Genomic DNA, 72,089 nt, shown 5'->3' on the forward strand with positions numbered 1-72,089 from the left:
ATTATTTATAGTTCACCTTTCTCACTGAGATGAAGCTGGTTTTGTCTCTCACTTGCATAAAGGCTCTCTATAGATTTCAGTTTTTTTAACCACAGAGAATCTCTGTTTACTGGAACCTGGTAATTCTCTGTGCCTCTGTTAAAATTCATTAAGGTAAATTGCTAAATTTCTCACTCTTCAGGGTTCAGTTTCCTCACTTGAGCCTCTAGGAGTTAAATCTTGTGGAATAAAGGAGAAATGAGACGGGCATGCTGTGGAGAAATTGATCTTATTGTCCCTCTCTCAAAAACACTGCAACTTGGGGACACTCTTTGAAGTTGAGGTGGTATAGTTTAAGGGCAAGAAAAAGGAAGTAATTTTTCATGTCATATAATTAAACTGTGGGTCTCAAGGTCACAACACACAATGCATAGCCTGCCATTTCACTTCCTGCAGATGTCGAGGCATATTCTGGACTGTTGGACAGTTGTCCAGGGTTGTCAACTGGACAGTATTCTATTGGTCTAATGTTAATTAATTTGGTTTCTGTTAGATAATCACTACTAAGATCTAATCTACCCAGATTCTGCCCTTACTCTATCTCTGCCCACTTGTCCCTCACACTTGGCTCTACCTCCAAACTCAACTTAGGGGGAGAACCGTCTTTTGAAATTCAGTATTGTTGACTTTATTTATGCATGTCAAGTGATATTTACAAAACTGAACATGGCAAAGCTGCCAGAGAAGAAGAGTTGGTTGTTAGTGTTTGTCAACTATCAATGTGTTTTATTTGGGGCAACTCTCAGCCTCTGTTCCCAGTTACAAAATATGTTTTAAACCACGTAGATAGATCCAAGTGTGCAGCTACGTTGGTCTGAAGCAGTAGAACAAAGTAGAAGTCAAGGTGCACCTTTAAGACCAACAAAGTTTTATTCAGAATGTAAGCTTTTGTATGCATGCATACTTCTTCAGACGAGGGGATGGGGTACACAGCTGAAATACATGTAGCTGGTGGGTTAAGAGTGTAAACTGATACAAAGTTAGGATCAAATGGCAAAACAGTGTAATAAATTGAAAGACCATTTGCTCTGGATAGCAATAAAAGGTAATAAAAGTTGCCTGTTAATTGCTTTTGCTACAACCCCCCCCCCCCCCCTAAAGGTAGTCCCCTGTGCAAGCACCAGTCATTTTGGACTCTTGGGTGATGTTGCTTTCACAATGTTTTCATGGCAGACTTTTTACAGGGTGGTTTGCCATTGCCTTCCCCAGTCATCTACTTGTAGCTTTTGTTGTAGCTTTTGCTACAAGTCTAGGTAAAAGAAAAGGACATGTATTTCCTAGTGATGTTCTTGTCCACCTAATTTACTTTTTAACATCATTCTATACATTCTATATTTATTTAGTAATTGCACTGGTCCTAAAGCTAGCTAACAAATCAAAATGATTATACAAGGTAATATCAAATCAATAAAATAGACTATATATTCATTAAAAATATTAGCAATAAAGAATCCAACACTGAACTTTGTTTAATCAAGTGCTGGAAAAGTCTAGAATTTGCTCTGGAAGTAGAGTTGCTAGCTGAAGTACAAGGGGCAGGAATAAGAGGGGACTATCAGAAAGGCATGACATCATTTCTGGGGGAAGCTAGAAGTGGCGTCATTCCTCTCTGTGAATCACTAGATTACAGCAATTCCTAGAGTGAACTGCTTCTAGGTTTTCTTACCATTTCCTCCCATTTTTTCTCCCATTAGCTATAAGAGCAGCAGATGGGAAAAGAGCCAAAAGCAGGAGATCCCTCATCCCCAATGGGAGAATGGCAGTCCTATTTGGAAAATCTGTAGGGATGGTGCCAACCTCACCATATTTGGAGAGCAGCAGCCTAAAAAGCTGTCCTATCTTGGTAAGTTGCAACTACTGTTAGCGTCCTTTCAGTTTTCGTTTCACTTTCCCATTGGTCTTCAGGTGGAGGCTTGGGTTCCAGAACTGCTTTTCTAACTTGTTTGTACCAGTAGCTGCACAATTTTTGTTGTTGTTGTTTAGGGTTTTTTTTAAAGGAGAAATACACAAGGAGAAAAGATGAAAAAGGAGGCAGAAGGGACAAAAGATGAATTACAAATACAGAGAAATGGAACACAGTGGGGCACAGAATAGATATAGAATCCGACTGAAGATGTCCAGCAAGGAACTGTCCACTTCCCTACATAGCTGGTTCCATTGTTGAACTGCTCTCCTAATTATGAAGTTTCTGCTAGTGTTCATCTGAAATCTACAACCTTGTAACTTAAGCCTATTTGATTTTGCCTTGTCCAATGGACCAGGAGACAATAAATCTGCTCTTATCTATATGACAGCCCTTCAGCTTCCTATGAAACACATCACAAGAACAACAAAATGAAAACATAGATACCGTGAAGTTGCCTGTACTGAAGGTGGTTCCTGAATTAAAAATTCTGTTGGTTTATACTGTGGATGACCTGCAATATGGATGCATTCTCTGGGCATCTGGTTTTGCTGCCATCAGTATAGCATAGTTTCATTCCATCTACACTATGAAGGAGACTTCAGTGTGTGTATTTATTTATCTAGACATTGTGAGCATTGTTATGGTTACTTGTCTGATATCCTGGGTGTGCACGTATTAGATGCTATGCAGGTAGTCCAACCTCTCTGACTTGAATACCTCATAGTAGAAACTACCACCGCCTAGAGATTGTAAGTGCGTTTATAGACTGTTCTGGGCCATTTGATAATTCTCTTCCTGAACTTAGTCTGTGTGTGCCTTTGTGAGACAGAGGGGAAAGGATCCCATCTCCCTGACCAATTACCCACTTGTCTTGTTCCAGTCTCATTGCCCCTTTTCCGATGGCACTTCTGCTGGATTTTGCGGAAGCTGCCCTGGGGTGATGAATTGCTTCTTCTCTCTTCAAGTTCCCTCTGCAGCAGGCAGGATCCTCTAAAAACTGATTTCTGCCTGCTGCAGAGGGAACTTGAAAAGAGGCGTGGCAACTCACTACTCAGGGGCAGCTTGTGCAAAATCCAGCAGAAGCGCCACAGGAAAAGGAGCAATGAGATCAGAACAAGGCGAGTGGGGGAATTGGTCTCTACTTTCTCCCTTTGTTGCCAGTGCCTTAAGGAGAAATTAGATTAATGAAAGGCCTTCTGGAATAGTCATGTTTTCAAAATAGATTAGAAGGTCTGCAAGGAACTGACACCCCCCTGTGAAAGACAACACAACAACTAAAGGGCAGTTGGCTGAAAATAACCTCTCTCATCTGCTGTATCTCAGATAAGCACTGTGGTGAAGCAGTTAGAGTATAAGTCTAGGATCAGAGAGACATGGGTTCAATCTGGAGGAGGAGGTTAGATTTATACCCTGCTCAGAGCAGCTTACAGTCTCCATGGTTTCATATCAGGATTGCTAGAGCATCTCAGCAATGCCATGCTGTCACTCCTGGTGATGCAAATGGGAATGGCATGGCATCACCTAATACTGTGAGACACTGGCCCCACTCCCCAAAGTTCCCTTTTATCAGCAGACTAGCAGTGCAGGCCTAAACAATTCACTTTGAGTCTCAGTGAGAAAGGTTCACTATAAATAATGTAAAGGAAATTAAAATAAGATAAGCAGAGCGATGCCCTTCTAAATTTGTTGGGCTCATGAGAGTGTCACTCTGCTTTGGATTGTATTGCAAAGTAGCTGTTAAAATGGCTTCCATTTCTGAAGCAATAGGAAAGACAGCTCCTAAATTTATTCAGGCAAATTTCTGATTCCTTTGTAGCTTCAGTCGCGCCAATTCACAATGCAGTGTGTGTGCAGGTCTGTGGGTGCATGTTTTAGAAAAAAGGATTACGAAGTTAATCTGCCTAAGAGCTACTTTTACAGTCACAGAATGTACCAATTACTGCTGGCAAAGTCTCTGAAAATTATATCCTTTTCGTCTTTTAGCTACCTGGTATCTTGAGAGTCCTCTCCATCTGATCAAAAACAGCATTCTTTAAGGATTGCTTACTCCTCTTGGCATTAATCTTGGGCTCAATTGTGCACCTTTTTTTCCTTTTGCTAGATTTTGATGTATGTGTGTTTAGCTATAGCATGCCCAAAACAACAGTTCTCATACAAAAAGTGACATTTATTTTTAAAATCTCAGTTTTTATCAACTTAAGGCAAAAAGATGTCCTTTAGATATTCTTTCCTCTTTTCTTTTCCTCCTTCACTCTAAGCACACGTAAGCTTGCATGCACCATAGAAGTGGAGAATTGTCTGCAAAACTGTCACCCTTTCAGGGATGAATAAAAATGATTGAAGCCTTGGACTTAGAGACTGAAATACCAGCAGCGAATTTTTCAGCCACCACTGTTCAGAAAAAGAGCTGAAACTGTATTCACAGTGGAGCTTCTTATGCACCAAATTTAACTGATATGAGCAATTCAGGTTTGGATGCTGAGCCCTTCCTAATCTTTCTTTCAAATACATTTTATTGTAAAGTTTGATTGTAATACAAGATTGAAAACGTCATATGCATAGCACACGTTTACAGCAAATTATACACCAGAAAATGGAACAGAAGAGTCAGCTAAATCAAACAACAACACCTAAACTGGAACAGAAGATGAAGCTAGCTGAAGTGTTATATTTCCCTTAAATAGCTTTAACATTAAGAAATTTGACTAGAAAACTAAATCATTTACAATGGCAGCTATTACTCCTTGTGAAGTAAGGTATATTAAAACAGGAGACCAGACAGCATAGAAATTAGAAGAAGAGAGAGGACATTCAAGTTGAGCAATGCTGACAATTATTTTGGCCATGAGTACATGGACCAAAGCTTTGTGTGCCAGAGGGCAAGGTCTGGAGGATTGTTTGATTTCTATCTTGTGGCCACTGCTGTCCTAGCTGCTGAAAGAAGGAAGGAGACAGCTTCTTTTACCTAAACTTGCAGTCTTAACAGCAGAGTTGGCTTCTGAGGGTATCTCCCAAGGTAGACCTGAAGTTTACTTGACTTCCTCCCAGTGAGTTGCATGGATGAACCTGTTGACTCCTATATTAATTGCCAATGCCTGGGATCTGGGAATGCGAGTAGGCAACAAGGGAGAGCATGTTGAATCTTGTTTCCTCCATTCCTTTTCCATTTATTTTTCCTTTGGCCAAGGCAAGACTCCTTTGGACTTGAGAAACAAATAAAATATGCAGATTCTGTAATAACAGCTTATAGGACAGTTCACATGTGAAAATCTCCACACTGATGGGCAGCCAAAAAGAAGAGGAAAGTATGTCCTGACTAGTACCCACCACTGGAATAGGTCAGTAGTCAAGGAAGGAGACAGCTTATTTTACATGGTACAAGTGTATTGTCTGTCCCAGGAACTGCTAGACAGTCAGCTGGCCTGTGTTTTTAGGACTGATCAAAAGTCACACTATGAGTCAAATACGTGTGAATTCCCTGACCCTGCTTGCAGTCACACTTGACATGGGAACGAACGTTCCCAAACAATTTGCTGCCAGATTCAGCTCAGGAAAATGGCATTGGAAGGAGGGACTTCAACCTTCCTTCTCAATCCATTTTCCTAGCCTAAATGATCATTGGGGTGGGGTCTGTTTGTTTTGCTTTGGGGCACCATATGCTACAGTCAGTACACATGAAGCCCCACAGTGGAGCAAACAGGGTCCACACAGCTGTTTCACCCCTGGGAAATGGTGCAAGAGAGAAGGTTGAAGCCCATTCTCCCCATGCATCACACAGCTGAGCTAAGTTGGAACTCAGAATACTTGGCAATGCTAGTGCCTCAATGCTACTGATGACTGTTATATATATCACCAATTTGTCCCTGTGTGGGAGGCTGGAATTCTATGCCTGAATGTGTTATTTGACAGTTACAAGTTTCCCAATATAAAAAAAATCAGTCCCCAAGCCTATTTTAAACTCAAGTAGAGTCAAGAAAGAGATATCCATAGTTTCCCTGGCTTTTTATTTTCCTTACCATGGTTTAAAGTTGATTGGAAGGGCATTTTCACTGGGGTAAATGTCATGGGGGAAGAATTAAAAATTGTTTTTTCCTAATGCCATAGTCCTAATCCAGTTTGGTGTAGTGGTTAAGTGCATGGACTCTTATCCGGGAGAATCGGGTTTGATTCTCCACTCCTCCACATGCACCTGCTGATGTGATCTTGGCCACAAGTTCTCTCAAAGCTGTTGCACTCAAGAGCAGTTCTGGAAGAGCTTTCTCAATCCCACCTACCTCACAGGGTGTATGTTGTGGGGAGAGGAAGGGAAAGTAGATTGTAAGCCACTCTGAGACTGCTTTGAGTAATGAAGGGCGGGGTATAAATCCAATTCTTCTCATCTTCTCTTTTTCTTCTTCTTAATCCATATTACTCCATTCCCTCCTGTTGCTTGTTAGGGGCAAACACATATCTGGAGTTCTATATGGAATTTCAGTGTTGCCTGTAGCCTTGACTCTGTCTTGAATTCACATCTTAACCTGGTGAGGGTGGTTGTGTGTGTCAGTGAAGTTAAGAACATTACCATAAGGGGTCTAAACTCTGTCAAGAGTCTAATATCCTAGCAGAGTCACTCTAGGTGGAATGATCTCAGCTGAGACACTAGACATGCATCCACCCCCTTCAGGAATCAACAGCCACATCAGCAGAAGAGAACAGACAGTTCCTATAACGATAGTGGTGGTAGAATCCTAAAGGGCAGCTACTGGGCAGCAGCAATAGTAGAAGGTGACATTGGCAGAGAATCTTTTGTAGCCAATGGCAATGCCACTTCAGCTAACCATGGTTAGTACTGTGCAGAAGAAGGCAATGATAAACCACTTCTGACCAACTCTTACTTCAAAAGCAATCCAAAAAGAAAGTATGTTTTGAAGGACATTCATCCATAGGGTTGCCATGAGTTGAAAGCAACTTGATGGCACTTAACACAGAGACACACCTGCAACTTCGGACAGAGCGACTACCAGTCTCACCCACTGCCTGCTGATGGTTGCTATGAAGGCAGAGGCTTTCTTGTAGTGGAGAACTAGGAGTCAAATGAATTGTTGGCCTTGCTCAATATGATCAAAGGCACTCTGGAGACTCTCAGGCAGAGTTGATTCAAGTACCTTTAATGTTCTCATCCTCAGTTATATTTTCTTTCTGTTTTCCTATTTCTGTCTAAAGAGTCAGAGGCATGGCATTTTGTTTTGTTTTATAACAGCAAGATAGAATGAAATTTGTCAACAATGGAGGCTGCCAAAAAATGACACCTCCATGTTGTGTCTCTCCCATGACACCTCCATATACATGACTAATAACAACATAGGTTCCAATTCTTTGGAACCAGTAATCATCCTAGATTTGTGGATCCACACTTGAATGTTAAATATACAGGAATATTTGGTTACTGACTGCTTTATACCCTCTGCTTTCTCCCTTCTCTATCATTGTTTCCTGCCCGCACACATTTGTCATAACTGTCCTGTCCTTATGATAAATCTCCATATTAGTTTTGAGGGTGTTCCCTCAATCTTCCTGACTATTTTAATTTTGGTCTGCAAATGTGAGCAATCCCCTATGTTCGTCGATTCCCAGGTGCTAGTTGTGGTTGTCCCCTTTGGCCAGATTTTGTTATATATGTGGGGGCAACTCTTCATAATCACATATAGTGATACATATCAACGATATACATTGTGTGCATATAAAGCTGGTGCAGCAGGCATATTCAGTACTAAGACACTTAAAAAAATCAACAGTGAAATCAGAGTACCAAAAGCACTGATGAAAACATAATAAGATATGAAACAGGGAATTATGGTGCATCCCTGTTTCTTCATCAGTGTTGTACAGATATTTCCAGCATGCTCATGAGGATCTCCTAAAATGTGTACCAGGGCTTGTAGAAATAGAGTGTTTAATTCACATACATGGGATATTTGTCAACAGAATTAAGGAAATAGTCATGTTCTCAATTCACTGGGGTCTGTTAAATTAAAGGAAGCCTTAGACTAGCTGCTTAGTCACTCTTTAGATCATTGATTTTCAAACTGTGTCCTCAGCATCCCTTGAGTTCCTCAGAAGATTATCAGAAGTTCTTCAATGGGAAGATCAGTAGCTAAGCTTCCCCGAAAGGCAGGTTTTCTGAGAGAACATTTAATTTCAGAAACAGTAGTCATGAATGCACAGTATGGGACCAAAAGGGTTTGAAAGAGATTAAGCATTGCTACCCATATAAGACATTAATTACTAAAATGGCTGCACATCTGTTCATGGACTCTCTCCCGTCCCTCAGGTTAATACCTGGTGGGTAACTCATAACTGGTAATTATATTACCAGCTGGCAACTTTTAAAATTCCTCTAGTTACCCTAGAGGGTTAAAAAGGTATGATGACAATGAACAATGTACTTTTTTTCATTTATGTAACAGAAATTCCAGAGCTGGAAGAGTCACCTGTTATTAAATTTGAGTAATAAATATCAACAGGTAGTTCAGATTTATTTGGGAAATATTTAGAACCAGCCTTTGAAGGGAACACTGAGCAACTGAGCCATAACTCCTATCCCAAAATAGCCTTGTCCACCTACAAACCTGTTTCATTAGTTGAAACACTTTAATTCAACATAATTGTTTGTCATAATATGCACACACACAACACAAACATTCCTTGAATAATTTCCAAATATATATATTTTACATCAAGTTTACAGTTTATATAGAGACTAAGAGAAAGGCCCATTGTGGGGGAAAATACAACGGACTCTAGATGGAGGCTCTGGGCAAGTGCCTGTCACCCTTGCTGTCTTCCCACCCGCCCAAGTGAAGGCATTAAAATCCCCCCACTTTAAGCGGAGCTATCTCTGCTATCTAGAGAGCAGTTGTAAATTGGAGTGATCTCCAGTGGTTCCCTAGGAGGAAATGGCATTGTACCTGTCTGAGGTTTCACCCCTCCTCAAACCCCACCCCTTAAATATCCAGGAATTCCCTAAGTATGTTGGCAACCTATCTCCTTCCCTTTATCTGCCCCTCTGACTTCAGCTTTCTATTTCCTTCCCCCTCCCTGCAGCTTCTACATAGGCTTTCTTCACAGTGGAGGGTGGGAAACCAAAGCAGCTTACATAATTCTCTTCTGCCCCCTTTGATCTGAACAACAACCCTGTGAGGCAGGTTAGGCTGGAAGTCTGTGACTGGTCTGAAATCAGTCAGTCAGCTTCCACAGCAAGGACCTGGGTCCACCAGTCCCCACTCTGAAGCCCTAACTCCTATGCCCTCAAAGTCCACCACAGAATCTCCAGGAATTTCCCATCAACATGGAAAGGTACCACTCAAGGCCTCTGGGTAAGTGTCTGCCACCCTTGCTGTCTTCCCACCCACCCAAGTGAAGGCATTCACTCCACTGCACCTCAAGGTGAGCTGATCTCTGACATCTGAAGAGCAGTTGTAATTCTGAGTGATCTCCAGCCCTCACCTGGCGATTGGCAACAGTTTCCAGGATAAAATTGTTGGTTTGGAGTCTATGGCATTGTACCTATCTGAGGTCCCACCCCTTCTCAAACCCTGCCCTCTCCAGGCCCAGCCCCTTAAATCTCCAGGAATTTCCTAAGCTGGAGTTGGCAACCTATCTCTTTCTCTGCCCCTCTGACTTCAGCTTTCCATCACCTTTGCCCTCCCTGCAGCCTCTATATAGGAAAATTAGTTATTCTTCACAGTGGGGGGGGGGGGGGAACCAAAGCAGTTTACATCATTCTCCCCCCCAATATGATCTGAACAACAACCCTGTGAGGCAGGTTAGGCTGGAAGTCTGTGACTGGTCTGAAATCAGTCAGTCAGTTTCCACAGCAAGGGACCTGGGTCCGACAGACACCACTGAAGCCCTAACTGCTATGCCCTCCTTAAACTCCACCACAGAATCTCCAGGAATTTCTCACCAACCTGGAACTGTCAGCCATAGTTAGGACTGGGCCCAAGGAGTTCTGCCTCAGAGGCCTGTAGTGAGGCCTTTCAGACCAACAGTCTATCTCTGACAGACTGTTTAATAGGGAGGAGTCGTCAGCCATTACATCAGCTTACCGCAATCCCATGGTTAGGCTGATTCGAAATCACCCAGTCAGCTTCTACGGCTCTCACCTGGAGATTGACAACAGTGGTTCCCCAGGAGGAAAGGCCTCCCTCAGAGGGCTTAAGAATTTCTGACCAACGTGGAAAGGTACCACTAAAGGCCTCTGTGCAAATGCTCCCCTCAGCCTTGCGTCTTCTCACCCACCCAAGTGAAGGCATTCCCTCCCTCCCTCCTCCAAGGGAAACTGATCTCTGTCATCTGGAAAGCAGTTGTAACTCTGAGTGATCTCCAGCTCCCACCTGGAGATTGGCAACAGGTGGAAAGGCCTCTCCCTCAGAGTCCATTCTGTCATATGAGCCCACTGTAGCCTAATTGGAATAGAAAGAGTGAGGAGTATTGGCAGGCGGAAAGGACTCCTCCCTGCTGTGAATGAACATTATTTTTGCCTCAGTTGAAGAGAAGGAACCCAACTATTTTCTCATGAGCACAGGCCTGTAGCTGGGGGGCAGTCTGGGGGGCCATGCACCACAAATTTCCCCCCAGTTTTACATAGGGTTGCCAAGTCCAATTCAAGAAATATCTGGGGACTTTGGGGATGGAGCCAGGAGACTTTGGGGGTGGTGCCAGGAGACATTGGGGGCGGAGCCAGGAGCAAGGGTGTGACAAGCATAATTGAACTCCAAGGGAGTTCTGGCCATCACATTTAAAGGGACAGCACATCTTTTAGAATGCCTTCCTTCCATAGAAAATAATGAAGCATAGGGGCACCTTCTTTTGGGGCTCATAGAATTGGACCCCCTGGTCCAATCCTTTTGAAACTTGGGAGAGAGTTTGGGGAGAGGCACTAGATGCTATACAGAAAATGTGGCACCTCTACCTCAAAAAACAGCCCCCCCCCCAGAGCCCCTGACACCCGCGGATCAATTCCCCTTCATTCCCTATGGGAATCGTTCCTGGAGGTGCATAATGGCTGTGGGGGTGGAGCTTCCCCCGCTGGCCAGCTGGCTGGGGGAGGGGGGAAGCCTGTAAAACCAGGAGATCCCCCGCTGGGACCTGGGGATTGGGAAGCCTAGTTTTACACCTTTGCACCTCCTTGCCCACTCTCAGACAAACTGTCCTGGACTTCCTACAACAGGCCCTCCTATCAGCAGAGAACTGTCTCCCTCGAAGGACAGTAGGCTTATGCTGGTGTCATTGCCTGATGGGGCTGGCGGTGGGCGGGGAGAGCAGAATCAGCTGATGGCATGGCAGAGACAGTGTGAGCCAATCCTGTGCAAGCCACATCTAATGAATTAAAATCCTCAGAATTGCCACCACAGTTGGCTTTTATTTATATAACTGATAATCTGAGGCTAAAACTGTTTTCATCTTAAAATTCTATCTTAAGACAAAACTCTCCCAGCCATGGGCTGGGGGGGGGGCAGCATTTGTTCCTGGGTGGAGGAGGAGAATGCTTTGGGGCAAGTGGGCCCAGGATGTTTGAGGGCAAGTGGGCCCAGCACTGGCTGTTAGCCACACAGTTCTAAAGCAGCTTCCTGTGGCCTACCTTAGAAGTCAGTCCATCACTGAATGGGTGGGGCATGCAGACCCGGGTGCTGCAGGCTGAAAGGAGCAGGCTAAAAAAGTGATTGGCATTCATCAACTCTCTCTCACAAACAGAAGGTACGTCTGTATGATCCTTCTTCTCCTGCCCCCATGGACTGGTCCCGATTCCAGGCACAAAGGCATCTGAAATATAAGCTGCTTATGCAACTTTTGAAATCTAAAACATTGCAGAAGTCCGCAACAGATTATGGATATTGGATACCTTCAAACTCATGCTTATGGCATCACTTGATAAAATATAATGGGACAATAGGCTCAGTGACTATTAGGTTCATGAATGACTGTTGGGTAACCTCTACTGAACTATCGATTCATGCCAAAAAAAGTTAAATCCAGGCAGCTTTTTCACTCAGTCTCATTTCACTTCCTTACTACTGCCCCTATATGTAAGTCCCATGATCCCCAGTATTTATTTATTTGTATTTAACACATTTCTATTTCCCCTTTCCACCCAATTCAGGGCCCTTAATGTAGCAAACATTAAACCATTTCAAACATTAAAAAAGCATTTTAAAAACACACATACTATATGTATACACACATACACAAAATGTAAAACAAATACAACATAAAATAAGCCCGTAAAATATAAACACACACACCCCACCACAAGAACAGGGAGAAGTGCTAATAAGGAGTAATGGAAGGCCACATAAAACAAACAAAAAAGCCTCTATCTGTAGTGGAAGGCAACAATTGAGGAAGACAGGAGAATGTACCTGGGGAGGGATTTCCAATGTTTCAGCACCACAACTGAGAAGGTTCTTTCTTAAGTTGGCACTCATCTAGTCTCATAAGGCAGGGACACTCAAAGCTGGGCTTCTGAAAGCAATCACTGTGGTCAGGTAGATTCACATTACGTAGTGAAGAGTACAACTTTTATTTTTTTGTTGTTTCATTAAAGAACTATGGGGGATGTGGAATGATATAGTACAGCCCAATGTCATCAGACCTTAGAAGCTAAGCAGAGTTGTAATTGGATGGAAGGCCACCAAAGAAGACTTTGCAGAAGAAGACAATGGCAAACCACCTTTGCTTAATCATTTGCCTTGAAAATCTTATTGAGTTTCCATAAATAAGCTGCAACTTGATGGCACTTCACACACAAAAAGAACTATGAATGTGCAAATTTTGGAGGGAAAGAAATATAATTCTCTCTGCAGAAATTCCATCATTAACTCAATATATAAGAATATTATTATCAATAAATCCTTGTAACAAAAGGCATTGTTATTAGTTCAGATAAAATTGTTGATCAAACATGTTTCCTTTAAAATCTGCCTCTTCTCAGTCTGGAGACAAATTAAGAATCAGGAGGTAACAATTTACAGCTAAATATATCCCAAGAGTTTAGAATGGCATTAATTATATAATTAACATTAGAATAAAATTGCTGTATTTTCTTTTTTTCCCAAGCCACAATAAAATTGTCGATGCAGGTCCAACTTGGGATTGTTCCAAACCTATAAATGTGTAGCTGTCACCATCCTTTAGTCAGTCCATCATCCATAACACTCTGGCAGTGCAGTAGTATATAATATTAGACAAGCCACAGCTGCCTCTGTTCCATCTATCTTGAGCAGAGTTCATCTTAATTCTAGGCTATATGCCCATTCACATAAAGTCTGAGATCAAATTTTGTTATTTTTTGCAGCCCCTTTTCCAGTGATATGGGAATATTACATAAGAGAAAATCTGGTTGGGAATAATTGATTTTTTTTTATATTAACATGACCCAAAAGAGTATTTTCAGTGCTACACATATCTAAATTGCATGTAACATTTCTCATTAGAGGTTCAAAACTGTCTCAGTATCATTTTAATGTTTCTTCTGATCTGAATTCCTTTAAATCTAACTGATTTTGAATTCCATTTAAGCTCATGGAATGTTATTACTATCTAACTAGAGTTTTTCTGTATTAAAACTAATAATGTCAGTTTTCCAGGTTAACCTTGTAACCCAACACCTTACTATGTGTGTCTAATGCAGATTGATCGGTATTGGTCAAATAAATGACAGCTTCATCTACAACCAGTTTGGTCTGGGAATGAAAGTTTTCAGACTTAATTCCAGAAATTTTATGACTTTGCTAAATAAAGTAAAGCTAAATAACTGGACAGCCAGTTTGGTGTAGTGGTTAAGTGTGCAGACTCTTATCTGGGAGAACTGGGTTTGATTCCCCACTCCTCCACTTGCACCTGCTAACATGGCCTTGGGTCAGCCATAGCTCTGGCAGAAGTTGTCCTTGAAAGGGCAGCTGCTGTGAGAGCCCTCTCCAGCCCCACCCACCTCACAGGGTGTCTGTTGTGGGGAGGAAGGTAAAGGAGATTGTGAGCCGCTCTGAGACTCTTCAGAGTGGAGGGCAGGATATAAATCCAATATCTTTTTATTATCTTTTTTAATATCATGAGATAGCAAAAAAGTAAACCTTATTACCCTACATAGTTCCTCTACACATACTAACTGGGTTTAAAAACATGCCATGATAAGAATTTTGGACCAGGAGTAAGCATATAGAATGTCAAACTGTTTTAGAAACAAGTTACCACAGTCAGACAAAGAAAACATTGTATAAACAGGCACATTCAAATCTATCAAAGGCTTTCTCAGTGTCAAATAATAAAAATGCAGACTGATTTTTTTTAAAATATCTTTGAGGGTTTTTAAATCCAGTCAGTCAATCTGTTACAGCCCACAAGGCATATATACAATGAAGCTAGTAAAATATTAATGCTATAAACCACTATCTCATATATTGTACATCTTTACATATATGGTAAAATTAAAATGAGCGTACTATCTGAACTCTAAAACTTACCTTCACCCAGATTTTTATGGCAAAGGAGAGAAATTTTGCAACTTACACAGTATTTTACTGGATAACTCCAACCAGTAAATTCAAGAATTCTTTGTACACAAAAGAAGGCTTTTTCTTCCCATAAAAAAGTTTCAATAAGTCTAAACATGCTTGCCTGCAACATTTACAGTGAAACAATACATGTGCCAATGTTTCAATCCAATCATCCAAACAGGAACAAAATCTGTGATAAACTGGAATATTCTTAGATCTTCTAATCAACACGGTCAATAGTAATGACTTCCATTACAATCTAATATATACAATAAAGCTAGTAAAATATTAATGCTATAAACCACGCTATCTCATATATTGTACATTTTTACATATATGGTAGAATTAAAATGAGCGTACTATCTGAACTCCAAAACTTACTCTAATGAATGTAAATGTATGGCGATATCTTGCAATTGACTGAAAGATAACATGCAGAAGTGCATATTATTGTGAAGAGTAACCAAACCTTTTTTTAACTTCCAAAAAAACCTTTATTTCAAAGTCAAAAACAGAAACATACACATAATAGAAGAGCACAATTAAGAAGAGGCTCAATCCAATTAACAATAGAGTATATACATATAAACAAATAAAATAGATACAATTTGTTACAAATTAACAGGTTTAATAAAGGTTGGTAAAGTGGAGTAAAATAAGATTGTGGCTGCTGAAGATACACTGAAAGAGAAATGGAGCCAATCAATGAAAAGTTAATAATGAAAAGATATCAAGTTGACTAGTCTAATGGAAAGTCCAATTTCCAACTTAGAAAAGGCAAACATTTCTCTTTTAAAGAATGCTGATGTACTTGTCGTTGAGGCATCTGTTTAAAATCAGATATTTTATCAAAAAGGAAGTATTCCCAGAGCTTGTTAACCCATTGGTCCATAAAGAGGGGATTGTTAAAAATGTGGATAGTAAAAATGTGTGTCAAAAAGCTATATAATAAGGGATTTTGAAAAACTAAACAAATGGAGTTGGAGAGGCACAGAAAACACTCCTCTGGGATACCATTTTGATTTAGGGGAGGTCATGTCTGAAAGTTTAAAAACTTACTGCTCAAGTAATGTAGAAAGTTGGAGGAGGAGGAGATTGGTTTATACCCTGCCTCTCACTCAGAGTCTCAGAGCAGTTTACAATCTCCTCTCCCTTCCCTTCTCTTCCCCACAACAGACACCCTGTGAGGTAAGTGGAGCTGAGAGAACTCTGAGAGAAATGCTCTTGAAAAAAGCAGCTCTTTCAAGAACTGTGACTAACCCAAGGTCACTCAGCAAGTACATATGGAGGAGTGGGGAATCAAACCTGTTCTCCCAAATTAGAGTCTGCACATTTAACCACTACACCAGAATTAACCACTACACTACTACAGCAGTTAACCGCTATACCACTTAAGCACTAAACCACACCAAAGTATCACTTTGTGGACCCACTCACAGTTCATCTCCCTGGGTGCCTTTCTCTCAGTCTCTGATGTTTTTGCATGAGCCAAGAACAACCTGACTTGAAAGTACATGTTGAAATACACAATGCAACAAGCTTAAAAGGAAAAGAAGAAAATATAGTACCCATAGCATATGGAATGTATGAAATTCTGTGCCTTGCAGAATGGCACAGGGCAGGTTCCAAGAACAAGGCTAGCCATTGTCAATGATTCTATCAGAGACCTCCCAAATGTTTCGCCATTAGCCTAGTGTTCCTCGCCAACCTTCCTAGATGTCTCTTCCCCCCCCTTCTGCATTAGCTCCTGGTGTCTGCCTTCTTCCAGCTGTAGAACATTTTCTTTACAGGCTTCTTTTTCTTGCTTTGTGTCAGGCTTCAATTTTCTTCGCAGTTCCCACTTTCTTCACTTTTTGCCCACCTGCTGTTCATGAGAATGGCAAGCAGATCCAGTTGCGGTCCCTTCATGTAGGGTTACCAACCTTGAGATGGAACCTAAAGATCTCCAGTTCTCCTGAAGAAAAAGGCTGCTTTGGAGAGTGGATTCTATGGCATCGTACCATGTTGAGGTCCTTCACCTCCCCAAACCTCTCCAGGCTTCACTGCCAAAATCTCCAGATATTTCCCAATGCAATGCTGGCAGCCTTACTCTTTGTGGCACTCCAATAATTATTTTCCCCATGATACTCCTGCAATGCAGTTTTTAGCAATAGCTCAGTTCTCAGGCTCTCCCTCAGAACTGTTCTTGAATCTCTTTTCATTTTCTTTATTGAACCCTAGCTAACCACACATTCTTTGTCAAACTTGTACAGGAAGCCCAGGAGCATGCTTCCAAGGCTGAAGGGTTAACTATCTCAGCCATGAAGGAGTTCTTGTGCAGGACATGATAGAATGACTCCCCTCACATGCAGAGGCAGCACTAGATTGAGTTCATTGTGCACATTGACTGCAACATTCCTTCCAAGTTGAAATCCTGCTGTGTCCTTTCTAAAATTCAAACACTTTTGGTATCTGAGGAAGTGTGCATACACACGAAAGCTGATATCTTGAACAAAACTTTGTTGGTTTTAAAGGTGCCAGTGGACTCTAACTTTATTCTATTGCTTCAGACCAACATGGCTGCCCACCTGGATGCTGAAGTCATGTTCCAGTATTTATATTTTAGCAGCAACCTGTAATCTATATCTCATTTGCTTCCATTTGGTGATTTAATAACATGTCCCTGCATTTTTAGAACTTTTATCTGGCCAAAAAAGAGGAGTATTAATGGAAAGTGGCAACACTGAACCATCCCTCTCGAAGCTGATATGGGGAGGGCCAGTGTCATCATTCTCTGTGCTAAGGCCTCTTAATGAGATCACCTGAAGTTTTGGAGTAGGCTGTCATCAATATGGTGGAGACATCCAGCTATATATTTCTCTGAATAAGCCACCAGCTTTTTTCTCTGACCTGACTCAGTGGTTCAATGTGGTAGTGAAGTACCTAAAAAAGAACAGACTGAAGTTGAAACCAGAAAATTCTAAGCTGATGCTGTCTGGAAGGCTAATGCTCTAGGTTTACCAGTTCTGAATTGGAAAATTCCTGGAGATTAAGGGTTGAAACTTGAGAAGAACAGAGTATGGGTTAGAAGTATAAGCTCAGCATGGATATGATGCCATAGAATCCACCCTCCAAAGCTACCATTTTCCCCATGGAAATTGAACTCCATAGCCTGGAAACCATCTGAAATTCCAGGAGATCCTGAGGCCCCACCCAGCAGTTGGGAACCCTGCTGAAATGAGACTGTTTCCTACCATGACTGGAGTGCTATTAAAAGAGTTTCTTAAAACCCTGGGAGTCTTGCTAGACCCCATTGGTCTCCCATAACAGTGAAAAATGCTGTTTTCCCCTACCTATATTTAGCTAGGAGGCTGGTTTCTTATATACAGATACCCAAGCTGGCTATGTTGATAACCTTGATGCTTGATTATTGTAACATGCTCTACATGAGGCTGCCTTGTGTGGGGCTGTCCTTTAAGTTGACCCAGAAATCAACTAGCACAAAATGCATCAGCCTGCTTGTAATCTAGAATCAGCTGGTGGGACCATGCTAGTTCACTGTTTGCTGATTAGTTTCTGTATCCAAAACTTACCTTTAAAATCATGCATGACCTGAAACTGACATCCTGGAAGGACTACGTCTCCCTGCTAAAGCCTTTAATGGGTTTTCTGGGCACATGTTGTAACTCTCTTCATTCTCCTCTGTTTCAGATATCTTTGGTTCTTCCACAACTGTGACTGTACTGGAAGAATTGGAGTCTGGCTTCTGCAGTCCTCCACCACACCTCTCACCAAGATACTGATGCTGGCTGGAAGCCTCTCCACCGTTTGGTTGGATGGAGGATTTCCTAGAGAAAGTAATAGAATGCCATCTGTAGGTGGAGTTTTGTTGTTTGTTTGATTGTGGTTTTTTTTTTTTTGAAGTTTGTTTTTTTCACTTATTTTAGGGTTGTTGTTTTTTTACTATTGGGAAATGAGAGACTGACCTATCATCTTCTAGGGGGGTGGGCCTTCCTGCAAGATTTTAGTGGGTGCTTAATGATGCCACCCCTAATACCAACCCCGGTGTAATACTCTACAAGTGTATTCTATTCTTCAAAATTCTCAGTAGCCTCAAATACTGTAGAACTGACACTGTTGAGAGCTGGAATCAATCCCTGAAGATCCTCAGGCAGAATCTGTAACAATAATTATATGTTTTGAAGTTCTTGTGTTAGCATTCATAGCAAAGAAAGGCAAGCCAGTGCCCTCTGTCAGCACAGCAAGTTCCCCACTAAAATATTCCTCATAACCTTCAGATCTCTAATTAAGTTATTTGAAACTCTCTGCATCAGGTGGATTTTTTCTTTTCTTCTTCTTGTACATCTTGTTCAGCTTCTTGTAACAAAACAACAACAAAAACACCATCTTTGGGCTGCCATTGGGGGCGGGGGGATTGCTGTGTCTGACAGAATAGATTCATAGCTGAGTTGTTTACTGAGAGAATTTTTCTCCCTTTACAACTTGTGGCCTAGAACAAAAATTAATAATACAGCAAAAGAATCTTTGGATTGATGGAATATTCTGTTATTACTTGCATGACCTCTGCGTTTTGAACAAGGTCACGTTTTCTCTCTCTTTATCATCTTCTATTGCATCAGTTTGATTTTTTCATATAATTCCTGGCTTAATTTACATTCTCCCCCACAATTCTAGCTTGCTTTCTCACAAATATATTGTGGGAAACAATAATTTACATTAATTATATAAGTTACTTTGAGGAGACAGAGAGGAAGGATGCAAATCATATTCAGATAACTCTGCTCCACTCGTGACAGCATTACCATTTGAGTAATTTGATGAGTCAAAGAAAGAAGCTAGAAGGAAGGGGCAGGAAGGCTGGAAACCCAAGCAGGCAACCCAGTGGTCAGGAAGCCTGTCATTCCAATGGGTTCTGCCCCTTGGGGTTAAAGGAGTGAGCGAGCCTGGAGTTGTACTAACTCCAAGGAACCTTTTAAAAGGAGAGTTCTGAACTCTAGCCAGAACCCTCCAGAACCTGACATGTGGTAAGTGTATAGTAGATTATCCATCTCTTGGGGAGAGATGGTGTAAATGATGGTTTCCCCACTGATCTAGAACAAACTCCATTGCATCTTCCCAATGGTCCATTCTCAGAATGAGGGGCACCACTTATACCAATAGGTTGAGCACCTCTACCTGTAAGAGCCTGCATGCCAACTCAGCTTACCCCACCAATTTCCTTTATCAGTGTCCTCCATTTACCAGTGTCCTCCATTTCCTTTATCAGTGTCCTCCATTTCCCTGAGATGGCTCCAGTTCTATGGAATGGACTCTGGTCATTTGTTCAGTTTTAAGTATACTTTAAAATCTTTTGGTGGGAGTGATCAATTTTTACTTGGCTGAAAGAAATTTTTCTACTTACTTTTTAAAACTATGTCAATCACCCTGACCATTGGAATAAGGCAAGACTGACTTTTTAAAAATAGATTCTTAAACTATCTATTCATTCGTAGATAATGAAAGTGAACCTCAAATGACAATCTGGTAGAGCAGAACCAAGAAATGCAAGATGCAAAGGCAGAAAATCAAGAGACAAGCATCTGAATCTGTTCAGATGGTCTCATTCCTATGATTTACCTCTGAGTTTGACCTTGCAGTAATGATCAAAAAGATGCAAAAAGAAAATCCATCTGATCAACAGTTTAGCTGCCATTTCTCCTGATTTTTTGAAAGTAAAACCACAAATCCATCCATTATTCAGAAGATATATCCCACACAGCATTATGACACCAGATCTGATTCAGACAGGGTTGGGTGTCAGCATACCATGGAGTGGGGCATCTGTCATGACCCAGGGCTCCTTGAAGGGGGGAGTATTGCCACTGATGTGCATTCACTCCCACACACATTTGTTTACAAGGACTATGCTCCCCGTGCTCCCCTCTGTACTCTCTGTCCAGCATTTTCAGGGAAAGTCATGCAGGTGATACAGGCAGCCATGGGTGTGGGGGTGGTGAAAGGGCTCATGAGAAGATGCAGGAAAGATGCACAAGCATGTGGATGCTCAGGTGGGGAATCTGGTGGCAGGCAGAGAGAGGGAGGGTAGTGAGCACTGTCGGCCCAGGGCATCCCAAAATCTGGAACTGGTTCTGGATTTTGAATTTTCAAAATCTACCATGTCAGGCACTCTGGTCCCAAAGTTAGCAAGTATAGGGGGTAGACTGGCTTCCTTCAGGAGCAAATTGCAAAAGCTGAGCATATCTAGGAGCTAAGACTAGGGCGGTTTTTTTTTGGGGGGGGGATTCTGATTCCCCCAAATGGGAGGATTCTAGGCAGTGGTTATAGTATTTCAGATCAGAATAATGCCTTCAGTTGGCCTCCCCAGTGATTCAGGGATTAAGGAAGCTATGAACAACAAGAGTCTATGGTTACCAACCTCCAGATGGAGCCTGGAATTCTCCCAGATTTACAATTTGTCTCCAAACTTCAACAGTCAGTTCCCCTGGAGGAAATTACTTTTCCAGAGGGCAAACTCCATGGCATTACATTCCCACTGAACTCACTCCCTTCCTGATAATGCTACTCTCTACAGGCACCACCCCCAAATTTGTAGAAATTTCCAGAGCCAAATGAGCGACTCTACAAGGGTCCCCTTTGTGCTCCAAAACGGCAACAGCCAACAGCTTGCCTTGAAAACACCTTTTCAAAAGACCAGCTAGTTACATGTGCAACAAAGCCTCCTTTTCATTATTACAAGACAGCTATATACTAAGTTTGTTATGCTTTGTGGAGGCTAAAATAAGGGGTCTCGTGACATGGGGGTGATTCTCTTCTGCCTTTTCAGGCAAAGGTGGAGATGCTACCTCTATGTGACCTTAGTAAGAGCACCTGTTGCATTGTTCCCTGACTTGCTAATTACTGAGCTTTGTAAATAAATATGAAGACATTAGCCACCTCTCCAGCATTTAGCAGTACATGGCGAATTAAAACAGCCACTAAACAGATGAAGAGTCTAATCAACAGTGCCTTTCTTTTTTGTAGCAGACTGAACTGTTCTGGGCACCTCGCCAGTTTCTCCCTAAGCTCCTCTTCCAAAACAAAGTCTTCTGCATTTTTTTTCTGTTTATTTTCTGATCTTATTGCTCTACTATCCTAAGAACTCTTTATTAGCTTTGATAGAAGAGGAAGATGACCAGTGCCTCATAATATATACCTAGGATTAGGGCTATGTCAAATGTTTCCTTTTTATTGATTTACTTGTCTAAAAATGATGTTTGGAGGCATAAATATTTCCCACACAAAATTGAAACGGTGTTAGAGAATATTCACCTTGTTCAGTTCTAGTGGGTCGCAGCTGCTTCCATTTTCTATAGATGCACTGGTTTTATCCACCACCACCACCCCTTTCCTCAGTTAATTGCATAGGATCTTAAGCTAACTGGAAATTACAAAGTAAACAGAATATCATGACACTGAGTACCCATACCAATTTGGCTGTGTGACTATGTCACTAAGGACAAATAAAGTCAACTGACATTGGAGGCAAGGCCAGTCTGGTACAGTGGTGTGGTGGACTCTAATCCAGAGAACCAGGTGCCTGTTACAGGGAGAGGAAGAGAAGGTGATTGTAAGCCACTCTGATCAGGTAGTGAAGAGCAGGATATAAAGACTCTAATCCTTCTCCTTCTCACATTGGAAATTCCAGCCAATCAAGCATCACAAAGTGCACAGAAGTTCAGAATATGGTAACCAATCAAATTTGGCCATCACTGTGCCATTGAGGACAAAGAAAGTCAATTTAGGAGTAGTTTCCTGTACTTTAACATTTTTGCCTCTGCTATGTATTCCCTGATGCAAAAAGAGCACTTTTTCACAGTGCCAAGAATGACTGTGAGAAGCATCTCTCTTTCAGCTCATCCCGACTTAGGATTCCTTGCAATACAAAAGTTTCCTCCACAGAATTCCCCCTTTTTAAAAGAAAAAAAAATACCCATTTATGAATACATGAGGAAGGTGGAGTGATAATGGGTCATCCATCTGAAAAGACTCACCCACAATTACCCTATCCTATGTAGTCTTACTTGTGTATTCTTAAATCCCTGAAATGGTTAAATCCATCAGCCACTTTTGCATTGTATTTAAAATTGGGTGGAAAATGCACATTTAAATTGGTCAGAATGTATATGTTGATCAGAGCACATTGCTTCAAAGGGCATAATCCACCCACAGCTGCCGATTCCACTAATTTGATTTATTTTTGAAAGCGCGTACCACCTTTCCTAATAACATTCAATATATCTGGTTAGACTGTCTTCCGACTTTATTAAACAAGCAGTTCCCCAGCAACCTATTCCAGTTTTAAATGCAGGGATTTCAGAAAAAGAGAAAATGAAGCACCAAATACAAGTTTTGAATCAAAGCCGGTCTTACAAATCAAATGTAGCCAAAAGGATTGCAGTGAAATGTCATTTGTTTTAATGTGACCATCAGGCACAGAAGCAACCTTGCCAAAGGAGTAAATTAAATTGCTCCATCCAATTTTAACCACATCATCCACTCTGGTTCTATGCTAATGTCTGCCAAATGCTTGGGCTTCATTCAAAAAGCTAAAACAGCATTTGAAGCATCCTCCAAATGCCATGGTGTCTGTTACTATCCTATTAGAGTCATCTTATTATTTGGAAATAAGCTTTTGGCTGAATAGATGTGGGGAAGAGCCAATACATAAAACAGCATTGGGTGTGAACTGCTGTGGAGTAGTTATGAATTCTTGGTGTTTCTGATTACTCTGGGGCTTAAATCCAGGGCTGGGACCCTGGAATTGTCTGTGCTGGAGCCTCAGAGCCCATTTAGAAATGGGGGTATGTAACATCAGGAAGCCTCTAGATTGGCAAGGCCTAATAGACATACAAAGAGCTTTCTGTCTGTTTGCCTGATCAACAGAGCAGAATCATCTGGCTGTTCCATACCAGACTTGACAGCACATGATCCTGGGATTCTGTGACTGGCTCCCCAGACAAGTAATTGCAGACAACAGCCATGGGCACATGGATCACTGGGGCAGAGTGATTAATGCCATCTTCCTAATCTAAAATGTCACTCAGTTGCTTTAAGCCATAGTAGGTCAAATGACAGGTACCTTTTTTTCCATCTTAGGGGACATATTCAATCAGAAAAATGACATGGTGGCAAAGAGTTAACCCTCCATTCCCAGCAATGTGGCCTTAAATCATATCAGGGCTTCTTACAATTCCCACACCCCAGTGGAATGAATGTGGCTGGGGGTCTAATCACAGGTCCCCAGTGTTTGGCTCTAGGTATCTCTCAGCCTGAGTTCAGGTATAGCTTCACAGAATCTTGGCCTGGCCTTGGCGGAAGTTGCATAGAAAGGGGTACTAATTTCCAACGTATCTGATGAAGAGAGTTTTGACTCTCAAAAGCTTATATGGTACAGGGTGTGAATCTGGCTGTTCTACTGCAGACCAACAGAGCTAACCTCTGAAATTACAAAGGATTTACTGCTAGCCATTTTTGCCTTCCCCGCTGTTAAAATTGACCCAGTAAGCTTCTCTGGGGACAGGGGACAGAGGACAGTCTCTTCTTGCTGTTCTGTAGGATAGGCACATCAGCAGTGCTTTATTAATGAAGATCAGGGCCTAAGAGTCTCTGGGAAATTGGTATAGCACCAAGACTGAGATGTCAAACAGGTTCAAATCTCACTTATTTTTATTTATTCCGTAACTTATTCCGTAACTTATATCCCGTAACTTATATCCCGTAACTTCAGCCATGAATTCATTAAATAACCATGGGCAAGCCACTGGCTTTCAGTCCCATAATGGAATATGGAGATAAACTAGAGAGGATGTCTTGTGAGTGGTTATAGTATCAAATTAGACCCTACCTGCTCTTGGTTAAAATCCTCACTTGACCATGCTGGGCTACCTGGAGACTCCCAGATTAATCTACTTCACAGGGATTATGTCTAGATCAAATACAAGGAAGGTGAATAAACTCCTTAAAGGAAAGTTAGAGGTGATGGTTATGGTCACTGAAACTGGGGAGACCAGGGCTCAGTTCCTCACTTCACTATGCTTACTGGGTCATTTTAGGCTAGTCACTGTCTCTCAGCCTAACTTGCATTGTAGGGTTGTTGTGAGGATAAAATAACGGTGAGGAGAACCACCTTGAACTCCGTGGAGGAAGGATAAGAACATGTGATGTGAAAAGTAACAAAACTTAAAGTGAAAGCCTTTTTGTTCTGCTTTTAATTATCCAGAACACTCAGACCGATTCCCCACTTGTCCCAGTCTCACACTCCTCTTCTCCACTGGACTTCCTTCATAAGCTGCCCCAGGGCTGCAACTCACTCTGCCACTTTCACTGGGCAAGCAGAAACCGGTTTTTAGAGGATCTCACTTGCCACACTAAAGAGACGGAGCAAGTTGTAGCCCTGGGGCAGCTTTTGCGAAATCGGAAGGAAGCCCCTTGGAGAAGTTGAGCTTGAGACCGGGACAAGGCTAGTAGGGAATTGGTCTCATTTATATGGATCAAGGTGGGCACTGGGCAGCCCTGTTGGTCTGAAGCAATAGAACAAACACTGGCACTTTTAAAACAACAAAGTTTTATTCAAGGTGTGAGCTTCTGTGGGCAAATCTGTGCTTGCACATGAAAGCTCACACCTTCAGTAAATTTTTGTTGGTCTTAGAGGTACCACTGGACTCTACTTAGTTATATGGTATTGCCCAGAGGTCAGACTCATCCCAGCTGCCATATGCCTAAATCTTCTTGCCTGTCTAGTCAGCTAGCTTGATGCCTCTGGCCATCCCTGGACGTCTGACAGTGCCATGTGACATCATCTTCAGATACCTTCTTCTCTCTCAGCCTGACTCTTGCTGTTAGGAGCTAGCTCTGTCATGGGTCATCTGGCCTGCTTGTCCTCATGCTAAGCAGGATGACTCCATGGCTTGGAGGAGGAAGGTGAAGGGTCCCACCAGACATGGGAGTTGCTGCCATAGCATTCCCAATGGGGTGGGGTTTTGTCACTGTGAATTCCTCTGGTTAGGGAGTAGGTAGGGTTTCCATGCTCCAGGTGAAGCCTGGAAATCTCCCAGAATTACAACTGAACTCCAGACTACAGAGATCAGTTCCCCTGGAGAAAATGGTTGTGTTTTAGAGTGAACGTTGTGGTATTATACCATGCTGAGGTCCATCTCCTCCCCAAACCCCACCATCCCCAGGTTACACCCTCAAATCTCCAGGGATTTCAACAATTTATAGTTGACAATCCTAGGGATAGGTAAGAACGCTAAGCTTGAGTATCCAGCTCATCTGACTGGCTGCTGGCAATCCCCCTTCCCCATGAGTGCCTGATACCATAAATGAAAATAATAGCATACAAGTCTCTCCCAGCAATAGATTTGAGGAAAAGCAGCTACCTATGTCCTCCTTTCCCCTTGAATTTTCTTTCCCTCTCCTTCAATCAATATGCATGCACACAATGCTACTTGGAAAACATATTACAAATGGTAGCTGGAGTAAATCAACTAACTGTACAATCTCTGACACCCTTAAGCAACTCAGAGATGTGCCGTACACAGCTGATTTCATCTTTATCTATGAAATCCTATTTCACAACATAATAAATTGGCTATGGGCAGAAACAGTGGAGCTGAGATTTCATTTCTAATGTATCTTTTCCCATTTACAGCCTTTCAAATGTTTAACCTATATTTCCAATATGAACATTTGACAAAGATTAAAGTGGAAAGCCATAGTCATTTGCTGGACCAGGAAAGCATATTGATAGACATAGCAGTACTCGTAGTGTTAATACTTTGATTTGTCATCTACTCTTGTTCTCATCAGGAATGTGGTCTGTAGGCTAAGCACAGCAAGAAAAATATCCACAAAAAATGTGTACCATTATCTAGAAAGTAATTGAGATATCTATATTTACAGTCAAAATCTCTCAAACAGCCTTTTGCAGTTACTACCATTTACATGTGCGCTGCTGTTGCATCAAGTCAGGCACACAGGGACCCATGACCCAGGGTGACTATGACTGATTTGTGTGTATCCAAGACCATCTAAGAAACATGTATTTATATACCCTTGAAGGCCCTCATGCATTGCATGCAACAGCAGTTTGATGGTCTCCTGATAACTGCAGCAATGATAAATAATGTGTACATGTGTGAGAACGAGACATGTGCTGTACATACTGTCCTACCCTACACAGTACTGATTCAATCAGAGACAATTGATGGTAGTCAATGCAATTGTATCCAGAAGTCTGTCTAAGCTCAGAATATCATTATACATAGCTCCCATATACTTAAATGTGCTTAATAAGTAAGGGGGGAGGGAATCAAAGAAGAATGCAGAAAGTTGTATGTAGCACCTCACATATATCAACGTTGCTTATTTGTTTGTTTAATAATTTTAATAATCCCACCCATCTCCTAGGCTCTAGGAGTCAAGGTGGGGAATAGATTAAAATCCATGTAAATCACAATTTATTAAAACAGCCAGCAGTGGCCTCTTTCCCTTAAGAGCCAACAAATTATAGAAGCCATAATGAGGCTCCCAAAGATCTTTTTAAAAGTGCCATTTCACAGCAAAAATCAGATAATCAAATCCATTGATCAAAATATAATTAATTGGAAAATGAAGTAAGAAATCCACTCATCTTCACTATGGTGGGGAAGTGCATTTGTCAGGTATGTAAAAGCTACTTCATTTGGATGCATGGGGAAGGGAAGGAAGCAAGCAGAATGCATCAAACTGTCATCAAGGATCATTTGAGTTAGATTTCTCTCTCTCTCTCTCTTTCTCTCTCTCTCTCTTTCTTTCTTTCTTTCTTTCTTTCTTTCTTTCTTTCTTTCTTTCTTTCTTTCTTTCTTTCTTTCTTTCTTTCTTTCTTTCCCTGCCTCCTCAAACTCTATATGGTATTCAACTATGTCCTCTAAGAGGTTTTACTCCCACCAAATGGACAAGTTCCCCTTCCCTCACAGAAGGTGCAAATCACTTTGTTCTGCAGTTAACTGTACATTCCAAGCCATTGCTCTAGCTTGACCAATCAAAGTCATGAGCAGAGTTTATTATTATTATTATTTAATAAAGCAGAAATGCACAGGGGCACAGTTCTGGATGGCTTGGCATCCGGGGCGGGGGGGCTAATATGCAAACAAGTTCCTGCTGGGCTTTTTCTACAAAAAAAAAAGCCCTGGTCCTGAGCCTTTGCTTATACAAGCACAATACAACAATCTCCCCACATAGTTTAACATGTTTATTTCACCATTTATTATGTATACCTATTTTTAAATCACATAATCCTATACCTTCTGATACACAGTTTCAGTGTGACAGTAAGTTTTAGTCATATGGCAGCAAGACTTTTCTTTGGAAGATCAGAGAAAGGATCACTGAATAAGATTGAAAAATAACAAGAGAGTCCTGCTGAAAAATGGCCTGGTCCATATTCAAAGGAATGGAATGGAGGTTGTGCATCACTGAAGCTTTATTGACTATATAAATCCTTTGTTATTTATATTATATATTAATATTATATATTAATATAATATATTATATTAAAATGTGGTTCTGGGGATCACTCAAAACAGTTGGTAGGCAATAGATTCAAGCTAAACAGAAGGAAATAATGTAGTGACAGACACCAGCATAGATGGCTTTAAAGGGGGATTCATGAAGGAAAGGTCCATTAATAGCTGCTGTCCATGAGTGATTAAAAGGGACCTCTATATTCACAGGTGGTAAATTTGGAATAACCGTGTTGGAGGGCAGCAGCAACAGAAGGCCTTAGAGTCTATGTCCTATTTGTTGGCACTCCAAAGCAGCTGGTAGTCCCACTCCCTGGTATGAAACAAGATGCTGGACTAGATGATCTAATAAGTTTCCAGGATATGTTACATCAGACCAGTGCTTTGTCTAGTTGATTGTTCTACATATTCAGCCAGTGGCTTTCCAGATTCAGGCAGACATCTTTCTCAGTTGTGCCTCCCCAGATCTCATTTAAGTGGTGATATCAGGGACTGAACTTGAGAACATCTGCATACAAAGAATATGCTCTGACCTATGAACTCTTTCTTTTGAACTGGGAACCCCCTGAGTCATTGTATCAATTTAATCATTTGTTCTTATAGACTCAATCACTGATTAAACCCTTTGGAGGCCACTAGGTAGTCAAAATCTTGGTGGGGAGGGCCCTCACAAATTATCTCAGAGTTGGAGTGGCCACCCTGCTGCAGCCTGCAGGTACCTTCTCAAAAGCCCCTTTGACAAAGCTGTGGTGGAGAGGCAAAGAGAGGCAAACTTGGCAATGACACCAGCATCAGCTGCACCAAGCAAGTCGGGCAAAGAGAAGCTCAGTTACTGGCTGTGCGTGCAGACTGGGAGAGCTGCAAGCAGGGGGGAAATCAGGGGGAAAGCCAAAGGTATTTTCTTGGGCACACAGTGATGCAAGCCAAAAAGGCAAATGCAATTTTGGGCTGTATCAAAAGTATAGTGTCCAGATCATGTGAAGTGATGGTATCACTTTACTCTGCTCTGGTAAGACTTCACCTGGAGTATTGTGTTCAGTTTTGGGCACCACATTTTAAGAAGGATATAGACAAGCTGGAATGGGTCCAGCGGAGAGTGACAAAGATGGTGAGGGGTCTGGAGACCAATTCCTATGAGGAAAGGTTGAAGGAGCTGGGCATGTTTAGTCTAGAGAAGAGACAGCTGAGGGGTGATATGATCACCATTTTCAAGTACTTGAAGGGCTGTCATATAGAGGATGGTGCAGAATTGTTTTCTGTGGCCTCAGAGGGTAGGACCAGAACCAATGGGTTGAAATTAAATCAAAAGAGTTTCCAGTTCAACATTAGGAAGAACTTCCTGACTGTTAGAGTGATTCCTCAGTGGAACAAGCTTCCTTGGGAGGTGGTGGGCTTTCCTTCCTTGGAGGTTTTTAAACAGAGGCTGGATGGCCATCTGACAGCAATGAAGATCCTGTCAATTTAGGGGGAGGTATTTGTAAGTTTCCTGCATTGTGCAGGGGGTTGGACTAGATGATCCTGGAGGTCCCTTCCAACTTTATGATTCTATGATCCCTTGAGTGGAGGATTTTACCACAACAGCAAAACTAGATTGCCACTTCTGGGATCAGGGAGTACACATCAATGGTTTATCTTGAGATGTTGCTTTGTCCCAAACCTAGGATCATTTCAATGAGGCAATATACTATTCTGCTGTGTCTCTTGATATTATAACTTATTTTTGGAGTGCATCCCATGGGATTTATCAACCCTGGCTATTAAAAATAAACCCTTTCCAATCCAAACTATCAATTCCTTCATTGTAAAATAAAATCAAAGGCTGTTTCACAGAACATCTGCAAAACAGCAGAAAACATAAACAAGAGTTCTCATAATTATTCTCCCAGTATTAGCAATTTTATCAGCCATCTGTTGGAATGCTGACTGCCATTTCACTTAATTCCTCACAACCTGATATTGAAATAACATAAAATAGTAATAAGTTGGAGAGAGGGATGTTTTTCTACATCTCTGCTACCAAGGAATAGTGATCGTAATTATCCAAAGCTAGGACAGGAAGTATATAAAAATGCCTAAATGTAATATTGACCCATCAAAACACGGAGACCCCTCTGACTGATATGCCATTGTTAGGATTGGTCTCTGGGATTACATTAGTATTACATGAAGTATTCTTCTATTTTAATTTGTTTGTGTGTTAAGTGCCATCAAGTTACTTCTGACTTATGATAACCCTATGAATTGACATCCTCCAAAACATCCTATTGTTAACAGCCTTGTTCAGGTCTTGCAGAGTGAGGGCCATGGCTTCATTTATAGAGTCAATCCATCTCCTGTTGGGTCTTCCTCTTTTCCAGCTGCCTTTAACTTTTCCTCGCATTACTGTCATTTCCAATGACTCTTGTCTTATAATGTGGCCAGAGTATGATAGCCTCAGTTTAGTCATTTTAGCTTCTAGGGAGAATTCAGGCTTGATTTGATTTAGAACCTACTTATTATCTTTTTGGTTGCCTACGGTATTCATTAAACTTTCTCCCAATCACATTTCAAATGAATCTACTTTCTTCCCATCAGTTTTTTTCATTGTCCAACTTTCACAACCATACATAGTAATGGGGGATACTATGGGATGAATTAACTTAATCTTTGTCACCAGTGACACATCCTTAAATTTAAGAATCTTTTCTAGCTCCTTCATGGCTGCCCTTCCCAGTCTCAATCTCCTTTTGATATCTTGGTTGCAGTCTCCCTTTTGGTTGATGATGGAGCCAAGGAGTAGAAAATCTTGAGTAATTTCTGCCATGAATGTGGTGTTATCTGCATGTCTCAAATTGTTAATGTTCCTTACACCATTTTTTAATTTTAATTTGGGGAGAAGATAGAGTAGAATATGTGACCAGGTGAACCATAACCCCCATTCTTTAATCCTGTGTATTAAATTTACTTTTTAATTCACTTTTTAAACTACACTGGGTAGCCTGGTTTTTCTTATCTACTGCTTTTTCAGTGTCATTTCCTGCCCTTCTAACTAGCTGTTCTTATCACACAGGTAACCCCTGCTAATGGAAAGTCATGTAGTGAACAGAATGGTCACAATGCCATGTAGACAGTTAGATTTGACTATGTGATCATGTCAGTAAGAACAAAGACAATTGGGCTTTAGGGCAGTGCCTAATAGAACAATCAAATGGGTTATCCCAGGCAATTGGAAATGACACAGGCCGTTTTCGCACTAGCGTTTGCTCCAGCGTAGCGCCCCATTTACCTCCGGATCTTCTCTTGGATTTCGCACATGTTGCTCCGGCGCTGCGGTTTGCTCTGGCGCTTCAGGGATTTTACGCCGGAGTATGTTTTTCAGCATGCTGCCGGAGTTTCCGAAAACCTCCGGATCCACTCCGGATCCACTCAGCGGAGTTTGCTGTGCGAAATCCATCCACGCCGGATCGACTGCTTTGTGGGCGTCACCCTCTCCCTTTCCGTCCTCCCACCCCATCCACCCGCTTGGCCAATCATCAGCCTTTCGCGGCGCTTCCCCAAAGTGCCGGCACGGCCATTTTTTTTTTTTAAACTTCACAGTTTTGCGTAATAGCGATATTTCGAAATTAACAAATAGGGAAAAAAAAAAAACCCTGGAATAGCTTCAATTGCCACCTCAATTGGTTTCGTTGGAATTTTTTTTATTGACTTTAGTTGCGTTATTTCGCTGTTGCGTTATCTCGATAATGCGAAAGGAGAGGGGAAGGAGAGAATGGGGCGGGGGGGGGAGCTCTGGCAGCAGGAATCAGTCAGGTCCCCGTTGCAAGCGCCAGCCGGGGAGGGGAAAGAGAGCGGAGGAAATTTGGGGGGGGAATCTAGTGCTTCAGAATTTGGGGGGGGGAATCTAGTGCTAGGATTCTCCACTGTGAATGCTTCTGTTAATACATGAAGGGCTGTGGAGGATTCTACAGCTGCAGCCAATCCATAAGCAGCAGCAGCACACGTGATGCGGTTTGTCCACGAAAAGAAGGGGAGGGATCAGCTCGATGTTACGTTAGTACGTTAGTACGTCATTACGCAACCAGACTTGCGCTTAAAAAAAAAATGATTGACAGGGCATCGAACTCAGGTCGATGCCAATGGGAAAACGATTTGAGCCGGGGCTTCAGGGAAGGCGACTCCTCAAAGAGTCACTAGTGGGAAAACGAGAAAAATGATCCGGACATAATTGCGCCGCGGAAAAAGGGGAGCAAACGCTAAGTGCGAAAACGGCCACAGTGAATGATATGACATTAGAGTGCCACGCAGCCAATCAGATACAGTTAAATTATAACATTAAAGATGGCAAACAAAGCCAACAAAGAGAGACAGAGAAACAAACTAGGGAATGCTTTTGCAGGCACTTCTGAAAAATGATCAAAAGGGCAGTGGGAGAGGTTTGCTTTTCAATGCTGTATAAAATGTTTCCAAAATACAGCTAGTGGTTTCTGCTCAGCCTTAGCTGAAGTAGGTTCTCAGCCCAGGAGGGAATCCTAGCATTCATTATTTCTTTATGAGAACAGACAGTAGCATAACAACAAACTAGACCACTTGGAGGTACCCAAGTAAATCCACTTGACATCCGATACTGTGTGGCACTAGATATAAACACAATATACCTGGCCCTCCGGGGTATTACATTAGAGCAATAACAAAATGCCATCATAAGTAAGTGTTTCAAACATGCAGGGATGTCTAAGCCAGGGAGAAGAAGAGGGAGGGATTTGCAATGTCAGAATTGTAAAGAGACAAATTAGAAATGAAGCATAGAATGAATTGGAGAAAGGAATATGAATCGTTGGGACCAATTCCACTCAAAGGCTTCTAATGACAAGTTATATTTAGAAATGTAAGCATCACAATTCTGAGGATTCCTCCCTCCTCTCAGGCAACTTCTGTGTATTTTCAGCTGGGTTTGGGAAAGTATTTGGGTAAGATGTACTTTCAATGGGAAGAAAGTATTTTGAGGGCTTCAAAGACAGTAAGATATATCTGTGGCTCATAGAGAGGGCATCACAGTGGGGCAGTTCCTGAGGTCCTAAGAATAAGGAGAACATTGAGGAGATCTGAAGATGTGGTATAAGACAAAGGCAGTTCAATATTCTTTTGTTTTTAATTAGTCTCCTTAATGCCCTTGGTTGAAAGAAAAAAATGGCAAATTTCAGAACAATGTGGTAGAGGAATATAGCTTTTCTGTTGGGGTGCCCTCCATCCCACACTTGCCCATTTAGTTGGCCTCTGGGGATACCACTCTGAACACGCCTGATCTCATCTGATATTGGAAGCTAAGCAGGGTTGGGCCTGGTTAGTACTTGGATAGTTGGCCACTGTGAGCACCACTTTGGTCTGGCACCTGTCTTAAGTATCCAAACACTTGCTTTAGCCAGATGTATTTCCCTTATCCCTTATCATCTTTTCCCCTCTCTTCCTTGACTCCAGAGGATAGACACTATCACTGCTGCTGAGCAATCTTTAGTGAGTCTTCAGAGTGGAGATGTTATGGTTGCTGCAACTCCCACTGGCTGCCATGCCTTCTTCTATGATGAGCTGGTTGATGGGCAAAGGGATACTTCTTTGTTTGGATCTGCAAAAGAGTTCAGTTTGGATGTTGCAGTTCTTAACCTTATTTCTTTGGCTTTACAGATAGTTCTGCAATGAAACCAACAATTTATTTTATTTCTATTTTGTTTTATCATATTTATATCATGTCCTCCCTAGTGGGCTCAGGGTGACTAACAACAATTAAAAATCAAGATATAAGGTTAAAAGAAAGAATATACAATAAAACTCATTTTCATACAGATTTATAGCCACCAAAAGTCCAAGATGCATGCCAATGTTTCTGATTATTGTTTTACGCCACAATCATTAGTATTAAGAGCCCCATGGTGCAGTGTTAAAGCTGCAGTACTGCAGTTCTAAGCTCTGCTCACGACTTGAGTTCGATCCTCGGTGGAAGCTGGGTTTCAGGTAGCCGGCTTGAGGTTGACTCATCCTTCCGAAGTCAGTAAAATGAGTACCCAGCTTGCTGGGGGAAAGTGTAGATGACTGGGGAAGACATTGGCAAACCACCCCATAAAAAGACTGCCATGAAAACGTTGTGAAAGCAATGTCACCCCAGAGTTGGAAAAGAGTGGTGCTTGCTCAGGGGACCTTTCCTTTCCATTAGTATTACTATATATTATTCAGCTATCTACAAGTACAGTTATATTGGTTTTGGTTAGATCATCAGCACTGTAGAATTGTAGTCTCCTCCCCTTAGCTGTTGAAAGCAAGCTTAAACAGTACAGTCTTACAGGCCCTGTGGAACTGTGGCAGGTCCCACAGGGCCCTGAAGTTTTTGGGGAGGGCATTCCACAAAGTGGGGGCTATTACCGAGAAAACTTTGGCTCTGGTGGTGGACAGCCAAGCTTCTTTTGGGCTGGGGATCATGAGGAGGTTTTGAAAACCCAAACATAGTGCTCTCTGGGGCACATACAGGGAGAGGCAGTCCCAAAGGTAGACAGGTCCCAGGCCACACAGGGCTTTAAAGGTTACGACCAGCACCTTGAAGTGAATCTGGAACACCACAGGCAACCAGTGCAATGTTTCCAGCACAGGTTGAATGTGCTCCCATATAGGTAGCTCCAATAACAACAAGAAGTCAATGTATGAACAGCTCTTCCTGCATCTGTGACACATTACTCAGCCTTGAATCAAAAGCTTAGCAAGTCCAGATAATGTTATGACCTACTGCCTTTCAGGCAGCACAGATATAAAGGACAAGATAGCAGGTGATAGCACCAGCTATACAGACACAGGACTCTGTCACCACCACTGAGCCAAGAACTTCTGAGCTGATTCCCAGGAAATCTTCCTCTAGACTTCACCTCAGCCCCACATTACAATAGCACTCATCACTCAAGGTCTCCTGATCCTAGGACCCTGATTACCAGCAGTGACAATGTAGTCTGCAGAAGCTGGTGGAAAAATGGTAGAGTGCTGGGTTTCCAGTTAAAGTTCTAATCCTTTAGACCAACCATTCCATTTCAAGAGTAGAAGACAAAGAGATGTAACCAGGCTAGGGAGGATAAAGAGGGCCAATTGTCTTTGAGCCTTCAGCAGACGAAGATATTGGTTCCCTTTAATCCACTCAGGATGCTTAATGTCTGATTCTAATAGCCCTTGTTCTTGGTAGCCAAAGAATTAGACTTTTGGTCTTTGGATGACTGCTACTCCAGCTTCAACCCGCCCTTTCCAATGGGCAGCCCGCATCTCTGTAGCCGGATCCATGTGGACTCCACCAAGCCAGAGATGGACAGATGAATTCCTGTTGGCTCTGGGCACATGATTCCCTCTGGGCTGGAAATTACTGAACTCTTTCCAGCCATCTGCACTACTGTATGGGAAGAATGAGACCAGCCATTTTCTATGTCTCCAGGCTGCTACAGTAGCACAGGGAATGAGATATTGGAGATCTGCTGCCAAGGGTTTCTGGTTTGACACACTATTAATTTAGCAGATGGGATAGAATTTTCATTTTAGGTGACAAAAGTCAGATGTGCTTTTGCTCTTGGGTGCCTTACATCACGCTTTCACTCCTCCAGAACAAATGTTGGTCCAAATACAACTGATGCTATACATTCACGGGGGACACATTCATCTATTTTCAAGCAGGATACTGCTGGTCATACTTGCAACAGACAGGCAAATCCTGTGGGAGGGGGGCTAAAAAGAAATGTTGTTCCCTACAAGCTGCAAACACTCAAAATCATATGTGGGGGAAACACCACACATAGACAAAACCTTTCTTGAAAAGCCGCCCTGAGCCTGCTTGGCGGGGGAGGGCGGGATATAAATAAAATTTTACTTACTTACTTACTTACTCTATCAAAGCCATCTGTACATGCTGCTTTATTCCATAGCATGGTTCTGAGATCCTGCCAGCTCCAACACTGTGTATTTTCAGTGATTTTAAAAAAACAACAACTTCAGAGCAGGTCAGTGGTTTTCCAGTTTATTATGCCTCACTTCTCTAAAATAATCAGCTTAATTTCAAGATTTACATAAACAGAAGGTTTTTTAAAAACCATGAAGGTAGCCACATTGGATCAATCTAGAAGAAGAAGAAGATATTGGATTTATATCCCACCCTCCACTCCAAAGAGTCTCAGAGCGGCTCACAATTTCCTTTACCTTCCTCCCCCACAACAGACACCCTGTGAGCTAGGTGGGGCTGGAGAGGGCTCTCACAGCAGCTGCCCTTTCAAGGACAACCTCAGCCAGAGCTATGGCTGACCCAAGGCCATGTTAGCAGGTGCAAGTGGAGGAGTGGGGAATCAAACCCGGTTCTTCCAGATAAGAGTCCGCACACTTAACCACTACACCAAACTGGCTTTAAGTATAGTTCAGGTTGCCAGGTCCCTTCACCTATCTGCTGGAGGAATCTGAGGGTGTTCTGGGGTGGGTAGGGATGTTGCTGAAATCCCTGATGCAATTACATCACCCAGAAGTTATGTCATCATGTCAGGGACATCATTTCAGGGATGCTCTAGTTTTGGGGTAAAGTCTATGGTTAAATTGGGCTTAAACCATAGAGTTCACCCAGAAACCAGAGTGTTCCCCTGCACAACATCCCCAGTGTGATACTGTCACTTTTGGGTGATGTCTTCATGTCAGGAACATCATGTGGCAATGTTCCTGTTTAGGGGAGAGGTTTTCCCCACCAGCTGGTCTATGATGAAGAAGAGCCCCCCAAACCGGGGATCCCCTGCTGGGACATGGGGCTGGCAAACAATTTTTATCCTGCCCTTCTTTCAAGGATGTCATAACAGCATACATCGCTCTTACTTCCTCTTTTATCCTCACAACAGCCCTGTGAGGTGTGTTAAACTGTGAAAAGTTGCCTGACCAAATCCTACCCAGTGAGTTTCGTGGCAGTTCCTAGTTCAATAGGATATAACCACTATATCATGGTAGTTGCTATGTCAAAATCAAATTTTCATTTGCCAGTGCTCTAGAAATGCCCACTGTTGGTTATCTACAGCCAGTGGTGGTGATGGAAAGTGCCATCAAGTCTCAGCCTACTTATGGCCAACTTGTAGGGTTTTCAAGGCAAGAGACAAAGAGAGGTGATTTACCATTGCCTGCCTCTGCATTGCAATCTTGGACTTTCTTGGAGGTCTTTGATTCAAATGTCTGTTGTGGGGAAGGGGAAAGAGATTATAAACCACTCTGAGTCTCTGTGTGAAGGGCGGGGTATAAATCCATTCTCCTCCTCCTGAAGATCAACAGTGAGGGGGCCATGTGCACCTCCCTAGAGAAGTTGTTCTATTTTACGATGTAGATTTGAAAGGCCTGGATCTTTCAGTGATGTCACCACCAGACCAAAAACTCCTTTAGAATAACTAACTCAGGTAACAAGAAGAGAGATGCAGAAACAAAGTTGCAGGTAGGGCCAACAGAGAAGTAGAAGATAGGAGAGGTATCCAGAAAGAGGAAGAGTAAATAATTCAGTTTCTTCTGCCTGAACTTCTGACTACCCTGCAGGAATTCCCTAGAGTCTTCTCCTACAAGCTTTCCCCAGTCCACTCCAGTCAATCAGTCCAGACCAATGCCAGTCAATTAGATCTAAGAAAATACAGAACCACAGCAGCATTCCCCAAGCATATCTTCCTGGGTGCACAAGGATTGTTGGGTGAGGCTGGGGCTGCAGCTTCAGAAGTATGGTGAGGGATGTAAACTCCCTCATCTGAACTATGAGATCATGTTATGCATAGCTAGAAAGTAATTCCATGTTTACAGGCAGAGAATGCCTGTACAATTTAATGTAGTAAAACTGCTTAGTTGTGTTATGTATGGGGTCAATCAAACTCAAGGTTGAATTCAGCCCTGTTCACAGTTTACAGTGAAAGCACATACAATCCATGTGCAACGTTCATTGGATTTTTCTTTATATTAGAGTTGAGTAATGTTCTGCCTTCATCATCAACACCAACCCATGACCTTCAGGATACAGTTTGGGTACTGTAGTGCATATTTAAATGCTAAAAGCCCAGGAACTCTGTCTCTAGATCACTCGATATCTGTCTGTAGTATCTACAACAATGTATCTGTGTCTTGATATCATAACATTATGTATTATCCTGTTGTCACCCCCCCTCCCTGGCAGCTTACATGGGTAAGTAGTCATTATAAGGGAGACAAACAGGTGCCCATTTTGAGCAACAAGATCATTTCTAGCAATGAAAGGGAATTAAGAAAGCTGGCTGCCTTGATTTAGAATATTTCCATTTCAATTGTATTTCTCCCTGGTGAGAAACAAACCTGTGAGTCGTTATTTTCACACCCATTTCTATTTCCTTGAGTTGAGTTTCCCCCATAAAATGGAATTCCTTTTTTCAACATTTTTTTTTGCAGCAATTGTATATAAATGGTGTGAAAATGGTGTAAAAGAACCAAACAAATCATCTATGGCAGTACAAAACTGAGGTGAACTGATGACAATGACAAAAAAAGCATTACAAAACAGAGCTGTGTTTGATCTACCCTAATGGGTTTGCATAGAGAAGTGAGTGAGTGTGTGTGTGTGTGTAATCCAAAGGATGCATCAAAGAAAACTAGAGAAATGTACAGATTCTACATTGCATATAAAAGCTGAGGTGATGCATAAATGACCTCAGAATCATTAAAATATTAAAATGCCAACAGGAAATTAATGGTGATTTACTCTATGATCTTGATGACACACTTGTACATTTCTGCAAGCCCACCCCCTGCCAGTAGCAGCCAATGATGGAATTAAGTTGTACCCAACATTAAGGGAGTGGGTGTGTATGATAAAATCTCATTCAGATCTCTTCCATTTATGGCTGTCTTCTGGCAGTTCTGTTTTGTTTTTTTTTTCCATTTGAAGTTAAACCCGGTTCTTAATTTTATTTTGTCTCTTGGTTCATTTTTGGCATTCACTGTGTATTACTATCTAAAATCCCCCCTCCCCCAGAAACTGAATCGGCAAGTTGCAACTTGCTATGGTTTTCTATTTCATTTTCTGCCTTAGCAGCAGACGCTAGGGGGGATGTAGGTTAAGCTTTGGATTCAAACTGGTCTCTGCAGGACAGCAAAATGTTGTGATAAACTATAAGATGGAACTGCAAACCAACAAAGCATTCCAGATTTAGCAGGCCTTCTGTTTGGATGGAGATATGTTTGGCACAAAAATAAGTGAAGGAAATCAATTAAGCAATGGAATTAGTTAATTTGCTAATCTTTAGACTAGGAGAGGGCAACTTGGTTACTGCTTGTGGGCATACTGAAAAGACACAAGGAACCTGCATGTTGCTGCTGATCAACATATTTTATTTGCATGCTGTCACAACTAGAGGTGTCATGAGCTTCACAGTGATCATATTTTGCAGGGAAATATACCATTTATGACAGCAACGATCACTCATGAGCTGTGCATTGGATCCTGTTGTCTTGCCTCCATCATGCAGTTGGAGAAGCTGCCAAAAAGCTTTGTGGCTGGCTGCACAGTCACTGTGGTGATGAAGTTTCATTGCTGTGTGCCTTGTGACTGCTTATGCACATTAGGTTGAGTTGCTGCTCCCCTAAGATCACGGAAGTTGGGTCAGGTAATTAAATGTCATGGGTGGGGGAACTATGTTCCAAATGCACAAAATGGTTGATAACTTCAACTTGGACAAACACCAAATGGTAAGAGGGTTTTGTTGGTTTTTTTCAATAGTGTTTATTCACATTCTTTGTTCACTTTTTATTTAAACAATAGGCTGTGGAATTGTACAATGATGACTGGTGGGGAAACAGGATTTCAGTCATACTGTATGATAGTGTGTTGATTAAAAGCTGCTAATTTGAATATACAGAATCCAATGCTGAAGAAGAAGAAGACTGCAGATTTATACCCCACCCTTCTCTCTGAATCAGAGTCTCAGAGCAGCTCCTATATCTTTTCCCCCCACAACAGACACCCTGTGAGGTAAGTGGGGCTGAGAGGGCTCTCCTAGCAGCTGCCCTTTCAAGGACAACCCCTGCCAGAGCTATGGCTAACCCAAGGCCATTCCAGCAGTTGCAAGTGGAGGAGTGGGGAATCATACCCAGTTCTCCCAGATAAGAGTCCTCACACTTAACCACTACATCAAACTGGCTCTCACTGGTGGCTGCTTTAAAGCTGCAGGGCTGGGCTAAGGCAGCAGGCTCCTGTTGATCCATAGCAGTTTCCTGTCCTCCAGGTGCTGTGGGCACCATTGGCTGTCTACTTGGTGCAGGTGACAGAACTTGGGGATTGGCTGTGGGTGGAGCTGGGACAGGCATCTGGGCTGCCCAGCCCCAAGCCAGGGTGATTCCCACAGCCAGTGGGATCTCTCTCTTTTTCACCTCACTTGGTCATTCTCTCCCTTCATGTTTTTACAGCTTGTTTGTGTTATTGTGCTTATAGTTGCTTGTTTATTTCTGTCACAGGGTTATGGCAATTTTAGGCACTGGGATGGATCCATTTTGTGGGGAGGCTGTATCTGCATGTCCACCTCCCTGGGGTCTTGGGGGGTCAAGTCATATAGTAGCATCCCCAGCTCAAAGGCAATTGCTTAGCTTCACTCACTCCCAGGTGGCAAGGGTTCCACTCATGGACTTGTGCCATTGTGAGACCACCTTCTTTTAATTCCTAGTTTCCCCAGCATGCAGTCTGGGATGGAGGTCATTGGCTGACAAATGGGTCACTCAATGCTTGGATCCTGCCCTGTGCTGCACCAAATAAATAATCAATTAACTGTAATCAATAAACTCTGTGCCTGTTTTGCTCCAATTTGCAATTGTGTGTTTTGCCTGCAGTCATTTTGCCTCCTTTCTTACTGGGTGTCCACTCTGCTCTTAGCAATGCTAAGTTAACCCAACAAACAGACTTAAACAGCTCAGAAAACAGACAAACTGCAGACAAAAAAATCAACTCCCTGCTCGCGACTGGTGAGCAAAACAGAATCTGAAGCGGTGAGTGAACTGAACCTGCATGACTTGGTACAATAAGACCACATGCTCTGGTTGCCATTGGGTAATCTGTTCAAATCACACAGAGGGTCAGATGAGGTAGGAAAAGATGCAAAGAACTCAGGAAAAGGGGTGGGAGTCTGGGAAAACATCAGACCAAGGAAAGAGAGACCTGGATAAGGTGATGATTCAGAAAAATGAGATAGTCTGTGGAAAAGATCTGAAAGGGATATAAAAATTGGAGGGCTGAAGTGCATGAGCTATCGAGATGAAGGCAGCTGAACCTTACATGTTAATCGGAAAGAACCACCAGTTTTGGTGATCATCTATTGCTTGTTCAAAAGAAGACCTTTCAAAAGCAACAATGCTTCCATATATTGGCTTGATGTCTCTTGTGGAATTACATGAAAATAATGGGCTTTTATAGAAGTGACAAAGAGGCATTTTTATAAATAAGGAGCATAATTGTTTGCTTTAATAACATATTGTTGCATGGTTGAATACAGATGTTTTGGGTTTGATCCCCCCCCCCTCCCAGTCTGGCAGTCTTCTTTGTAGAGAAAAGCAGAATGTATCTCATCAAAATTCATATAGCACCTTCCTTAAACCAGGGCATACATTAGCCTGTAATTGCTTTGTAAATTTGTGGCAATTATTTCTTTGGAACTTTTTAACACCCTTCCAACTTTTCTCCCCCCATGGCACATACAATATAAACACCATGCACAAACTATAAAAGCATAAACAACCAGTTTTACTTAGAGGGGGAAAACAGACTGCAATTATCATCTAATCACAGTTAATTATATGCTTAATGTACCTTGAGCAAAAATTACTGAAGCTGGGGGGGAGGAATCCTACCAGACATTGCATTGTAGTTACAAAACATTGTCAAATCCTTGACAGAGTATCAGATACTGTACAGTGTCTCAGCTACCCTAATGTGCTTAGTATACCCGTAACAAAGCTTAGATTCACCCTCTCTTTTTTTGAGGGGGAGGGATATACTGAGTAGACAAATTAGACCATTCCATATTTCAAAGATTCATGCATGGGGATGATCTATTGAAACAGTTGGTTGGAAGATTATCAATTATATCATTTTCAATACTATCATTTTACAGTCACTCTTATTCAACAAATCTGTGGGTCTGTTTGTTTTTGCACCGTAATGATGTCTGTGTAAATGTTTATGTGATTTTTGGGGGGAAAAAGTCATGGAAGTATACATAGATCTTTACTTCTCTTTCAAGATGTCCTCTCTCAAATGGGATACATGGGAGGGATTAGTGCCAGGTGTTTTTAATATTGTATTTTCTTCGACCACTGGAAGATTCTGTCAAAAGTATGGGAAGCCTGTTTCCCTGTGCTTTTATTTCAGGATGGTACAGAACTCCTTCAAGCGGAGAGAAGGCAAAGAAAGGAGAGCATTTTGACTGAGGAAAGGGTTAAAACTTCAGAGAAATGCTGAAAGATACAACAGAAGTAGACTGTGACTGACATGAGGGGGTGGCCAAGTGATACAAACCAAGAGGAAATAAGAGAACAAACAGATCTGTGGGAGGCTTTAGCCCCAATGTAAGGTGAATACATACAGTGATTCCTAGTCTTTATTCCTGTACTGAATTTTAGACAGGGGTTTTCTTTTGCAGCAAAAACTGCCATTTGGGGGACAAGCAAACTTTTCCCTGAGAGAACACATTTTACATTATGAGAGGGAGGAAAGGTGAGCTAGAATAGCCTCATTTCCAGGGCACTTTCCTGGGAATAAGCCCCATTGAGTAGACTTGAGTTGGCTTCTGAGTAGACCTGCTTAGGATGGTGCTGTTTAACTACTCCCCTTGCTAGAGCCTTCAGGTAGAAGTCTTTTTAAAGAAAATCATTATTTTCACCCAACAGCCTTTTCTATACAACCTTATAGATTTCTTACAATTCCCAGGCAGAATGGAATAGTCTTTAAACATGGAGTGGAAAACAATGCTTCTGAGATTAAGGTGCTCACACAAGACAGTCAAGTTGTTACTGAACGTTTTTAAAAGCATCAGTAAGATAAGCTTTAAAAAGTTTTTTAAGCAGCTTATGCAAAAACCATAAGAACATTTTGGGTAAGAATATCACAAGGAAAAACACATTCAGCTAAACCTAAATAGACTATTTCCTATCATGACAAATTCCAAACCAAAGTAATTTCTGTTAGTTCAACCTGGCTTACAGTTGCCAATCTCCAGGTGGAGCCTGGAGATCTTCTGGAATTACAGTTCCTCTCCAGAATACAGTAACGAGTTCCCTTGGAGAAAATGGCAACTTTGGTGTGCAGATTCTAAGGCATCAGAATCTGCTGAGCTTCCTCCCCTCCCCAAACTCCACAATCTCATGACTTTGCCCCCAAATTTCCAGGAATGTCCAAACCCAGGGATGGCAACTTTAACTTGGCTCCTTTCTCAGGTCAGCTCCTTGCCCTCCTTGAAGCAGCCAATATCACAAAGATTTCTCCTCTTGTTCCTTTGCCTTGTCCTTTCTTTCAGTTGTCAATATTTGGGCTCTGGTTCCATTGGCTTATATTTTAATGCCAGTGAAGTTTCATATTTGAGGCAAATTCTGAAGACAGTTCAGGTTTAGCAACTTCTTTATCAACCCAGGTGGGCTCCAACAACTGCACAACTATATAAAAGCAAAAAGAACATTAAAGAACTTTAATAAGTGAACAGGGAAGTTGCAGCCCCAAAGGGGTGGGATGTATGGTTGCCAACTCTGGCATAGGAAATTTAAGGAGATTTGAGTGTGATGCCTGGGGAGGGTGGAGTTTGCAGAGGAGAGGAGGGAGCTCAATGCAAATCTGATGTCACTCTAGGAATGCAACTTATTCTTACTATCGTTTTGTCCAACTGGGGTCAGGAAATCACTTGTAATTCGGGGAGAAAGCGGGGCCCTACTCAGAGGTAGGTACCCCAGCTGGGAAATAACTTGATTTTTAAAGTTAAATCTTTAACTAGGTTTTTGTGCTTGTCAGTTAAGTAGCAGGAATGGCCTTCTTGGTTCCAAGGTCTTCTTCCCAGGGCTTTCCTAATACAATCTGACAGCTGGACTCCAAGGTGTTCTTTGGTCCAGCTTCTATGACCCATGCCCTTCAAGCTTTTCACAGGCCTGTTCTTGGCTGCCAGTCTCTGGCAGACCTCCTCTTTCTCCTTTCCCTCTACTTCTTCCTCTCTTTCATCAGCCTAAGAATATGGTAATTGTTTTTTTGGGGTTTTTTGTTTTGTTTTTTTTTGGGGGGGGGGTTGTCAAATTCAGGGTATGTAAGGAGATGTAGATCATAATTGTAGATGGTCTTTGGTATATTTAGATATAATACTACCTCCCAAATCCTAATCAATCAGTAAGGGCAACACTAAGTTTCAGTTCTCAAAATCTATTATTATTATTATTCCTCCAGAACTTTGGGACCATTTCTTCAGGATTCTATTTTCTAGTCTGACTTTGTAAGCAGCTTTTTTTCCAGCTCACATTCTCAGCCCACCAAGACACCTTAATTTATTGCCATGCGACTAATCACAGACACCTGCAACTGTGAAATGTTCTGTCAAAGATGTTTCTGTGATTGCTCATTCACACCTGCCTATCTATCATATTTTCAGCCCAGCCTTCTTTCAGAAAGCTAAAGGCAACATACATGACAACAACCCTGTGAAGTAGGTTAGTCAAAAGAGGATGATTGATCCAGTGGTACCCAGTGTCCTATTCCTGGCTAAATGAGGACAGCAACAGAAATCTCCCAGATCTTAATCTGGTATTTTGCCTACAATAGTATATTGGTTTGCTGAGCTTCAGGACTGAATAGCAATTTGACTTGGCATTTACCCACTGGGGGCAGCACCCCAAGCTTGCATTGCCTGCTAAGACTCTGGCATCCAGTGAAAGGGAAAAAATGTTTTGTTTTTAACCATAGAGTTTCTGGCAATACCTAGAGCAGCATGACATCTGTATTTTCCCCAGGAGTGATGTAATGCTGTTGCCTGATGCTTCCCCCAAGTCCCCTCACCCGACTTCCCAAGAAACCCTTGGGAATTTAAATCTGAAACTCCCAAGTCCTAGCACAACACTTTAACTGCTATACCGCTAGGGTTACCAACTTTAAGGTAGAACCAAGAGGTCTCCTGAAATTACAATATATCTGCAGACCACAGAGATCTGTTTCCTCGATGGAAATGGCAGCTTTAGAGGGTGGATTCTATGGTTCCATATCTCTGTTAAGAGAGCCAGTTTGGTATAGTGGTTAAGTGCGCAGACTCTTATCTTGGAGAACCAGCTTTGATTTCCCAGTTCTCCGCATGCAACTGCTGGAGTGACTTTGGGTCAGCCACAACTCTCTCAGTGCTGTTTTCTCAAAAACAGTTTCCAGGACCAGATCTACATGGGGGGTTTTTGAGGGGGGGGATTAAAAAATGGCACCCCTTTATGGGCCCATTCTATCTTATGGGCCCATAGCATAGAATGGACTCCATACCCAATTTGGCACACACACACCCTCCAGTGCTGCCTGGGGCAAGCGCTTCCTCTTCCCCGCCTCCCCCTAGACTTGGCCCTGGTTTCTGTCAGAGCTCTCGCAGACTCACCTGTCTCACAGGGTGTTTGTTGTGGGGAGGGAAAGGGAAAGGAGATTGTAAGCCACTCTGAGACCCCAAATGATGGGCGGGCTAGAAATCCAATCTCTTTTCTTCTTCTTCTTCTAAGTCCCCACCCTGCTCTGCCTTCCCCAGGTACTGCTTCAAGATGTTATAAATGATTTACATGCATTTTGATCCAAATAGGGTTATTCATGAAATTAAAGTGAAATGTGTAGGGAGAAAGAACTCACAGCTGCTAAATGAAAGGCCTGCAAACAGCCACATGGTGAGGATCCATAATTATTCTGCTTTGTTCCATGCACACCACAGATCTTCTGTCTGTTTCTCCTTAAACTATATATCATTATGATTAGGGAAAATGTACTTCCAACCACCTGAACAAGCAAGAGAGTAACTACAAGAGGGATTTTTTTTCCTATTTTTCGTTTATCTCAAACACACATGTGTATGCAAAGATGAGCTGAGCAGCATGACGTAGAACTGAAAAAATAATACTCTCATTGTATGCATCAGAAATCTCAATGCAAAAAAAAAAGGGGGGGGGTTACACTTGATAACCAGAGAAGGAGAGTAGGATTATGTTACCATGATTCTGTGCCTCTTTCATCAGGGGGCCATCATTTGACCATCAGATCTCAGCTGTGAACTGGAGATGTTGTTGCAACAGAAGGAAAGAGAGAGAGGATGACCCAGGGGGTGGCTGAAACTGCCAAATGTTGCAGGGACCACTAAAGCAATGGAGGATTTCCCATGGCCTCTGGAAGAGCATCTGAGAGGCAAACTGAGATCTGTGAGGTGACTGGGGACACTTCTCTAATGGCTGGCACTTTTAAGGCGAGGCAGGCAAGGCCAACCTTTTTGAACCCAAGCAATGAAAAAATGTAGCATATGCCAGTGAAGATATGAATGTGCCAGCAAAAAAAGGAGTGAAGAACATGAAGGTTGTACTTTACTCCTTGTTGGGAAATTCCTGGAGATTTAGGGAGTGGAGCCTGTACAGGATGGAGTTTGAGGAAAGTGGGGAGGGGGGGCATAGCAGGACAAAGTGCCATATAGTCCAACCTCCAGAGTAGCCATTTCCTCTAAGGGAATAGACCTCTGTGGTCTGGAGATCAGTTTTCATTCCAGGCCCCACTTGAAGGTTGGCAAAATTTGCAGAAACACTCCGTATGTTGCATGCAGATTATTATTATTTTTTTTTTGCATGGAAGTAAATGATTATAATAAGACTATTTTAGAATTGTCAGTAAGTACATTCCAGTTGGTTGGCCTCTCTGCCTATAAGACAGAGCAAGGTTAGTCTCTCTGCTTATAAGATGGAGCAAGGGAATTGCTCTGCTGAAATAAATACTCAGCGGTGCTGTTTTTAGCACATGCATCAGGGCTGACCTACCCCCTTGCACTAGCCGTGGCCTTGTTAGCACAGTACACACTGCCAATCAGCATTGAATGTCAGTGTCTAAATGGATATTACGCATTCCTGCTTAGTTCCAAGCGTGCCTGATTATCTGTTTGGGGGATAATTCCACAAGCAGCCAAGTTAATGCAGATGTACCATAGTAATGTATTACTCGTGAATTGAAGGGTTGGGGGCAGGGCCAGATTGACAAGACCATCATAAAGGGCCCAGTGGACTGATGGCCTGTTGGACACTCCAAGCCTTCTGGAGGGGGTGAGCCAGAGACAACACACCTGCCTGCCTAGCCTGGCCTCACCATGGCAAGAGAAGGGATATGCTGACCTGTTCTGCCTTGTTGCACAGAGAGAGGGATGCTCCCAGAAGGCCCAGCCTTGGCACTGGGCATGCCCACCCAGTCGCACCCCACTTGACAAAGAAAGGGTATGCCTGACCTCATCCCTCCCAGCTGCACAGTTTATCGGGCACCTCCTGTTTGGGGCTGGGTGGGCAGGCTATCCTTTAGCCCTTTGGGAGGGAAAGGCCAGGGTGGGCTAGAGTGATATCCTTTTCCAAGGCTGTTTCCCCAGCCCAAAGTGCCTCTGGTTGGGGAAGATGAAAGAGGAGCATTAGTCATTTCCATTTGAACACAGATTTATCATCAAAAAGTCATTTTCCAGGTGTGAGCCTTCCTTCATCCCAGTAAGCAGAATAAAATGTCCATTTCAAATTGAAGAAAACAGGAGTTAGCAAGGAAACATCTACCAATAATAGTTTTATTTATTTTCTTGAAGATTTATACCCTACTTTTCTTCCAATCAGCACCCAAAGTGGCTTATCTTTCTCCATACTTTTTTTAAATCTTCACAACAACAATCATTTGAGGTGGGTTAGGACCAGAGAGAATAATTGGTCTCAAGTTCACCCAGCAGCCTTCCACAGGATGGGATTCAAGCCTGCCTCTCCCAGATCTTAGTCTGACACTTCAGGTTGCTCACCTCCATTTGGGACTTGGAGATCTCTTGATATTGCAATTGATTCCCAGACTACAGAAACCAGTTTTGAAGGGAAGAGTCTATGGCATTATACCCTGCTGAAGTCCATCCCCTCCCCAAATATCACCTTCCCCAGGTTTCACCCCCAAATCTCCAGGAATTTCCCACCCCAGAGTCAGCAACCTTATTTATTTGGATGAAGCTTCCCCATCTTTGTATTAAAGTACTTTAAAATTACTTGATACAAAGCTTGCTAACCTGGAAGTATCTTCAGAACTTGCCTCCAATACAAATCTCATAGCTATGGTATTAATTTGTATTGTCATTATGTTACTGACCCCACTGGTGGACCTCCTGATGGCACTTGGCTTTTTTGGGCCACTGTGTGACACACAGGGTTGGACTGGATGGGCCATTGGCCTGATCCAACATGGGTTCTCTTATGTTCTTACTGACACTAAACAATGCAGACTCTGAGTTTTAGCTTCTACCCACTGAGGCTATTCCTGAAACCAAGACTGAGGAACCTATGAGCCTAGGTTAGATAGAAGATAGGGAGTGAGGTATAGTAGGCTGCAAGGATGCTTTCCTCACTCTACCAAACCTCTTAGATTCTGAGTAGTGGTCTCTTCCAGGGTTTTGAGGTGTTAGACTGCCAATTCTCAAGAATATACCTAATAGGGCTGCTCTATCTTCTGTTATAGTGAGAGACCTCTTGCTGGCACCCCTTGTCATCTGCTGCCACTCAGAGCAGTGAGACCTAGAGTATGGCACTTTATTCCAAATGGAAATAGGAAAAAGAGCTGGAAGCCCTGCACCATTTCAAAAGCAAAATTGAATAACATTATAGAAAGCATGACAAATCTAGTGCTGAATTTAAACCCATGGGTTCTAATGCATCCATTTTAAAAATTAAATAAAATAACACATCCATTTTAAAAATAAAAATCCTTAAAGGAAACCTGCTTTGAGATAGTTTTTGACAAGAAAATTAAAGAACTAGAGACTGAATTAAAGGAATTTGAAAAGAGTGTAAAGGAAGTTAAGGTGAAGAAATATAATAGGGACCAAGGGAGAGTGTATGCCTAGTGGTCTTCCTCTAATTTAAATCGCAAGAAAAGGGTCACTTGGGAAAATCAGTCTACATTCTAAGATTTGGTTTCAGATGGTGATTCATCAGGTGCAGCGTCAGGAGAAGAATTTGATGGTGATAATAGGAATCATCAGAGAGTCACCAGAAATAGAGGTAGAAGAAGAGGAGGAATTAACAATGCCAGAGGGGGTTCAAATAATGAGTCTTTTTTAGGCAGAGGCACTGGCAGGAAGAATTATCGCAAGACCTAGTGATTAATCTCTCTTCACGTCCGCTTTCTAAAACAGAACATGAAGTCTTGAGTTTGGGGTTGGGATTTGTTCCCACTCCAAATTACAATGCGTTTAGAACTAGAGTGGACGTTTTTAAAATGATAAGGCAGATTAAACTGAAAAAGTTTTTTGAGGGTGAAGGAGACAGGCAGCATGAACTTTTTTGCCCTAAGTCTACTTTTGTACCTAATGTTTTTGATCCCTGTATTGCAACCTTTGAGAAAATGGTGTTGCGGGATTTGAAATTGACTGAAACTTCCTTTAATTTGGGATGAAGAAATCTCAATATGCAGCAAAGCATGGCATTGGAGAACTTGCAGAATGACTCGAATATTGTCATTAAGTCAGCAGATAAAGGTGGAGCGGTGGTTGTACAGGATAAACAGCAGTATGTTAATAAGATAAGGAGACAACTAGCTGATGACGCAACGTATACCCCTTTAAATTCCGATCCGATGAAGCATGTACAGAGTATTATTAGGGTGGTATTAATGAAAGAAGAACTATTAGGTGTAATTGATAATAAGACTGCCAAATTTTTGTTTAATGACTCACCAAGAACTCCAGTCATTTATACCCTTCCAAAAATTCATAAGGGAATTTTACCACCACCAGGGAGACCTATTATTTCGAGTTCCAACTCGGGATTTATTTTATTTTATTTTATTTTGTTTTATTATTTATATCCCGCCCTTCCCACCAAGTGGCTCAGGGCGGCTTACAACATAAAATCGCACATAAATTAAGTTTAGGTATTTAAACAGTTAAAATAATTTAAAACATTTAGAACATTTAAAGCATTAAGAGCAGCAGAAGTCTAATCGAACCACACTTAGTTTCTTGTGCCAGTTAGTTATAGGCCAGCCGGAAGAGGATTGTCTTACAGGCCCTGCGAAACTGACCAAGGTCCCGCAGGGCCCTCACCTCTTCCAGCAGCTGGTTCCACCAGGAAGGGGTCATAACAGAGAAGGCCCTGTCCCTGGTAGATTTTAAGCGGGCTTGGAACCTTTGGCTACGTTTGTTGATTATTACCTTAAAACTTTTGTGTTCCAAATCCTGTCATATATCAGAGACAGCAAAGATTTTATATCTAAAACTGAAGGTTTGAATGTTCCACAAGATGTGTGCATAGTCTCCATGGATGTCGCGTCCCTTTACACGTCCATCCCTTTGGATGAGGCAAGAGTAATAGTGGAAGAGCACTTGTTGGCCAGACAGGAGCAAACCCCTGCAACATACTTCCTAATGGAACTGGTAGACATAATATTTGAAAAGAACTTTTTTAAGTTCTGTGAGGATTTTTATTTACAAGTTCGAGGAGTAGCCATGGAAAGCAGCCTGGCTCCCTCAGTTGCCAATTTGTTCATGGCTTGCCTTGAGAAGCGACACATTTGTAATTCTAGCAATCCTTTTTTTGACAGCATATTAATATATTTTCAATTCATTGATGATTTATTTTTAATTGTGAGTAATCAACAAGTGGTGGCTCCACTGTTAGCTTGGATGAATGAGCTGCACACTACAATTAAGTTTATAGGCAAGAGTGATGTTTTTGAATTGCCCTTTTTGGATGTTATTGTATATAAAACGCCTAAAAACTAATTGGATGTACGACTTTACAGGAAACCTTCTGACAGAAGTTCCTTTCTTCATTATCATTCCTTTCACCCTTTACATTTATGAAGGAGTCTTCCTTACAGTCAGATGTTGAGAATTAAATGCAACAGAATCAGGAGATTATAGAAGGGATAGTAGAGATCAAGCTCAGGATTTCATAAAATCCAGCGCTAGTAATAAAAGAAGCCATTGATAAGGTGGACTCTATTGACAGAGCATGTATCTTTCAAAACCGTGAGGACAAACGGGGAGAGCAATTAATGTTTGCTTTTGATCATACTCCCCTTTCTAATAAGATTCGGTCTATCATTAATAAACACTGGCATCTGTTAAGTGATGTGCCAGGGTACAGGAAGAGACCTTATATGGGACTTCAAAGAACTTATAGTATAAAGGACCTGGTTGTACATTCTGACATGAGAACTGAAGATTTAACAAACACAGAACCAGTTCTTGGGAATTTTCCTTATGGCAAGTGCAAAGTCTGCCCCCTAGCCCCCTAGAATTAAAGATTTTTAGCCTTCTACTCCAGGTATTTTTTTTTTTTGGGGGGGGAGCAATACATTCCAAGGGACTACATTTATTAGGCTTGAGAACTTCCGCTCTCAGCCCCACCCCCTGTTCATTAATTTTTGCTCTGAGTCAGAAGGCACAGATAGGCTCAGCATACTGGTCCACCAGGTAAAATCCCTCACTTCAACTAGCCTCAACACTATATGACATCTTGCTGTGATTGTACATATCAATATTTCTTTTTGTGTAGCATTTTACCAAATATGCAAGAGCTTACATTGGTAGAACACCATACAAAAAAAACCCAAAAAAAACCCACAGACACACTTGAGATGACTTTTTCCCCAGTGCTTAATCAATGTAAACATGCATTTCAGTAACATAATAAGATATACAGATTAATCAAAAAGAATTCATCTGTGGCAATCTAATGTATGCCTGAATTCTGAAATTAATTTGTAAAACATACCTAGTTAGGTGAAAATTGAGGGGGAATGGAACACGGCACAGAGTGAAATTTTGCAACAATGAAATAACAAAAATCTGTTCATCCCTAGATATAAGGAAGCTTCATGTGTCCATAATTAAGTTATCAGAAAAAGGAGGAGACAGAGGGCGTTTTCGCACTTACTTAAGCCGGAGCGACGTCCCTCTTCACCGCGCAGCGTCTGCATGGTTTTCGCACTAATTGCTGCGGAGCACCTGGAAGAGCCGCAAAGTCCCGCAGCTTTTGCGGCGCAAATGTAAACCGCCAAAACCCGGTTTACATTTGCGCTGCAAAAGCCGCGGGACTTTGCGGCTCTTCCAGGTGCTCCGCAGCAATTAGTGCGAAAACCGTGCAGACGCTGCGCAGTGAAGATGGACGTTGCTCCGGCTTAAGGTAAGTGTGAAAACGCCCAGAGAAAGGTTATAGAGTTTGGCGGTACTGGTTCAGAATATTGCTTAGGTAGATGGGAAAGAAGGATCTCTATGGTACAAAGCTTACTCTCAATATTATAAATTTCTTTAGGGCCTGCCATGATCCACTTACCTCACATTAAAGGAGGTCATTTTATCCTGAATGCTGAAATATGGAGAAAATCTTAATTTTAGGAATAGTTTGACAATGTAAAAGTTGCCTAGGTGACTCAAGAATACAGATATAGCAGAAGAAACCCACTGGACTTGACCAACAATGTAATCCTAAACAGAATTAATTCCTTTTAGGTCCATTGAAGTCAAGGGTTAGAAGGGTGTGACTGAGTTTAAGAATGCACTGTAAGAATATATCTAGTCCTGCCAAATTTCGTTTAGACATTGGCCAGCTAGATGCCTCTGAAAACTAGGGTTGCTAAGTCTAACTCAGGAGATATCTGGGAATTTTTGGAGTGGAGCCAAGAACAAGGTTGTGAAAAACACAACTGAACTCTGAAGGTGTGCATGTGTGTGTGTGTGGGGGGGTGTTCCTGACCATCACATTTAAAGGGACCACACTCCTTTTAAGATGGAAACATCTTCTTTTGAGACTCATAGAATTGGATCCCCTGGTCCAATCCTTTTTAATCTTGTGGGGGAGGGAGGTTGGAGGAGGGACATCAAATGCTATGCTGAAAATTTGGTGTCTCTATCTCAAAAAACCTCAGCCCCCCAGATACTCATGGATCTATTCTTCATTACACCCTGTGGGGACTGGTCTCTTTAGGGTATAATGGAGTGCCCAGCAGAGATTCAAACCCCCACCCACTTTCTGGTAACCCTGAAATGAGGTGAGGGCCTCCAAATGAGGGGATCCCCTGACCCCCACTGGGGATTGGAAACCCTAGGAAGACATGATACAGACAGGCATTTTCCACAGCTTGTTCCCAAGATTCTGGTTATAACATTTATCATAAATTCTAGTAGATTGAGAAATAAGAGATGGGAGAGTAAAGAGATAGGAGTAGATTGCTTTCCATCTCTCCCCCCCCCCACAGCCTCTGAATAGGAAAAGTACAGTCCTTCTCCACAGTGGAGGGAGGGAGACCAAAGTAGCTTACATCATTCTCCTTTCCCCATTTTGATCTGCACAACAACCCTAGGAGGCAGGTTAGGCTGAAAGTCTGTGATTGGTCCAAAATCACCCAGTCAGCTTCCACAGCAAGAAGCTGGGCCTAGCAGACCCTGCTCTGAAGTGCCGCCACGTCACACTGGCTGTCACTGGCTTTTAGGGTGACCATAATGTCTGAAGGCCAGCCAGGGACACCTTGGGGGGAAAGGGGGGAGGCAGGGGTGCGCGCGCTCTGCGCGTGCGCCGCTGGAAACAGGAAGTGACGTCACTTCCGGTGACATCACTTCCGGTGATGTCATGCCACTGCCGGAAACAGGAAGTGCCACCACTTCCTGTGACATCATTTCCCCGCATCACCTGCAGGAAACGGGAAGTGACATCACTTCCTGTGACATCACTTCCCCCAAATGACATCATTTCCCCCAAATGCCACTGCCGGAAACAGGAAGTGACTTCACAGCACTTCCTGTGACGTCCCCAAAAATCCCCCAAATATCACCGCCGGAAACAATTTTGGTCTCAAATCCTGTATATACTTCATCAGTATATGGGATAAGGCACTTTCTCAACTGTGCTGCATAATGCAGCCTATTTATTTTGTCCTGTTTGCTCTGTTGGCTCTATCTGCGCCACCTTCATCACTTTCAGGGTGTGGATCCCCCAGTGGGGTGGTCTCCCGACTCCCTCCGCCGGCTGTTTCTGATAGCCCTGCGCCCCCTCTTTCATTTGATATGTGTCCCGTGCGGGTGCCACCCTCCCGCCGGGAGATGCCGCAAAATGAGCCCCCTTGAGGCTTATGGCGGCAGGGCTCGGGGGAAGCGAACTAGACTGCTGTTCTTTTGAGGGGTTATAGAGTGTTTCGAGCCCATCCCTGTGGCATTGGTCCCATCATTGTGGGACCCAGGGGGCCGGCGCAGCGGCCCGCCGAAGCAGCCTGTCACTAATAACACAGGTCAAGATGCAGGACAGGAACCCGGAAGTGACCGACAGGCTGCTTCAGCGGGCCGCTGCGCCGGCCCCCTGGGCCCTACAACGATGGGACCAATGCCACAGGGACGGGCTCGAAACACTCACTGAAAGTGTCAAGACAGTGTGCGTTTGCAATAAAAAAGGCCAACGCCATGCTGGGAATTATTAGGAAGGGAATTGAAAACAAATCAGCCAGTATCATAATGCCCCTGTATAAATCGATGGTGCGGTCTCATTTGGAGTACTGTGTGCAGTTCTGGTCGCCGCACCTCAAAAAGGATATTATAGCATTAGAGAAGGTGCAGAGAAGGGCAACTAGAATGATTAAAGGGCTGGAGCACTTTCCCTATGAAGAAAGGTTGAAACGCTTGGGACTCTTTAGCTTGGAGAAACGTCGACTGCGGGGTGACATGATAGAGGTTTACAAGATAATGCATGGAATGGAGAAAGTAGAGAAAGAAGTACTTTTCTCCCTTTCTCACAATACAAGAACTCGTGGGCATTCGATGAAATTGCTGAGCAGACAGGTTAAAACGGATAAAAGGAAGTACTTCTTCACCCAAAGGGTGATTAACATGTGGAATTCACTGCCACAGGAGGTGGTGGCGGCCACAAGTATAGCCACCTTCAAGAGGGGTTTAGATAAAAATATGGAGCACAGGTCCATCAGTGGCTATTAGCCACAGTGTATGTGTGTATATAACATTTTTTGCCACTGTGTGACACAGAGGGTTGGACTTGATGGGCCGTTGGCCTGATCCAACATGGCTTCTCTTATGTTCTTAGGTCTTTCAACACCCCTTCCAAAATAAGTGGTTCTGGAGTGGGCAAACACTTCTCATCTTCCACAGTGAAGACGGAGGCAAAAAATGCATTCAGCTTCTCAGCCATTTCCCTATCCTCCTTCAGTAATCCTTTTACCCCTTGGTCATCCAAGGGCCCCACTGCCTCCCTGGCTGGTTTCCTGCTTCTAATATATTCTAATATATCAGGGGCTGGCCTTGCAGTGGCTTTCCTCTTTCTTTGATGGTCAGGGACAAAGGGTGGCAATTGGAGGAGAACTATCCCAGAGACACATACTTAATTGTGGGGTGCCTCAGGGGGCGGTCCTCTCCCCAATGTTGTTTAACATATACATGCGCCCCCTTGCTCAGATTGCCTGGAGATATGGGCTGGGTTGCCACCAGTACGCTGATGACACCCAGCTCTATCTATTGATGGACAGCCGGACTGACTATGTCCCTGAAAATCTGGACGTGGCGTTGCAAGCCATGGCAGGTTGGCTTAGGCTGAGTGGGTTGAAGTTGAATCCAGTGAAGACAGAGGTCCTTTGCCTGGGCCATAGCGGTCTGGGACGGGAAATTCCCCTACCAGCTTTTGATGGTGCGCCACTGACAGCAGTGCGCAGGGTCAAGAGCCTGGGGGTGCTACTGGAGTCTTCTTTGACAATGGAAGCCCAGATAGCAGCCACTGCTAAATCCACCTTTTTTCATCTTAGGCGGGCGAGGCAGTTGGCTCCCTTCCTGGAGCGTGATGATCTGGCAACAGTGATCTATGAAATGGTCACCTTGAGGTTGGACTACTATAATGCCCTCTACATGGGGCTGCCCCTGTGCCAAACCCGGAAACTGCAGCTAGTGCAGAACACGGCAGCCAGGCTGTTAATGGGACTCCCTAGGTGGGAACATATACAGCTTAGGCTGCGGGAACTGCACTGGCTGCCATTTGTGTACCAAGTTCGTTACAAGGTGCTGGTTATTACCTTTAAAGCCCTATATGACCGAGGACCTGCCTACCTTAGGGACCATCTCTCCCTATATGTTACCCAGAGAGTACTGAGATCTAGCTCACAAAATCTGCTGAAAATCCCTGGGCCAAAGGAGGACAAACTAAAAGCGACAAAGGAGCGGGCCTTCTCGAGTACAGCACCCCAATGGTGGAACCAGCTACCAGAAGAGGTGCGGGCCCTGCAGAGCCTTAATTAGTTCCGTCAGGCTTGCAAGGCCATCCTCTTCCAGCTGGGCTTTTAAGGTGGAACCATTGTATCATTGCCATGAAAACTATGTTTATATGCATATTCCAAGACTGTAGCACCATATCATACTGTGGTTTTAAATTATTAGTTTAAATGCTGTTTTAAATGTAATTGTACTTTTAATTGCTATGAATTTTATTGCTGTACTACTTTAATAATGTATTAATGTCCTGTAAGCCACCCTGAGCCTGCTTCGGTGGGGAGGGTGGGATATAAATTAAAAATTATTATTATATTATTATTATTAAAATTTATTATTATTATTATTATATTTGAAGAGATTTTTATTGTTGGTCTTTATGTTTTTTGCAATATGCTGCTCATAGTCCCTTTTTGCCTGCCTGATCACAGTCTTGCATTTGATTTGCCACAGCCTGTGTTCCCTTTTATTAATCTCACTTAGACTAGCTTTCCACTGCTTAAAGGAGTCCTTCTTACCTTTTACAGCTTCCATTACTTTGTTAGTTAACCATGCAGGCCTTTTCTTATACCTGTTTGTGCCTTTCCTAACTTGTGGTATATATTTTATCTGAGCTTCTAGGATTGTAGTTTTAAATAGCTTCCAAGCTTCCTCAAGGGTTTTGACTGTATTTACCTTTCCTTTCAGTTTCCTCTTCACATGCCTCCTCATCTCAGAGAACATATGAACATATGAAGCTGCCTTATACTGAATCAGACCTTTGGTCCATCAAAGTCAGTATTGCCGTTACAGACTGGCAGCGGCTCTCCAGGGTCTCAAGCTGAGGTTTTTCACACCTATTTGCCTGGACCCTTTTTGGAGATGCCAGGGATTGAACCTGGGACCTTCTGCTTCCCAAGCAGATGCTCTGCCACTGAGCCACCGTCCCTCCCCATTTGCCCCTTTTAAAGTTAAACGTGGTTGTGCTGGTCTTTTGGGGCAATTCTCTATTTATACAAATGGTGAAATCAATAATATTATGGTCACTGTTCCCAAGCGGTGCGATCACTTTTACATCTCTCACCTGTTAGGGAAACTGCTCTCAAAACAAGATTGGGGAATTAGACTGAGAGACAGCTAGCCCCAAAAAGGAATCTTTGTTATCAATTGTATACCAGGCTCAACCGTTCAGAGAGTCAATGCTCAATAAAGGACTCTAATTTAATAAAACCAATTGTAATTTATTTGGAATAATATTTCTTTCATACAAGGTAAAAATACAAAACACTCACACATTCACACAGGTCTAGGAAATATAGATAGATCAATAGGGGAACATATATGGATAAACAGACAGGGTAATATTTACCATCGTAGTCTTCAGGGAAGGTTTCCAATGGCGACATAAGAGGACAGGGGAAATGGACCCAACACTGTGGCCAGAATTGGGGATGGATCTAGACAGCGGGTAATAGGGGTTGCTGAATAGAAAGCACACATGAGTGGAGTTGGGTCAGAGGTTAAATAGACTCTCTTAGACCCCTCAGGTGCTGGGAGGTCCAAGGGAGGAGAGATGGGAGGTTCAAGAAGGCTGGACATTCCTTACTGACACCTAATTGGATGCCTGCTTTGGCCAATGAACTTCACCTTAGTCCAGTGAACCTGGAAATTTCCAAGCTGCAATGTTGCCTGGGTTGGCCCCAAGGTATTAGACTGGGGTAAGAATGGGAATGACTGGATACTTAAGTTTAAATGGGATTAACTAGGAGGGTGACAATAGGTAATCAAATGCTGGCCTAGGTACCACCCAAGTTAGACAAAAGACTTGATGAAGACAGGAGATGTCCTACCTCTTATCTCATCTTCTGCTGGGCAAGATTTATTGTTCTGGTATTGCTGAGCAATTAGGATCAACAGTTGAGCTATTAATCCATTCTTAAAACAGATGGGTTGCTTGCAGGCTCAGGGTGTGTACGTGTGACTTTCCCACTAAGAAGGAATGAGTTCAGCCTGGCAGGGTAAGCTTGGGTCAGGAAAGCAAGCTGGATTCTGCTGTTGTTAGCTCTAGGTCCATGGAGCCAGGCTGGAAACATGGTGGCTTCTTCCACTGCAGTGGCCAAGACTGGGCACACAAGGAGCAGCTGGAGCATGTCTGCATTTCTGGCTCACACCCTTCAGAGATGTAGAATGCAAAGCTGCCATATAAGCCTTAGAAAGTGTAAGCAAAGTCCACTTCTTAGAGCAGATGTGTGAGAGTCAAATCTCCAGGCACTCTGGCAACCATGCTGGTGATCATGATGTTCACATGTATGAAAAGTAGGGGGCTTTTCCTCACAGTTCCCCCCCTCAAGACCTATGTCACCATCTGGTGGCGAGGTCTTGCAATAACACAATGTCCATATCTGTAGTTGACAGGCGGTGAGTCCACGTAGCTTCAGGGGTCTACCGGGGTGTACCGTCTATCTAAAAAGGTTGGAGCCACTATCTAAACTATTCAAAAATCAATTTGGAAAATATTCCAATAGGCCAAAGGTTCCTTCCTTTGAATACTACGATGCAGGGATAACAGGCATTGGCAACATTGTAGGGCATACAGTATTAAAACACAGGGTTACAATCATTGAAATAAAAGTTGAGTTCATAAAATCATTACTGCCATTTAAACCAGATAAATAACAAGAATTGATCTATAAATCACACACAATCATGACAATAATTGATTAGGAAAACACACAGGTACATTAGAGTTCATGGTTACAAGTGAATCCATATCTTAATCTTGAGTCTTCTTTTCTTCTTCTCCCCCCCTTGATAAGCTTCTTATACTGGGGTTTGAAGAGGATCTTCTTCCATGTACCTATTGGGTATGTGAAAGTCCTAGTGGAGGGTGAACTAAAGAGTCTTCCCACCCCCCCTAGCACCCAGCGAAATCTGTCTTTATTGTTGCTAAAAGGGAGTCTTCCTGTAACCCAGCATGTAATTGGCAATGGTGCTTTTCTGCCTGTATCACCGATGGTCCATAGAGCAACAGTGGGCTTTGAGGAAAGAACCAAAAAGGAACCAAAAACATTCACACATGACAACATGGAGATGATTCTGTACCATTGTAGGGAGCAGTGAAAGCAGATCAAAAATGCATACATTCAACCATGAAGAAAGGAGTCTTAAAAAGCTATTAGTGAAGTGTCCTCCTGTCCAGAGTGTGGTGACCAGTGAGCTTTTACGTCACAAGCTTACATATGTCATGTTAGGGGCCTGCATTGGGCAGGTTTGCCTATTACACTAATCATTCAGGACTTTAGGAGGCTTTTCCCTTGTCAAGGAAGGGAAGTAACATACACAATTCAGAAAACACAACCCCAAATATACTTTGTTGCAACATAAAACTTAAAACAAAACATTGTGTACAAGGGAAATGACCATAGTTGGGGCGTCCCCCATATGATGAAAATAGTTCACAAAGAAGAGAGGAGACAAAATAAAACCTTTGCTATAGCTTTGGAATATAATAAATTGTCAAAACAATAGAAAAACTTCAAAAACAAAAACTGAGGCCTCAATAGAACAATGTTAGCTAGCTTTATATGAGAGGTGAGCTAGATCAGAGAAATTAAAACCTGGACATAAGTGAGGTGATCAAGTCCCACTAAATCCAGTTTTTTCTCTGGGCTAGTTCAGCTAAAACGATCTTGGTATGGGGGTCTCACATGTGAGCATAGATTTCAACAAAAACTTAACAAAACAAGAATTCTGAAAAGCAACATAATGGTTACACATACATAAAACAATTCTTAACAGGACTATCAACAACTCTTAGAACTACTGAGCATGCATTAGACTTGATTTGCAGGTCCAGATTCCCTGCACATCTATATTGAAAGAAAAGATGAGCAAACTTAACAAAACAGTTACAAAACAAATCCTAGAAATCAAATTCTGGTTAATTCACCTTGACAAACACATTAAACAATTCATAAAAAGAGAAAAGTTGTAGCAGGGCATTTGTAGTACCAAGAGAAAAATGCTTAGTTGTTGCAAGGGCAAGTCAAAAGAAAGACTTGAAGCACGAAAGCATATCCCTTGAAGAAGAAACCTTTTATGGAGTAAAAGGCAAAACTAAGATGATGGCACAATGCTCCAGGTTTAAGGCTTGTGCCAGAGAATGATTTTCCTCTGTGCATACACAGAGTGCAAAGAATGTGTTGCTAGAAGGCAACATGCTGTCAGAAATACCAAATAGACCAACATTTGAACATGATACAACAAGACTTGAATTGGGGAGCCTTGATAGGCTCAGCCAACTGGTTATAGATGCAAAAATAACACAAAAGGACATTTAGTAGCAAGAAGAAAATCATGATTAGAAATGAACCCTGAGGAATCTACATTAAGAATCTAACAGGTTATTGCTCATTTCCTTGAGAACATGGGAAAATAGAAAAGGGTTTTCACTCAGAAAAAGTCTAGTCCTAACAAGATATAGGTGGAGGCAGGACCATTCAGTGGTCATTATATTGCTTAAAACCAAACAAAGACATTGAGCCCACAAAGTGGGGCCTCTTAAGAACATGTGGATACCTCTTTCCACAGGCAGACTGGATTAAACTAAAATTAAAACTCAAGATTCACCAAATAGCTACAAGGGAAGATTGATGATGCAAATGGCATTCAGAGAGAAAATGAAGATATCAATAGTTGAAGTACATTTGAGGAATCCAGATTTCTAATGGAAACCAAGAGCTTTCAGGAATTCTGCCAACAACCAGAGTATTAGTTCTTGAGGCTTAAGAGAGAAAAAGCACAGGGAGAGGGTAATTTTACCCCAAGGAAGTGTACAGATGTCCTACACTTCTTGTAGGAACCAAAATTTGTGGGATAAAAATTTTCTTAGCTCTAATGTTTAGCAAAGGGCCTATAGATTGCAAAGCATTTTCCTTTTACTACAAAGCACTGGGAATGCCCAATAGACTTTGAGGAGCAATTTCCTAAAAGTGTTTCCCTTAAAATTAAAGCTACAAAATCTAAGTATAGGAGAGATTGGTACCAGTCACTAGAAGAAGAAAAAAAATATATTTTAAGACTTAAAAGGTACAGCAAAAATAACAGAAAGAAAGCTTCTAATCTAGGAGAACTCTTAGTATTAGGGCAGTTTACAGGCAGAGGATTTCCTCTAGCAGAGAAGGATTGGCTGTAAGTAGAGCTTTGGGATGCCAGCTCCAGGCTGGAGATTCCTGAAACTTTGAATCAAATTTGAAAATCACAAGGCATGCTGTCCATTTCCTTGGACACTTATTTCCTCCAGAGGCTTAGCCTCAATGTACTGGGGAAAAGGCTATGATTTTGGGAGAGACCTCCAGGTCCCACCTGGAGCCTGGCAACCTTACAAAAACACAGTAGTATGCACATCTTCCATCCAGGTATTTCTCTGGCTGGGAAGAGGCTGTCTCTGTGAGAGACTGCAATATTAAAAAAAAATTTGGTAATGAAAAACTTTTGAAATTATATCTTTTTAGACCCAAAATCAGAAGATGAGAATTCAAAATAGCACAAAAAAAAAAAATACCTCAACTGTATTTCCACCCCCCCTAGATGAAGAAGGCGGGGAGGGTTTTAACAGACAAACCAAAATTCCTTCCCTCTTGGGTAAAGTGAGGGCTTAGCTTTAACAAAAGGCTAAAACAGACACAATGGATCTGGCCAGTACTCTTATCTGACCCTGATAAGTTTTTACAAAGAAAGGTGGAGGAGGAGAATAATGAGCTTTCTGCCTGGGTGGGGCTCAAAATTGTAACTCTTTCCAGTTTCTTTAACTCAAGCTGAATTTGGCTGAGTTTATTTCAAGAGGGTCTGCATGAGATTTGCCAATCAGTACTACATTAGTTGTTGCTGCTCCTGCAGCTGGAGGTTCTCCTTTCTGTACTTTCAAATTTAAATGACAGACTTGCCCATTTGAGGTTAGCTGTCTTGTGTTGCTGTGACCTTTGAGAAGGAGAGGCGACACTTCTTATAAGACAATGAGGCTCTCTCTCTCAAAGACACTGAGTTGCTTGTGCCTTAAGGAGACCTGAGATAGACAAAAATTTAATTTCTCAGGGCAATGCATTTAAAACTCCATTCCTTTGCCTTAGTTACTTATCAAATCTTTACTGCTACAGATTTCCATTGAGCAAGAGGGAGAACAATTAGCATTTCTTCCTGATGGCAGGAGTGCTGAGCATTTGCAATACTTTAGCCAGTTCTATTTGGGCCAATTTGCAGGCACTCTGTACAAGCTCAGAGGCTATACCATTTAAAATTCATAGAACTGAGGCAATAAATATTTTCTGACTTTATAAGCCAGAGAGAGGAAGATGAACTTGGGAGTTTCACAGATTTTCATTCAGCCAATTTGAAAGCTAAAACAGTCAGTTTCTTACATTTTGCTCTGAATGCTTTGAATTAACAAAAACTAGTTCAGTCTCTCTTTCTCAGGTACTTGATGCTGGCCTTTTTTTAAAGGGTTAAACTAAATACATACTACATCAAGCTCCCATTACCCTGCAGAGAAAACTAACTCTGCAGGCTGGAACCCTTGCTGGGATTCCAGGAGATCTTCAGGCCTCACCTGGAGAAATGGCCTGGTCTAATTGTAGTCCCAGTCATTGCTTGTATGTTTTCTTATTTAGTCAAGGGAAAAGGTGCCCTTGTTACCTTTAAACCTAATAAAGCCAGATCTCTCTGTTTTAAGAGACATTCAAGTCTAGGAGTTAGATTTTCCTTTGGGTGGGGGGAGGTTCAGAGACAAAGGAACCTTGCCTGCCCATGTGGGACTACCATTCTCTGAAGTTCCACAGAATTCTGGCTTTCAAATTCCCCAAATGGGATGAGATAAAGACAGTAAATTTCTAGCCAGAAGGGCTGAGACTTGCTCATGTAGGAGGGTCTGGAGCAAGTCCTTGCTAAAATGAATACCTTGTGCCATGATTGTGGAACTCTGCATAGGCTCAGAGACCACATTTCCTTCATGATTCTGGGGTAAGAGAACTGAAATAGGGACTGTTTTCTCATTTTCATGGGGGAAAGAAGTCTGGGGCTGCACAGCTGGGTTTGCCCCGCCATATTTCCTTTTATCCTGCACTTCCAGAATTTCCAGTCTCCTCTCTGTGGCCCTGCAAGACTCCAGAACATTTTGAAGGAGACTGGCAGTTTCCTTTTCTTTCCTAGCTTCTAACCTTTTCTGAAGTTCCTGATTTTTCTCAGCAAGCTGTTGGATTTCTAAATCTTTTTCATGAGTAGGATTTGTAAGTTTCCCTACCCTTTCCTTATTAGGGAAGTCTTCCAAAGCAGTAGCTTTGGGGAAGCTAGCTCCATTTTCTGCAAACCCTGGGGCTTTGGGAACCATGTGCCCTGGTGGCTTCATGGCATCTGAAAGGGCAGCAAGTAGCACATGTGTGGGCTGCTTATCAAACTGCCTCATGTCTGCTCCAGTGGCTCTAAGCTGGGACCAAGCTACCATTCTGACTTTGTCTCGAGGGGTCCGCTGAGGCCAGGGTTGCCCAGAGGCTGACTGTGTCTGCCTAGGAGCATAAGCCTGCTTGTGAAGGGGAACCTTTGGGGCAAGCTGGGGATGGCAAGAAGAGCTGGAACCAAAGCCAGTGTTTTGGAACTTCCAGTTCTGGCTTTCTTTTCCATGCCCGTCCTGTTCCTGATTCCAGTAAACAGGGTACTGGCCTTTTCTATTTAATTGTGCTTGAGTGAGCTGTGTTTCTAAAACAGCAGCCTTCTTCTCAGATTCTTGGGCATGCTTTAAAGCATTCTCCAGTCTCCATTTGACCTCATGGAGAGAGTGGGTTAAATTTGCTATCTCCTTCTCATGCGCACTTAATCTAGCTGTGTAGTCTTCATGAACTATTTCCCTTTTTGCATAGTCAGCTTTCATTCTACTCTCTCTTTCCATAAAATTGCCAACTCTGTCAAGATTAGCCTCTAGATCTTTCCAGGTGGTGTTTACCAGGGCTGTTATGCCATAGCACCTCAAGGTGGGTATATTGAGACCTCTGATCACATCGGATATGAAATTTTGATTCTCATAATCTGGTTCCCCATTGTCTTTGGGTGATACTACCTTAGCTGCTTCTGCTAGGAATTTCTTCCTTATTAGATAGCTCACTGGACGCTCATCATGACCTTGTAAGGTCTGATGGTAGAGATCTTTTATATCCTCTCCATCCCAGGTGGCAAATAGTACCTCAGCCATCCATTCTAAGATGGTGGCATTAGACAGGTTCAGGCGATACATTACATTTCTTACTTTGTCTAGTTCAGGGCCTGAGGCGCATAATCTCAGCACATGGTTTAATTCAGTTAAGGGGGCTTCTTTGTAGTGAATTCTAGCGCTGGCCATCCACAACACTGAGGTGTCTATGTTATAGGGGCCAAGGAAGCTGGCAGCCATTTTAATGTCCTCTGCTCCCCAAGATCTGGTTTCCTTCACTACTTTTACAGATTCAGCTTCATGCTGTTTTCTGGCTGTGGTCTTTTTAGTGACCACAGGACGGACTGGGGCTGAGCTGTTTTTATTTCCTTCTACCACCTGTACTGTCTCCTTGCCGTTCCCATGTCTGGTGGTGGTCTGTCGAGTGATTACCAGACACACCAGGGCGGGGGCAGTTCCACTAACTTTGGTTACCTCCTCATCCTCACTCTCCTCATCTGATGTGAAATCATAGAGGTCAGGGGCCGAAACAGTGGCTATGAAAGTTTTCTTAAGGTCCAATTTCTTTCGTAGGGCCGCTATCTCCCTTTTACATGCCTCATGGCTGGCTGCGTCTCTCGCCCTTCGGCTCTTTTCTGAGGCATATTCTATGGCATGTTGCAGTTTTTCATTTCGGGCTTTTGTTTGTTCCAGCTCTTTGTCCAATGCTTTTAACTGCACTTGGGCCTTTTTCAGAGCGGACATGGTGTCTTGATGCACTAAGTTTAAGGTGTGTTTCTCTGCCTTAATCTCCTCTATGGTTCGACTTGCATGTTGCCAGTCGAGGTCCAAGCAATTGTTTTCCGCCGCCAGTCTATTTACCTCTGCGGCATGTTTTCTATGCAATTCTGCTTTTTCAGCCTCATGGGTCTGGAGTATGAGTTCCTTTTCCGCTGTATGCTTCCGGAACTCATCCTCCAGCACCTCTGCATGTCTCTTAAGGCTTGCCTCCAATTCTTTTCCCTTCTTTTCTGTCTGCACTTCATACTGCTTTATTTCCTGATCTCTCTGCGTAAGCTGCTCCCTGAGTTGTTTAATCAGGGCGGAGCTATCCCGCAGGGCTTCAAACAAACCCCATGTGGCAAAAAGGTCTCTCTTGCCAGTGCTAATCGTTTTGTTGTTGCAATTTTCTTCAAATATATCCCTAAAGGACTGGAGGGGATCAGAGCCTTGGTCAAAGACTCCCTTGTGCCAAGGGTTGTCCCCTTTCTTTAACAACCATTTTTCCAACTTGGGGACTTCCTCTTTTTTGGCAAAAATTTCCATAGCTTACAATTTAGTTCCTTTCAAAGTTCTAACTTTACTTGCAGGGCTGGTTTTCCTGCACTGTTAGGTGCCTAACCACAGGCCACCAAAATTAACTGATGCAGGGGCTTTCCCTAGCCCTTTTCCTGCTTATTGGGGAGCAAAGAACTTGCAGGACACCTCTGTGTGTCTCACAAGTAAAGGAGAGAGTTGCAGGACCTTCCTTAGTTCTCTGCAACACTAACAAATGTTTGTGGCATGGGCTTATGGCCTTGCACACATTGTTGAGCTCCTCAGGAGGGGCTTTTCTCTAGCCTCTGCCTCCAAACAAATCAAAAGTTTTAAAAGTCTCAGAGCCTGAGCTTTTCCTCTGTTGGCCCTAAGCAAAAGGGAAATTTTTCGGCTGGGAAGATTGCCTATCTCCTCAGAACCGGGACAAATTTTTTTTTAACCCTAAAGGAGAGCTTCTTGCTCCTTCCAGTAAATTCTCTTAAAGGCACAGCCAAGTGAAAGAACTAGCAGCATATTTCCAGATGCTTTCTGGCTCCTATGTGCTATTTTAACACTTGGGTTGGTTTCTTAAGTTCCCTTTTTGTTTTGCCTACTGCCAATCTCCGATTGCGCTTCGGCTAGGGGGTTTTAACTTGTTGAGCCAGCCGCCGGCTGCGCATCAACCAAAGTAAAAGTGTGGTGAGCCAGCCGCCGGCTGCGCATCAACCAAAGTAAAAGTGTGGTGAGCCAGCCGCCGGCTGCGCGTCAACCAAAGTAAAAGTGTGGTGAGCCAGCCGCCGGCTGCGCGTCAACCAAAGGAAAAGTGTGGTGAGCCAGCCGCCGGCTGCGCGTCAACCAAAGGAAAAGTGTTTGTGTAAGGACTTAGCGTGTGTGTGTCAGTGTATGTGTATGTAGTGTGTGTGCGTGTGTGCACTAAGCTCTAAAGAAAAGGGAGAAGGGAAGGGTGCTCTATCCAGATCTTAACAGCTCTGACCTATCCTGACATTCCCTCCCACGATAGACGCGTTTAGAAAGGCCTCGGGACGGCGGCCAGGCTTCACGGGACTTCCCCCTTGCGTTCTATCGGGCTCAGTCCTCTTTCGAGGGGTCTGGCCTCCTAGGGGCGGCTGAGAAGTCCAACGCTGAATGATAGAAATGGGAGTAGCCCAACCCACAATTATATAGAGATGCTCGCTAGAGCCGTTCACACAGAACTCATTCACTCAATCACTCACACAATAGCCTCCCTAGCAAGACTGTTTGAACGGTGCAACCCTACGTCTGTCTGTATGAAGACACGCGTGTCGACTCGCGTGTGTTCCTACAAACAGGATAATGCCCGCATTCTCCACCAATTTCTGTTAGGGAAACTGCTCTCAAAACAAGATTGGGGAATTAGACTGAGAGACAGCTAGCCCCAAAAAGGAATCTTTGTTATCAATTGTATACCAGGCTCAACCGTTCAGAGAGTCAATGCTCAATAAAGGACTCTAATTTAATAAAACCAATTGTAATTTATTTGGAATAATATTTCTTTCATACAAGGTAAAAATACAAAACACTCACACATTCACACAGGTCTAGGAAATATAGATAGATCAATAGGGGAACATATATGGATAAACAGACAGGGTAATATTTACCATCGTAGTCTTCAGGGAAGGTTTCCAATGGCGACATAAGAGGACAGGGGAAATGGACCCAACACTGTGGCCAGAATTGGGGATGGATCTAGACAGCGGGTAATAGGGGTTGCTGAATAGAAAGCACACATGAGTGGAGTTGGGTCAGAGGTTAAATAGACTCTCTTAGACCCCTCAGGTGCTGGGAGGTCCAAGGGAGGAGAGATGGGAGGTTCAAGAAGGCTGGACATTCCTTACTGACACCTAATTGGATGCCTGCTTTGGCCAATGAACTTCACCTTAGTCCAGTGAACCTGGAAATTTCCAAGCTGCAATGTTGCCTGGGTTGGCCCCAAGGTATTAGACTGGGGTAAGAATGGGAATGACTGGATACTTAAGTTTAAATGGGATTAACTAGGAGGGTGACAATAGGTAATCAAATGCTGGCCTAGGTACCACCCAAGTTAGACAAAAGACTTGATGAAGACAGGAGATGTCCTACCTCTTATCTCATCTTCTGCTGGGCAAGATTTATTGTTCTGGTATTGCTGAGCAATTAGGATCAACAGTTGAGCTATTAATCCATTCTTAAAACAGATGGGTTGCTTGCAGGCTCAGGGTGTGTACGTGTGACTTTCCCACTAAGAAGGAATGAGTTCAGCCTGGCAGGGTAAGCTTGGGTCAGGAAAGCAAGCTGGATTCTGCTGTTGTTAGCTCTAGGTCCATGGAGCCAGGCTGGAAACATGGTGGCTTCTTCCACTGCAGTGGCCAAGACTGGGCACACAAGGAGCAGCTGGAGCATGTCTGTATTTCTGGCTCACACCCTTCAGAGATGTAGAATGCAAAGCTGCCATATAAGCCTTAGAAAGTGTAAGCAAAGTCCACTTCTTAGAGCAGATGTGTGAGAGTCAAATCTCCAGGCACTCTGGCAACCATGCTGGTGATCATGATGTTCACATGTATGAAAAGTAGGGGGCTTTTCCTCACACACCAAGTCTTGGGCATTACTTAGGACCAAATCCAGGATCTCCCCACCCCTGGTAGGTTCTGAGACCATCTGCTCCATAGCACAGTCATTGAGAGCATCAAGAAAGTGTCAGTCACATCCTCTCCACCTATCCTACCTCACAGGATTATTGTGAGGATAAAATGGAAGAATGATGGAAATCACTTTGGGTCCCCGTTGCATTCCTGTGGAGTACTGGTGACTGGCAAAACACAGAACAGCACAGTGGGACTTAGGGTTGCCAGCTGCAGATTGGGAAATATCTGAAGATTTTGGGGGTGGAGCCTGAAGTGGGTGGGATTTGGGAAGGGGAGGGACTTCCACAGGGCATAATGTCACAGACCCCACCTTTCAAAGTGGCCATTTTCTCCAAGTAAACTGATCTCTATTGCCTTGAGATTAGTTGTAATAGCAGGGGATCTGCAGCCACCACCTGGAGGTTAGCAACCCTTGATAGATTTTCTGTGTGCAAAACATTTACTCCACAGCTGAGCCTCAGCCAAGATACAAAGATTAATTCCCAAATATTTTCTTTAATATAGACCCACCCATAGTGGATAGTTTTTGCTTGCCATCAGGAGCTTCCTGTTACCAAATCTGTTTGCAGTTGGAAATAATTTTTCTCCCATCTATATGGGCTAGCAACTTCAGGAAGCTTTGAAACTATAATTGGCTGATTTGCTCAAGCTATTGAGATGCATTCGCTCTGAGTGAATTCTTTGCTCAGAATTTTATTCCATCCTCCCTACCCCTACTCTTCCAATCTGCCTGAGTCTGCTGGAGGTCATAGCAAAGAAAATTTGTACTCATGGCAGGGGGAGTACTGTTTGGTTTCGAGCCATCTGGATTTATGGAGAAAGATTTACCGTTTTGATAACAACAGCCTGAAAACTGATGGAAAAATATTTTACGCCCAATCTCTGCAGTGAACTAATTACCCAACTGTCTAACAGCATGCTAAATAGCACACGATAATCCGGCATTTGAGAAGTTATGGTCTTATAAATTTAATTTGTTTGTATTTATATGGATGACGTTGGCAGTTTTGGAAATCCTTTTGACAGCTAAATTGAGAGGGTTTGAATGTTTGCTTTACAATTTATTTCCCAAATAATGAACTGCAGCAAGAATTGTGTGGCGGACATAACGTGCTGTGGTATAAATGGAAGAAATCAAGTGTCACACATCCTGTGTGTTAAACAAAACAAAGGAGGTAAATTTGAAGATTAGACAAAGAGGATGCAGCAAAATCCATCCAAATTATTCCAAAACTGAATATTTGCCTCTTGCAGTCATTTCTCCTTTTCATTAGAGCAGTTAGCAGTCTGGGCTGAAGTTTCAGCATCTCTGTTAAACTGTATGATTAGCAAAGAAGATTTTGCTCGTTATTTAAAATCCAGCCATTTCTTCTCATTCTGCAGTCTTTCACACCATCAGCATGCGATCCTTCCTCTAGGGGTGTAAGATATTTGTGATCCAGAACAGGATCAGAAATTGCCTGTTTCATTTAAACAGTGCCCAAAATACCCAGTTTGGTTTTGGATCGGGTATTTCTGATCCAAAACTAAACTGGACTTCGAGCACTGTCTCTGAATAGAAATTTCCAAATGCTCACTCCAGTCTTCATTCCTATCTTTTCAGCTTCACAAGCTTTTCAACCATCCTTCAAGCAGCCTCCTGGGTCCTTGTTCTCTCTCAAACCCCAAACACCCTGTGACTAAAGATCTGCCTTGTTAGATCCAACTTCCCACTTCTCCACTTCTCTCAAATGCTCTTGTGAGGTGATTCCTATGGCTTTTTTGTTATTATCCCTTTTATAATAGGCATGGGTGTTATAGACTATTGTTCTGTACTGTTATTGGGGGCAGGGGAGTTTTATTGTGCCTTATTATAGATGGCAAGCCACTTCCAGAGCATTTGGTTGGGATTACAGAGTAAAAATATCTGGCTGTCCCATCTCTCTCCAGTGTTGCAATATTTATGAACATTCTATAACTTTTCAGAGAAAGGGAAGGGCATGAGGACATAAAAAGATGCCTTATACCAGGTGTGACCATTAGTCAAACTAGCTCAGTATCCTTTGCTTAGATAGGCAGCATTTATGCAGGATTTCAGGCAGGGGGGGGGGTCTTTCTCAGCATTTTAGACTTGGGGTCTTTTAATGAGATATGCCAAGGACTGAGCCTGGGATCTTCTGCATGAAAAATTAAAACTATTATGCTAGTACACAAGTGCAAACTGGGAAATGTAGTTTCTGTTGGGGAAGGGATTCACTTTGGTTCTTTCCTGGGACATTTTCAGAAAGAAAAATAATTAGTGACATAGTTTCAGATCAGAACAAAAATAATAGAGGGGGGGAGGAGCAGTTGGTCTGAAACAGGAAAAATGCTTATTGATTTCACCCTGACAAATGTACCCTGTAAGCCTATATGTTCTATTTAGTTTTCAATGGAAAGATCATTTTTCACCTGGAAACATAATTGCAATAAAGATATTACAAACTCCGGCACACGTACATAATGATTAGCATTTCTATAGCAATTTTACAGCTATCTGACATTTTGCCTTATCTTTTTATTGCTAGCAAGGTATAGGTAACACACAGGAAGACCCAACATTTCAGATAATTGCTCCTTCAGCGTACAGTGGTAGCAGTTATTGCAAAACATCAATTAAATGTTGATGCCTGCAGAATTCAGTTTAGGAAGGCGAAGGGTAAACACTATTGCACAGCTCTTTCTTAAAGTAATCATTGGCTACAAAGGAATTCTATACTCAGGGTTTCAAATAACAATTGCATTTTCCCAACCTTGATTGGAATGGAAGAGAAATGGAACTAGATATGTGGGAGCAGAGGAAAATAGGGAGGTTAGGCATAGGTACAGAGAACCTAAGAGAACTGTACAGAGGAGGAGCAGCTAGTGCTCAGTATTAGAGGCACTCTTGGTACTTGCACATGTATGTTTGTGTCAAAATGTATTCTTGTACAGTAGTCATGGAGGGTGCAGCTTCCCTTTGCCCCCGCAGACGGAAAGAAGAGGCAGACACAAGTGTTGGGTTTAAACCGGGCCGCTTTATTTAAGAATTAACAACTGTAACTGGCAGGGGGGGTAAAACCAAACCAGACAAGCCCTGGGGTCAACACCTGGACCCCGCCTTGCCGAAAGGGCGAGCCACCCTGCCCCCAGCACAAACCCGCCGTATTCGGGTTGTAACTGAGCGGCCAGGCCTCCAGCCATCACCCACCGGGCTGGCATCAATCCCCATGGAAAGATCCACCCAGGTGAGGCTCCCTGTGATCTGCATCACCGTACTGAGCCGTTTAGCCCATCTACGGTTCCTGCAGACCACCGCACCGACGGTGCTAGGCCATAGGTGCTCCCCTGGGAAACCCCGTGGCCAAACCTCATCCAGCCTGCGACCAAACTAATACCATTAACCAAACCTAACCTACTAGGCAGTACAAGGTAGGCGAAAAACACCCCCACAGACGCCAATTGTGTGGAAGTGAAAAAATTCCTACCTGGCCCCAAAAAG

Source organism: Heteronotia binoei, chromosome 11 (assembly GCF_032191835.1).
Source record: "Heteronotia binoei isolate CCM8104 ecotype False Entrance Well chromosome 11, APGP_CSIRO_Hbin_v1, whole genome shotgun sequence".
NCBI lineage: Eukaryota > Metazoa > Chordata > Lepidosauria > Squamata > Gekkonidae > Heteronotia > Heteronotia binoei.